Here is a 72,089-nt window from a genome sequence, read left to right as displayed (position 1 = left end):
CCAGGGTAGCTTCCATGTTAGGCATATTTCCGGCTGGATGTATCATGGCATTTTTACATGGATCAACAATATGAAGACTTCAATAACAAGTTCAATAGGATTGCTGGCATACAGACTCCTTTCCTAGGACCCTCTGGGCTGATCCATGTTGTGTCTCAAGCCTCTTGAGAACTGCAACTTGGCCAGATGTCAGGGAAAGAGTGGCAGGCTCATGTGACAGAGAGAAGATGAGTCTGGATGTGGCCACCCCTGTTTGAAATGTAGAAAATCTTACTGTGAGAAGATGAAGAAAAACTACTTAGAAATGTAATGCTTCATTTTCTTTCAGTAAGATTTTTATTTCCTCTATGGTTTCTTTTGCTCTTCTGAGAACTGAGACCTAATAAGGCAAGGACAAGAGGAATCCCCAACTCTACCTGCTCCTAAACATGGAGAGTCTAAAAGAGGTAACTTTAAGTTCTGTCCTCTCTGATAACCTCCCAGCAAAGACAAATGCCACCAGTGGCTATGGCCCCTCCTAGTCTAAGCAATGAGAATTTCTTGGCTATAAGATAGCTGGCTCCTCCCTTCCTGGACAGTATGGCTTGTAGAAGTGCATGCTGGGTTATGGAGGCCATAATGCTAGAAGCTGGAAGGTTGCCTTTTCGCAATGGCCGTTGCTCATAATCGTCATCATTTAAAGGCGGATACTAATTGCCTTGATTACTTTAAAATGTTTAGATTCCAGAACTACATGATTCATCTCTTAAGATAAAAATAAGAACAAAATTCTTGGGTTCACTTGATAAACTATAAAATTTTGTACCATGCAAATGATAAATTTACTAATTTTACAAAACAGCCATATTTAAATTCATATTTGCTTTAACTATATAAAGGAAGATTCCTACCCTTTTTGGATTCATTCAGATATCAGTAAATTCTCCAGTATTTCCTTTGAACATATATGAGTATTAAGTATATGAAATAATTATATGTATACATTCATATAATTAAGGTTCACTAAGAAAATTAACACATGAATTAAGTACTTTTTTCCCCTCCAACTTACTGGTTAATATCTATTCATATGAATCCCTAATCTGTTGCCATCTTCTGAAAACTCTTTTGGTAGAAAGAGACTGCTACTCGAGGTGCTAGGGCTGGGGAATTTCAGGTTTGAGGGCTGCCTCGTCTATATAAGAGACTGTCTACATAGAGACTCTCTCAAACAAAACACAGACGAAATGAGACAGAAATGATACAATGCTTGATATCAAAGGAGAAAATAGTGATTATGTGGTTAAATTGTTTCTCAAATGTTACCGGAGATGGGGGTGGTAGAGTTCTTGGCTAGCCTATCTATGCGAAACTTTGGATTCTATCCATAGTACCAGAAAAAAAAAACAAAAAACAAAAAAACAAACTGTAACCGTATTTTTGGTTTTGTGACATTGAATGTTCGTGACTGTTTCTTACTTTCACTAATTGGCCTGTCGAGCTAGGCCCTTTAATAGTTCCTCATTCAACCTGTAGTGTGCATTTTCTCTGTATGGTCCTGTTCCTGCTGCTATAATAAAACACCTTAATCAGGGTAAATTATTCAAAGAACAGAAACACATTATTTCCAATTATGGAGGCTGAGACATCAAAGATCAAGGTGCCTGCCACCTTGGAGTCTAGTGAGGTTTTCCGTTCCTTTTAGAGGCACCTTGTTACCATGTCCTCCCATGGCAGAAGGAAAGAAAGAAAAGGGACAGATAGCCCTTTTGTAAGACTACGAGCCCTGTTCACAAGGATGGAGTCTTCTCTGCCTTTGAATACTTTGGTGCTGGGGAATTTTATTTCAGCCTGACTTTGGGGGGAATCCCACAGTCCCTCCGCAGCCGACACTCACTGCTTCTGCGCTAAGGGTCTTCCTTCACTTTTTTTTATTTGGATCGGTACCTTGTCTGTCATGAGATGGGAGATATCGTCTTTTTGATGACAGCAGCAGCTCATGCTGGAGTGAGTGGACACCTGGCCCAAGCTGGATCAGCAGCAGGGTTCCTTGTAGCTCAGTGGGGCCTGGAAGTGCTAGTGCTCAGTACTCTGCCACAATCAAGTTTAGGTGCCAAGAACGGTGTTTAGGGAGGTGGCAAGCACAATGAAGCCACAGTTCTTGGTTCCAGCCTTTTCTGGTACTAGCTTAAATGAACCTTTTCTAAGTCTTCTGAAATAGCTTCCTTTTTTTCACATATAGCACAAGAAATTTATAAAAGAAGGTCCATTCATATGCAGGGTTTCATAAATTATGGTAGACTTTGGTAGATTTTTGTGTGTATGTATGCATGAGAGTATATATATGGATATGTATCTATATGTTTGTATACACGACTGTCTTTGTATGCATACATGCGTGTGTGATGTGTGCATGGTGTTGTCCCTCTACTATGGCTTCCCCTTCCTTCAGAGCCCGGTGTCTTACATCCTGTCTCCTTAGCTTGGGCAATCTGGGTTTCCCTCTTCTGTTCACATAAAATGTTTTTCATTTTAATAAACTGCTGAATGCTGAAGACTTTCCCTCCTCCTCGAAGAACCAAAGCCCAGCTAATCTCTTCCTTTAGCTAACGAGTTTACAATGGAATCTTAATGAAGGTGATGTTCTCTCTACTAAGAGACATTTGAGCAGGCTGGTGAGAGAGCATAACGTTCTCCACATTAGAATACCTGCCATGTTTTAGATCTTTCCCCTCATTAGCTAAGCCATCTCCTGACATTTTCAAGGCCCTGTCTCAGCACCTTTTATTCTAAATAGCTAATTTATATCTATTACTTTCTTTTTCTACCCAATTTCCTAGGCAAACCTAGGCACACTTTTTATCTATCAGTTGCTACCACTTACTTCCAAAGTTGACTAATATAATCTAAATCGTCTTTTATATTCATGGAAGAATTTTTGAAGTTCTACCACCTCCACTATTTTATGATTTAGTTGAATGAGTGTTTGAAATGGTTTTGCACAGAATAAGTGCACAGCTGGTGTTTCATAGATCTCCTCTTCCTTCCTCCCCAGATATCCTCAGGCAGGGCTTTACTGTCGAAATGGAGGCGTGGCTGAAATGGTGGAAGCCAGGAAGGGTGAGACTGAGGGGGGACTTTGGAGGTAGTTGGTTAGTATAGACAGTTACAGAATGAGATGTAGTTCTCCCTCTGAACATTCTATTTGGATACATAAAACACCACACACAAATAGGCATAGAGTTTAAGTCGGATTCTTTGCATTTTTGGCAAATGAAGCATTACCCCCCCCCCTATTTTTTCTTGACTGTGTTGGATTAAATATGGCCGTAGTAACAAAGTAAGATAGTGGGTGTGCTTATTTGTTCCCCGAACCATCCAACTATATGTGTGATCTTATTACATCATGTGGGGGATTTGAAATATGCACACAATAAGATTTATTTTCAAAAGCAAAGCAAAAAGTGACACAAATCTGTAGCCTCTCCAAACAAAATCTGGAGTCTCTTTTCCCTCTCTTTTAATCCGAGCTGGCTTTGTATCTTGGAAATGATGATGTGGCTTTCTCACAATGTCTTGACAGATCTTGTAGTTTCTGGCCATTCCTGGTTGCAATGGTCTTCCACCAAGCCCAGTACTGGGTCTTTCTAGCCAGAAAGCCTGTACAGAAGAGGGCTGAGAACCCTAGCCAACAACTTTGGTTATTGCAAGTGAAGGCATGTAAACTATCAGATGACAGTAGCCGTAAGAATTGTCTCATAAGAGAACATCTTGCAAAAACTGTCCGCGGAATGCAGCCTAGATCCAAGCATCATGAGCAAAATTTCCCTTCTACTTCCACTGATCGAAGATGAGTGCACTAGGGAAAAGAGAGGGTCATGCAAGAACCATGATATCATAATAAGAAAGAAGTGATGGAGACATCTAGTTAAAAAAAAAAGGAACATAGGCTTTCCTCTTTAATGGTAGAAAGGTGAATAAACAATGGGGCATGCAGCACACCATGGCCCCGGTCTGCGCTCTTATGCGCTAGGCCCCAGTTCTTGACCTTTGGGCAAGGGGCTGGAGGTTGAGAATACACAAGCAGAGACAGACCGACACGCAGACCTTCAAACACTGATACTAAAGCCCTCTTTAATAGCACCATGTAGGCTCAAATACACTGCAGTCAATGGCCAAGAGGTGCAAATCCCATCCTCTGATCCTCTAAGCTAGGCACAGCTTCTAGTAACTTTAATTAGAAGGTTCTAGGAGGGAAGAGCAGCTGAAGGCCAGGACTCATTAGTCCCAACAGGGGCATGGCTTTGTGTGCACTGGAGAATGATCTAAAATAGCCCTACAGTTTCAAGTGAATTCTTTCAGCATGTAGCAAACGAAGGTAAAAGAAGAAATGGTAAGTAGCAGGTAGTTGGGAAGCAGCAGGTGGATACCAGCACTGTCAAATCACGAACTGACCAAAACCAACAGATGTGTGAGGGGCCTGATTGAGAGAGCAAGCAGAGGTGATATTATCAAACAGAGCTTATAACACCTTGCAGAAATTATCTGGGGAACTGCATTGAGCCAGTCAGCTTGGGTTTCTGACAGAACTTTAGTCTTGCTGTTCCCAACACGGGCTTTTCTATATCGTGGGAGAATGATAGCTTTATCCATTGGGAATGGCTTATCTTCTAGCTGTTCTCAAGGACACAGTGATTATAATCCCCTTAGCTGCTTTTCTCTCTGTAACAGAGGCAGGGGCCAGCCTGAATCAGGACAGCAGATTTTCAAGAGCACTTGGCATAGGCATTCATGAGGCTGAGACCAAGGAGGGCCTCCTTGCACCCAGAATCCACTTTCAACAAGGTTAAGTAGACAACCTGCCGGCGTCATGTATAGTACAGATATTTTGGAAGGTGGGAAGGCAGATTTGATGGAAAACTCTGAAATTTTCTTCTGGTTGCTTCAGTTTCCTTAGTGTGAAGATACAGTGGTGTTAGAGACTTGCAGAGGTGGAGGCTAAAGGTGGAGATGGTTCAGTGTGGGAGAATGATTTAGTGGGGCCACAGGAGAGAACCAGAGGTCCCGGAGGTTGGTGTTTCCACACTTCACGGAGCCTGTCAATCATGTGCTTTTCTCCAGTCATGGTTAGGCCTTAGGATACAGATGAGTCAGAGATGGAAGGCTGGATTTAGTCATGATAGATACTGTCGTGTATGATAGAGTTAGTGAGGATCAAGATAATTGAGCGCTCATCGCTCAGGCAGGGGGGAATGGTTGCAATAGATGATCACAGAGTACAAGAAGAAGAGCCCCCAAAGTGGGAAACAGACAACATGAGGAGGGTAAGGGTTTGGGGAAAGTGCTAAGACAAACACAGCCCAGGTCGTCTTGTCAGGAAAGACATCAGCAGTGTCTTGCTTCATGTCTCAGATACTGGTACGCGATATGGGGGAAATTTCCTAAACCCGTGGATTATACAATTAGAGAGCTAGATTGGAATAAACCCCATGTTTCTACAAAGGTCTTACCCTAATATTCCATAGTCTATTCATGTATGATTCATCACAAAAGGAGCACATAACACAGACACTAATGAGGTATAGGGTCTATTAGCACAAAATAATCAGGCAAACTTCTGTTAAGGTTTCTCGAAACATCTTAGGTTAATTAGCCACTAATTATTTCCCTCACTTGTTTGTTACATTCTTTTTGGATGACTGCTGCACAAATCAGTACTTTTGGAGGAAGCCTTGAGAGAGAAAGTGGAGCAAATCTGGAATCCTGGAACTACGGGCTCGCAAGCAAGACCGCAGGTGGGAGGAGAGAATGCTGGGTCTCTGCTCCTTCTCAAGCCTTGTGCTGTTTCATAACATCATATTTATTGCTCTCACTGTGCCTTGTTAAAAGTTCTGAGACTCCTCACAATTTGTGCTTCACTCAAATAATTGGTTAAAGTAGGGCTGGACCAAGAAGTCCCAAAGTAGAAGAGAAATGACTGGATTCTTTTCATGTTTGTCAGAATCTGGGCATAATAACAGCAGCCACGTCGGTGCTTTAGAGAGATATAAAAGCAAATAAAACTGTTTAACCCTGCAGTAAAAGGGTTTTATTTTATCTTTTTTTAACTATGAAGAAAGTTCCAGCACCCACGTAGTCACTCTTCTGCTGATCACAACCGCCACTGTGGCGATTTCGGTCTCCTTTCTGTGCTTGTCCGTCACTACGGTCATTCACCACGGAGCCAAGACAACCTTTTAAAGAACGAATCTGTTAATTAAGATATATAATTCCTTGTTCCCATATCCACCCTTCCTATATCCCAACCATCCTATTCCCCCAAGCTCTTCCCATCCTCCACTTCACACTTCTCTCTCCCCATCCCCCATCCCCCAATTCCCCCCACCCCCAAGTTCCCATTTTTTGTCCGGCAATCTTGTCTACTTCCAATATCCAGGAGGATAACTATATGTTTTTCTTTGGATTCACCTTCTAATATATCTTCTCTAGGATTTTTTTTTTTCGAATTATAGGCTCAATGTCCTTTATTTATGGCTAGAACCCAATTATAAGTGAGTACATCCCATGTTCATCTTTTTGGGCCTGGGTTACCTCACTCAGGATGGTGTTTTCTATTTCCATCCATTTGCATGCAAAATTAGGGTTGGCAGAGACTTGACTCTAGAGGGGTTCCCAGGTGTCCAGGAAGACGCCCCCAGCTAGTTCCTTGGGCAGCTGAGGAGAGGGTGCCAGAAATGTCCAGATCCTATTGCCATACTCATGAATATCTTGCATATCACTGTAGAACCTTCACTTGGCATTGGATGGAGAAAATGACAGAGCCCCACATAGAAGCACCGGATTGAGCTCCCAAGGTCCCGATGAGGAGCAAAAGGAGGGAGATCATGAGCAAGGAAGTCAGGACCGTGAGGAGTGTGTTTACCCATTGAGACGGTGGGACAGATCTAACGGGAGACCACCAAGTCCAGTTGGAATGGGACTGATGGAACAGGGGACCAAACCGGACTCTCTGAATGTGGCTGACGGTGGAGGAGGACTGAGAAACCAAGGACAACAGCTATGAGCATGAACTCTACAGCATGGATGGGCTCACTGTGAGCCTTGTCAGTTTGGTTGCTCACCTTCCTGGACTTAGGGGGAGCTGGGAGGACCTTGGACTTAACATAGTGAAGGGAACCCTGATAGCTCTTTGGCTTGGAGAGGGGCGGAGTAGGGGTATGGGTGGAAGGGAGGGGAGGAAAGGGGGAGGAGGAGGGGAGGAGATGGAAATTTTTAATAAAAAGAATGAGAAAAAAAAATTAAAAAAAAATAAAGAACAAATTTGGTCAGCTTTTGGCTTGCAACTCTCTTATTAGACTGAGAATAAAATTCAGACTTCTCATTTTTTTCTTCAAGATCTTTCTTGATCAGACCCATACTTCCTTCTCAGACCTTGTTCTCCGAACACATTTCTACCTCATGCACTGCCTTCCAGACACACTGGCTTTCTGCTGATGTATAATTCTTCGCTGTCTCGGAACTTGGTTCCAGTAGGTCCTTTTCCCAGTCCTTGGAAGGCAGAGCAGCCACTGCAGGAATTTCCTCCTCCGTCCATACCTTTTCTTCATTGTTTCTACTTGAACTACACAAGGGGGATGTGCTTAAAAGGTTTTTATTTTTATTTATTTTAAAAAAAATCACTGGCTGGTATATCTTCTGTGCATAAGACAAAATTTAGTAGGCACCTAGTAAACCCTGCCCAATGGAGAACAGAGAGACCTCCAAAGTGGGTGGTGTTGAAGGGAGTTTGGAGTCAGCTGAGGAGGACCTGGGATGAGCTGCTGTACTCCAAACTGTTGATCCTTTTTCCAACACAATGACTATTAAAGCACAGGCTTCTTCAGGTCTTGTAAAATGTGTAACCCCCAACATCCCCAAAGTGCAAATAGTTCTTGAATTTATTCCTTAAAAAAGAAATAGAAAATGTAAAGCAATATGGTGTCACAGGTGAGTGATAGAACAGAGCCAAAGGGCCACCCAGCAGAGAAAATACCAGGAAGGGAGAAAGGTCAAGGCAGGAGAATGACAGCAGGTTGTTTACAGTGGGATCATTTCCGCATCACAGTGTGTAAGACAAGGCACTGTTGATCACCACGGATGCATGTGTCAAGGTATCAGAGAGTTTTTGCTTTTAAAAAAGCAGATTCTTGATGATTTTTCTTAATTACAGAAAATCTGGGGAGGGGGCGAGCGACGTGCGTGCTGGAAAATAAAGCAAACGTGCAGCAAGCATCGCAGTAGACAATGTAAGCTGTACAGCGTGAGCTTTGCAGGGAGAGATTTGGTATCTATAGTGTTGCGGTTACTATGGTGACAATGTATTTTTAATGACATCATTAAATGGTGGCACAGCTTCTTGTAACTAAGGGAGCTATATACTAGCAGCTGTGCTGTTTGGCCTTCACCTGTATTTTCTACAGGATTATTTTTAATGACTCCAAAATAAAAGTGTGTTGGATAGTGGAACACTGCTTTGCTATATAATCTAAGCATGTTTTAGATATAGACAGAACTTTGGAGAAAGCTATTTTTCCCCGTTACACACACACATACACAGAGGGAGGTATGTAGATAAAAACATACACACGAGTATACTTTATAGATGAAGAGCTGGAGGCAAATGAAATAGTTTTTACCATCTTATTTAGCTACTGACAGACTTAGGACAAATTCTTGGGGATCCTGACCCCAAACCAATTTTTTCTCAACATTGCATAGAGCCTTTCTTCAATGTAGTATGGCACAGAACAAATTGTATATCTCTTTCATACATCAACATAGGAAAGTAGCATGGCAGGACATACGTTTATTCCTGGTACTTGGGAGGCAGAGGCAGGCAGACATCTATGAGTTTGATGCCACCTTCATCTATATAGGGAGTTCCAGTTTACCCGAGGCTATACAGTGAGATCTTGTCTCAAAGGAAAAAAGATGGAAGTTGGTAAGTAGTTGTAATGAATGTATAGTCACCCTGAGGAGGCTTTGAAGTAGAGAGCCCAGAGGAAATAATAATTAATTAGTAATTAATATATGTTACAGTTGAAATTTTTGTTTTCTGGTTTTTGAGATAGGGTTTCTCTGTGTAGCCTTGGCTGTCCTGAAACTAACTCTGTAGACCAGGATGGCCTCAAACTCACAGAGATCACAGAGTGCTGGGATTAAAGGTGTGCCCTACCACTGTCTGGCTAGAGATGGAATATTAAATAACCTATGAGACCTGAAAAATATTGCAAATATGTGTGTTTTCATGTGCATATACTTTACTTTTCATTCTTATTCCCTTCCCCCGCTCCCTCTCCTCTCCCTCTCCTCTTCCTCTCCTCTTCCTCTTCCTGGGATCACAGGTGCATGCCACTACACCTGACTTTGTGTGCATTTTTTTAAGAGTCATCAATGGATTTCTGACTTTACCCAATAAATGCCAAATCATGGCTCTTTCCTCATTTGTGTCCAGCTATCATAACCCCAATGGAAAAAATGGTATATTGAGAAAAATACTTGTTAAGATCCTATAAAGATTAACATTCTTGATTTTAAAGAGCATATGTGCCTTAAGAAAAGCATCAGGATCCAGCTGAAATGGGAGTGAGGGGAACGAGTAGGAGCTACCCAGAGCAGGAAGTACACACGGCTAACACAATAGAACATTACTCGTTCTCACCTATCACCTTATCACCAGTGACATGAAATCAAGTCCCGCTCACAGTTCTCAGGCAGTGATGAGCACGTGGGCAGCCGCCTTGCACCCCTCTGGCAGATGTGGCGCAGGAGCAGGCTCCTGCCTTTAGCCAGGAGTTTATGTCTCAACAAAAAGTTTGGCAATCAAGTTAGTCATTTAGATTAGGAGGCCTAAAAAATTTTCAACACCAGTAATCCAGCGTCTAAAGAAACAGCACCTTTCCAAGGTAACAATCAGAAGTTCTCAGTAAGACTTAAGCAAAAAGGTTTTCTCCTCATGGTATTTAAAATAGTAAAAAAATAAAAAAAAAATGTAAGCGGGGGCGGGGGGAAGATAAAAGTTAAAAAAACACTATATTTTACAATTCAATAAATAGTCTTGACATTTTTCTTTTTATTTATTTATTTTAAGGTTTATTCATTTATGTATGTATGCCTGCATATATGCCTGAAGGCCCGAAGAGGGCATCAGATATCATCAGATATCATTATAGACAGTTGTGAGCCACCATGTAGTTGCTGAGAATTGAACTCAGGACCTCTGGAAGAGCAGCCAGTGCTCTTAACCTCTGAGCTATCTTTCCAGCCCTTGGAGATTTTCTTAATGATACAGAAACTACTTGTGATATATTGATATATTTATAAATATTCAGCCTTCTCTAGAGGCATCCAAGAAATCCCCAAACACATATGCCTACTCTCTCTCTCTCTCTCTCTCTCTCTCTCTCTCTCTCTCTCTCTCTCTCTCTCTCTCTCTCTTTCTCTCTCTCTCTATCCCAGCTCAACTTTACTCAATGAGCTGACTCATTTGAGGGGCTTTGAAATAGAGGATTTGAAAACAGAAGTAATGTCTGGAAGCTAGGGTAGTGAGACAGCATGGAATTTAGTGATACCCTGGGAACAAACAGGGGCATCCAGGGCCCAAAAGAATGGAAGCTGTTTTTTTTTTATGTTTATATTTTTTTGGAGGAAAGCAGTGGCAATGAGCTAGCAAAACAACGAGGATAATAGAGGGATGATGCCAGTTAGAAAAGATTAAAAACACCTGCTTCAGAGGACGCTGGGGATTGACAAACATGAGAAGAAATGCAGAGAAGGAACCGGCAGGGATATTTTTCTATTCTGAAGAAAATAGGCCAGGATGAATCACAGGCTACAGCCCAAAGTCGACTTATTTACTTGATTCTGAAAAAGACAGCTTGGGGCTATTTAGTGAAACCCACCGCTGGAAAGTGCACGCAGATAGCATTCAGCTTGATAAATGGTTTTGCTCTGAGACTCAGCATTATAGAACAGCCTTGATACAGAGATTTAAAAAATTAATCAGCGTTTTTTTTAAAAAAGAGTACTTCGTTTTCTAGAAAATCTCACTGAAACTATGTAGTTACCATAGACTTCCTCTTGCCTTAGTCTTCCTCTGGTCTCCTTCCATAGCACGTTGCCTTACTGTGGTACATTAGTACAGTCGGTGAGCCAGTATGGATGGAGTAGTCTTTTGTTTTAAAGTTATTTGTTATAATTCTGCATGTGTGTAGGGTAGAGGCCATCTTTTGGGGGGTCGGTCTTTTTCAGTTCTCCCCCCTCACCTTGGCATCTACTCAGGTCATCAGTCTTGTGGGGCTGGCACTGTTACCTGCTGGGCATTCTTATTGGCCTGATACTCATGGATTATTACTAATTAAGTCTCTATGGCTAAGTTTTTCACTTTGTTGTTCTATGAATTTTGGCAGATGCATGACATGTTTTCTGTTACAATCCGGAATGCTTCCACTGTGTTTATCCCTTCTTCTCCCCAACCTGTGACAGTCAAGGATCTTTTTGCTCTTAAGTTAGTTTTGCCTTCCCAGAATGGAATTCTGGGAGTATGATTGGAATCATACATTAGGAGAATTATTGTATGATTATTGGAATCATACAATATTGGATTCCCTTACTTGGTGCATGGAAGGCTCCTCCCTTTCTTTTTCTGGCTTGCCACTTTGTTTCTTCTCGCTGCTGATAACATTCCATTGTCGGGATACAGCAGGAATAGATCCATTTTCACTTCCAGAAGCAATGAGGGCAGTAGCCTTATGTCTTCTCTAGCACTTTGTGGTCTCGGTATTTGGAATTCTGCCACCTCTTAGCCTTATCGTGGCATCTTAAGGCTGATGCCATGAGTTTCCTTCATGACATCTACTGTGGGGCAACAGTTTACGTGTGTTCAGACCTCTTACCTATCTGAAACACAACGTTATTTTCTTCATGCTGTAGTTTAGAACTTCCCTAAGTATTTTAGACACAAAGTTTTTGTTTAAATCAGTTTTGCATTTCACATGGTTTTCTCCACTGTGTACAGGGGGCTCTCCATTCTTCTTTTAAATGCCCCCCAAAGTCCATGTGTTATAACAACCTAAAATACTCTAAAATTAGTGACAGACAGAAAAGTGTAAATTCACACAGAGCACAAAAAAATAGCAAGCAGGATAAATACTAAAAGATTTGTATGTAGGCATGTAGCAGTGAGAGAGCAGAAAATCAAAGATGAAGGGATTTTCTACAAAGTAGCTAGAGATATAAAGTACCTTATTCTTAGACAAGTAAGGACAAGAGCGGTATTGTACTCCCCTTTGCAAACTGAGGCTACATTACTTGAACACATTGTCCCTAGTTGGTGGTGTTACTTGGGGAGTTGAGGAGGTGTCATCTTAGTAGAGGAAGTATATCACTGGTGGTGGCTTTGAGAGCTAAAAAGCCTTTACCCTTCTTCTAATTTGTTTTCTGCTTTGGGTTGAGGGTGTGAGCTCTCTGATTCATGTTCCTTCCTCTTACCATGCCCCTTGCTGCTGTGATGGACTCTTGATCTTCTCAGACCATAAGTCAAAATAAAGTGTTCTATAAGCTGCCTTGGTGTGCTGGTCCGAAAGAAAATGGCCCTCATTGGCTCATGAGGCCTCATAAAGGCTGAAGCCATGCCCACTGTCTTAGTTCATTTCCTGTTGCCTTTGGATCAAGATATGGACATCTCAGCTCCTTCTCCAGTACCATGTCTGCCTGCATACTTCCATGTCCCACCATGAAGATAATGAACTAATTCTCTGAAACTGTAATCTGTCCTAATTATTTTCCTTTATAAGAGTTGCCATGGTCATGGTGTTTCTTCACAGCAACAGAAACCCTAACTAATGTTGGTACTGGGGACTGGTAATTGTTGTGATAGGCCTGACCATGTTTTTGTTTGGAGGAAATTGGACTTTGGAACTTTGGACTAAGAAAGCAGTGTGATGTTTTAAGCACAGCTTAATGGGCTATGCTAGCAGAAGCATGGACAAGTTGAACTGTGGGGTCTGACTCAAGAGGTTTCAGAGGAGAAGTATTTTAGTATATGGACTAGAAATCATTCTTGTGATATTTTGCTGAAGAATGTGGCTGCATTTTGCCATTTTCCAAAGAGTCTGCCTGGGGCTAAAGTTAAAAGTTTTGGATTAATTCCAGTGGCAGAGGAAATCTCAAAACAGCGTAGTGTAGACTCTGTTGCATTGTTATTCGTGTTAACTCTAATGAAGATTTACAATGAAAAGGAGCAAGCTGAGCAAGGAAGGAAAAACACAAAATGTGCAATTTGAGGAGAAAAGGGACACCTGGAATCAAAATGGGGTGTTTAAGGAGAAAAAAAAATCAGATTAAGAAATGGAATAAAGGGAGTGGTAGCCTCAGGTCAAGCTCCCACCCAGCTAAGTTATCAAATTGTGAAAAGGAATTAAGAAGAAGTTTTGAGCCAGGTATATTGGCACCTGCCTTTAAACCCAGCACTTGTGAGGCAAAGACTGGCAGATCTCTGAGTTTAGTCTATCTCAGGCAGTAAAGGAAATCATCAAAAGCAGGAAGCAGTAAAGATGTAATTGATCAAGGGGCCGTGTTCCAGCCCAGCAAGCAGCAGAACTTGTCAACTTGGCCATGTGGTTCTGACTTTAGAGTCAAGGAGTGATAAAGGAAAGCCACTGAGGTCAGACATGTTGTTCCTGCTTAACAACACAATCCCACCAAAAACCGAAAGCTGGAAAAGCAGTTGTAATCCTCATGGAGTGACAATTGCATCAATCTATCATTTTCTGTTATGACCATTTTTAATAGGTTGTGAACTACCCTGGGCTTACTGTGAGGTGTAGCCAGAGTCAAGAAGGAATGTTTAGGGAGAGGATTCCTGCTTTGGAGGAGAGCAATCCCTCCAGAACTGGTATAAGAACAACATCCTGTTGATTCTTAGTGGGGACAAGATTAATGTTGTTAGTTTCAACTCACGTAAAATTTTCCCATCCACTTGTTAGTGTTATTCTTCTAAAGCCAGTGGGTGCCATTCTTCTTCTAGTTAATCTAAATACTCCACAGAAAGAAGATGTTCACCAGCAGGCATGGCCTGAGGGTTCCTTTTCTTCTCCCTCTTCTTTGTTGTCATCTTCTGCATCAGTCCTTTTGCCTTTTTTTTTTTTTTTTTTTTGCCTGGCTTCCAGAAACTTCACTCAGTTGGTCTTCATCATTATCTGAAGCACACGTGCCCATCATTTGTGGCTGCCTGTGATACCTGTCTTGTCTGTATCTCCTGGGATGTCATTGGTACTCATAGCATAATCAGCCTCATCACCACCTGCTTCCTGAATGTACTGAGTACTATCTGCTTCTTCCTCCTCATGGATCAGTTCAGGATGAAATTCAAACACTCCTGCTACCGATTACTAAATACATTCCCTACGTTACGGGCAACTTCTCTCCTTTCCATATATTGTTCATCTCTATCAGTTTTTTCCTTCTCTCTTCTTTTTTTCCCCCACAAAACTGTCTAGGATGATTTTTAGTAATGTTTATATCTAGGACAGGACAAATGCTTTCTTTTGATTCCTTGAAAATGTCCCTGTTTGTTTGCAAGCGTCACCTCAGCCCCTAACATCCTTATCCAAAGAGTCTGGGATGTTTAGTTGGAGGCTTCACCCCCACCCCTGGCATTCATGTGTCCTGGGAGTCTGGAATATTTGTGTGGAACTTTCCATTACTGGCCCCCCTCCTCTGGGAGTTGCCTCAGTCCAGACTCCACCTCCGAGGAAGCCCACCAAATGGTTACCCCTCCCCACAGAAGGTCAAGGCCACTCTCACAGGCTATTTAAACTGCCCTCCTCCCCCTGTAGACAGTGAACATGTGGTCTTCTGGTCTTCCTTTCTTCTCTAACCAAACAGTCACACATGTATATAATGTATCTTTAAAAAATTTTTAAATTCATTTTACATACCAACCACAGTTGCTATCTTTTTTTTTTTTTTTTTTTTTTTTTTTTTTGGTTTTTCGAGACAGGGTTTCCCTGTAGTTTCTAGAGCCTGTCCTGGAACTAGCTCTTGTAGACCAGGCTGGCCTCGAACTCACAGAGATCCGCCTGCCTCTGCCTCCCGAGTGCTGGGAATAAAGGCGTGCGCCACCACAGCCCGGCTCACAGTTGTTATCTTAATAGAGGGATTCATTATGGGTTTAGGGAGAAGCCTGGCACTAGGGAAATTCCCAGGAATCCCCAAGGATGACCCCAGCTAAGACTCCTAGCAATGGTGGGGAGGGTGCCTGATCAGGTATTCTCCTGTAATGCTATTCGTGACTACCTTAACTGTCATATAAAACTTCATCCAGTAACTGATGGAAGCAGATGCAGAGATCCACAGCCAAGTACCAGGCTGAGCTCTGAGAGTTCAGTTGAAGAGACAGAGAAGGGATTATGAGCAAGGGGATCAAGATCATGATGGGGAAACCCAAAGAGACAGCTGACCTGAGCTCATGAACTCTAGACCGACAGCTGGGAAGCCTGCATATGAGGGACTTTGTGATCAGGGCGTAATAGTATCTTGATCATATCTACCTCTTACTTGTTCCCAAATCCTCCTAGGAATTCCCTCTCCGGGAGACTCACATCTCCCTCTAAACTTCATGTCCTCTTAACATTAATTAACTAGAGGTGAACCTGTAAGCCCATCTGTAGCTCCAATTCCAAGGGATCCAATGTGCTTTTCTGACCTCAATGGGCACGGCATGTGTATACATGTGTATAGTGCACTTACATTCATGCAGACAAAAACCATTCATATAAATAAAATGAAAAACTTTCAAAGTCTTAAAAATTAATGAGTTAATTAACCTATTGAGTCTAATAGTGCTGTCTGTATGCTCATGGATGTAGAATCATGCTTGAGGAAATGGGGACCATAAAAGTGGGCACACCCCCAAAGTAAAATGACTATCTCTTCCCCTGCAACCATCAACTGCTAGGGGTCAGGTCTCAGGAACTTCTGGTCAGCATGCACCGTGCTAGAACTTTTAACTGGCTGGATTGTGGAGGCCCAAAAGTGTGAGCCTATTTCCACTTTGTCTGAAGGTCAGAGAATTTTAGCTTGCTTAATGTTGTTGACAACAAGTGTGGCTATATACCCTGGCCTAGGGTGTGGTTACTTTTGTCATAAAGATGACCAGTACATCTGCCCAACTACCGTACAGGTAGATTCACTCCACCCTGACTAGCGGTCAGGAAATACAAACATACTTCTGCTCCTTCTTTTGAAATAGGAGGTTTGACCTTGGGAGTGGCTGCCTTCAGGATACTTGGTTTAGGGTGGGTTCACTGCTTAAACAACAGAATGCTAATGACTTGATGTCTCAAATTATTGAAGCAAATAACTGTTCTAGCTGTCCTTTGTATCATGTTAAAGCAGTCTTTTGTCTTCTTCCCTCTGTTGTATTGGGGTTTAAGAGTGTATGGAAAATTAAATGTGGGCAGATTCAGTATTCTCTGGAACTCCCTCCTGGTGCTATCCTATGTTTTCTGTTTTATTATTTTCACTCACGGCTTTGCATTCCTAGCTGGTTTTCTTACCCCCATACCCCTACTCTGGTAAAGGGTATCTTTTGGTCTCTGACACTGGATCTTGGGAAATAATCATGGTGCTGTGAGTTTACATGAGCCATGCCCAGAGGACAGTATTTCACAGGTCTCCTCTGTTGATACAAATGTCTCATCTATGGCTGAGCACTCATTGCCCCTTTTTTCTCAGCACTTTAAACAGTAAAGAGTCTCTGCATTAACCACTACCCACTTCTGTAAGAAGCTTCTCAGGTCACGGTTAGGAGAAGCACAAATCTGGGGACATAAATATTGAGGAGGCACATTGATTACATGATGACTTCGAAAACAGCATCCGTAACTTCTCCGCTAGAGACTGGCTATGAGTTTTGACTATACTTATAGTACCATATATGAATTCTTACCCATAGAGCATGCCTCAAATCCAATCAAAAGAACAGGTGGTCACATAGTCTTCATACTATCATACCAGTGGATCTCCCTTGCCTTGTGGCTTGTATATTACAGTATGCAGGGTCTAGTGCTGGATAAAACTGTTGATATCTTTTCTCCCCCAGGAACCTGCATGGCACCTTCCAGCACTGTGAAGGCTAGCCAGCATGGTCAGTTCAAGATTTATTGTCCTGTATTCTATAACCAAAGTGCACGGTGTCTTCAGCAATAGACTCTGACCATCTAGTTAGTGTGTGAAACCAAGAGCAGCGGTGAAAGCTTGTAATGTTTTAGGTGCTTCTGGGGCGCCCTTGAACAATAATTCATATGGAGGTAACATGTGCCTGGCAGTTAGAGCTTCATTTAATAACTCATTCCTTCTGGGAGCCCCATCTCCAGGATTGTTCTTGAGCCAGCCCCTGTGGAATGTGCCTGTAGTCCCAGCTGTGCAGGAGATTGAGGCAGGAGGATCACTTGAGCTAAGACGTTTAAGACAAATTTGGGCAACATAAAACAAAGTGAAACCCAAACCAAACAAAATCAACAAAGAATCAAAGGGAAGCACAAAAACAAAACAAATCTATCCTTGCTGTTAGGAAAAAATATCATTAATATCTATTAATGATACATGTGATGTGGGATTCCCCTCTATATGCTGTGAACATGTTTTATTACCATTGGTTAATAAATAAGCTCTTTGGGCCCGCACAAGACAGAATAGAGTTAGGAGGGGAAAACTAAACTGAATACTGGGAGAAAGAAGGCAGAGTAAAAGAGAAGCCATGTAGCCTCCACCAGGGACAGATGCGCTGGAACTTTGCGGGTAAGCCACAGTCATGTGGCAATACACAGATTAATGGGCTAACCAAAGATATAGGAGCTATCTAGAAATACACTTAAGTGATTGGCCAAGCAGTGATTTAGGTAATATAGTTTCTGTGTGATTATTTTATGGTCTGGGCAGCTGGGAACGAACAAGCAGCCTCCTCCAACATCCACGGACTTATGTCTCTTAGAGTATTGACTTTTTCCTTTTGTGAGTTAGGATCTTAGTCCTGGCTAGTTTCCAACTTACAGAGAGATCCACCTGCTTTGGTCTCTGGAAGTACCGGGTAAAGGCCTGCCCTCCCCTCCCTTTTCCCCACCATGGCTGGCTTGTATTTACTTTTAAGTTTTTTTTTTTTGTTTGCTTTTTTCTGGTAGAAGAATAAAAGGTTTGTTCTAATTAGAAACAAATTTTAAGAACACCCTCAAATGGAGAACTTGCCGTGTATTCACTCACTAGGTAGATCAAGGAGTCCTTCCTTATAACTTTTCCCTGCAGACTTTAATGTGGCCCGTCCTGCCGCTGTAGTTGGATAATGTGCCCGAGTGTATTCAGGGCCTGGTAAAAGCCCCAGAAGAGATGTGATGCAGTGATGCTTGGGAACAGTGCACACATCCGTTGTTTCTGCGGCTCCTCTCATTCAATGTCCCTTTTCTGAACCAGATGGAGCCCTGTTAGCAACACTGCCCTATGCTGGCCTCTTCCCTGGAGCCCTGGGCTTGACTTCCTGAGCTGGTTTCATTCAAAGTTTCCAATAAATCACCCCTCTGCAGCATGCTGTTTAACCTTTTCAGAAAAGACAAATGTGGCCCTTCCTCTTTCCGGAGCCCAAATCTTCAGAGACTGATGTCTAGGCAGAATCACTATTTGTCTCAGTGAAAGAGGCACTGTCTTCCTGAGGAGACAGGGGAGGACAAAAGGCTCTGTCTTACTGCAGCAATCTTGAATTTGACCCCAAGCCCTTACGGTATGGTATGGATGAACAGAAGACCAAAGCAGAAACTGGGTGGAGTAGAGAAGGAAACAGCCTCTCATAGCTCCACAAATGCTATAGGACCTATGCTTTTCTCCCTCTGTGTTTGTAATTCAGTTTCAGTAACATCTGTATTGTTAGTACCAATGGCATTTATGTAAAATAGTTATTAGGGGTGAGGAAATAAAAAAAATTCCATTTTTCCTTATCCCTTGCCAACCCATTGGGAAGAGTTTGTTAAGTATCTATTGCATAAAAGGACTAACTATAGTATACACAAGTTATTTTAGAGAGAGAGAGAGAGAGAGAGAGAGAGAGAGAGAGAGAGAGAGAGAGAGAGAGGAAACTGGAGAGATGGTCTAGCTGTTGAGTACTTCTTTCTCTCAAGGGGCATCTGAGTTCAATTATAAATACCCACATAAAGACTAAAAAACAAAAACAAAAACAAAAGCCCCCCCCCCCCTGTAATTCCAGGGTGTCTGTTGCCCTCTTCTGGCCTCCATAGTCAGTGAACACAGACGGATGTAAGGCAAAAAATTCTTATATAGAAAATTAAAAAGAAAAAACATTTTTAGATAAGAGCTGATATACTAACTTGAAAGTAATAAGGCCGAAAGGATAAATTCTACCGCACCCTGCCTTTGTTTGTGAACTCCCTCAGAGGACTGGATAACGCTCACTAGAACTGGAGAGACCAATCTCTTTCCCTCAGTTTATTGGCTCAAATGTTCATTTCACCCTGCAGCACCTGCACAGACACACCCATGATAATATACTATTTAACCAAATGTGTGGCCTCCTCATGGGCAGAGAAGCTTGCACAGATGCCTGTAGTGACTGCAGAGCTTTCTGCCTCACTCCAAACTAGCATCTCTGTGGGCTATGCAGGTGAAGAGCATGGTGCTTCCAGAACCCATGGGGCCATCACCAAAAGGCTTCCCTTCTGGTGTTTGGAAGGGTCAGATGCGGCCACTTATCTTTTACCTTGGAAGGACCTCTCAACATGTCCCCTTGGACTCTTGGAGATTTCATTGGTTTTTCTGAGGACTGCTTTACAGTCCAAGTTGCTCTCAGACATCACAGGTAGCTCATGCATACTTCAGATTTGCTGCATAGCACTGGTTGGTCTTAAACATGCAATATTCCTATGTTAACTTCCGGAGTGCTTGGAGCCAGGTGCTGGGATTATTCGTAGGTATGCACCAACATGCCTGGATAGAAATTTTTAGCAAATTTATTTTCCACTCTGAAATAGACCTTCCAATGCCTTGTCTATACAGGTAGAGCACTTGCTGCTACCTGCTTGTTAGGTTTGATCCACCTAGGGTTGTTAGTGTAATGAACTAATGTGATGTCATGCGGAAGGAAAAGGGAGCTGTCCTAGGTACTTCTCTCTTCACCGTGACAAAGGAAACTAAGAAAAGAAAGGTTTGTGATGACTCATAGTTTGGGTTACAGGATGCGAAGCAGCAGGAGAGTGGAGGCTGGCGCTGTGTCTGCCATCGGGAAGCACAGAGATCAATGCTGGTGCTCCATCTGCTTTCTGCTTTTTGTTCCGTCTAAGTCCTCAGTCCAAATGCAGAGTGGGTCTTTCTTTCTCCGTTAATTCTTTCTGGGAATCGTCTCCAGATGCAGCTAGAGGTTTGTCTCCTAGATTGATCCCAAATCTTGCAAAGATGACAATATTAACCAACATGGTGGTCAAGAGTCCCATGACCTAGAGGTACAGAGCTAAGACAAGGTGTACTGCTGGTCTTGTCAGCCGACAGAGAATTGTTTCCAATAGGCCTTACAGAGAGGAGATGGGGAAAGTCATATTTTTTCAGGTCAATAGTTGTATGTCAGGGCTCATCCAGCCAAACTGTGAATACATGCATTTGTATTTTGAATCAGCAACTGTACTTCTGGGTGTGTATTGAGATAAACTAGGAAGAGCCAGTAGGGTGCCACACCTCTAATTCCAATGCTCATGAGATTGAGGTGGGAAGATCTTGAATTCAAAGTCAGCTTAGGCTAAACAGCAAGTTGTTGAGCATCCTCTGTTATGTAACTAGACCTGATCTCATTAGCAAGCATACACATAAGTAGAAAACTTCACAACCAAAGCAGGGGTGGGGAAACCCTACTGATAAAACAGAATGACTGACCCACAGTGCAGTGTGCTGCCTTATAATTTGTGTCAGAAAACACTGGAAACAACCCACGTCTTCATCAACAGAGAATAAGTACACATAGGTGTCACTATGTAATGATCTGCTAAGTACATATAGGCAGGAAAGAGGAAGGCCCTCCAGGTTTTATGCTGGAGAGCACTCTAGAATGTATAAGGAATCTAAGACTATTCAGTTTATGTATTTATATGTGATATTCACATATATGCAGTATACAGCATACAACAAACCAATCAAATGTGCATATGAAGGAGTGAGCCCACTATATAGATATAGAGCCTTTGAATTAAAAATCTTTAGGATGGCTGACGAGATGGGAATTCAGGAAGAGCCGATGTTGTAACTCAAGGTCGAAGGACCTCTGCTAACAGAATTTCTTCTTGCTCAGGGATGGTCAGCCTAGCGTTTCCTTCAGACCTCCAGCTGACTGGATAAAGCCCACACACCTTATGGAAACCAATCTGCTTTACTTAATGCCTACTGGCTTAAATGTAAATCTCACCAAAAATATGTACATGGAAACCTCTTAATAACGGACCAAATATCAAGTCTTGTTGTCCAGCCAAGTGAGTACATAAATTACCGGATGTGGAGGCACACACCTGTCATAGCTAAGGCGGGAAAAGAATAAGTTTGGGGGCATCTGGGCTACAAAGCAAGTTCCAGGTCAGCCTGGGTTACAGGGTCCCCTAGTGAGACCTACAAACAAATGAACAAATTACAAGAACAACCACACAAAACCTTAGCACCTAAAAGTATCTACAAATACACAAGAAGCAACAGGAGGGTCTGCATGTGTATCCATATATATGTGTCTGGAGTCATGGTACTGATAGCACTAAGGTGCTCATTTTGAAAATATAATACATAGAGACTTGGCTAAAATACACGACTTTGTTAATGTCACGAAGTGCCTTGTTTTCCAGCGTCAATCAAATATAATCAAATAAGGACGCACATCCTCTAAATTTTGAGCATGGGCTCAGGAATAGTCCTAGATATACCTAAAGAAAGGCTGCAACCACAGGGATAGCTTGGTTGCTAAGAGAGCTCTTCCTGCTGCTCAAGGGACTTCAGGGTCCTTGAAAAAACAGCTAAGTTCAGATTCTAGGCAGCAAACGTGAAAGGTGACTTTGAAATAGCTTGCAACTAAAAGTGAAGAGGCCTCCAAAGACAATTGGGGTCCTGATGGAAGGACTTGGGATCTTATAACCAAATATAGGACAACCTAGCCTGGCAAGGTGTGTTTGCAAACCCAGCACTTGAAGGCAGAGGCAGGAGGCTTGCAAGTTTGCAGACAACCTGTGCTGTTTGGTGAAGGTGTTGTCATTTTTTTTTCTGAATAAAGATTTTATTTTCTTTCCATCATGTATCTGTGTATGTGTGTGTGTGTGTGGGATATGCACATGTGTACAGGTGCCCACAGGGGCCAGAAGAGGGGGCTGAATGCCCTGGAGCCATAGTTACAGGAAGTTGTGAGCTGCCCTGTGTGGGTGCTGGGAACTGAACTCTTCTTCTGGAAGAGCATTGAGTGCTTTTAGTAAGTGCTGCATCTCTCCAGCCCCATTAGACCTCATCTTAGAACAAAGAAACAAGCAAACAAATGAAGCCAAAAGATGAAAGAATATGAATATGAATATCAAAAATCAGTGCAGCTCGTGGGAAATGGGTGGGTATGGATGAAATGATTATGACACAGAACCGAGAGATGGGTGTGAGCACTGAAAGTTTTTTCAGGGCACAGGAGCGATTGATGTGAATAGGACCTCACAAAGGCTCATGTACTGCAACCTTCTGCCATGCCATTTGACGTTTTGTCCCTTGGGGTCTGTTATTTGTGGAACATGCACACCTGCAGGTTGACGCGTGTTTCCTGTGGGTACTACTGGGATGTCGTACAGCAGAGTATGTGATGGAGCTGCTCTGTGGTGGTTATTGGGCTCTGAAGATGACACTTTGGTTAAATATTTGCATGTTTAATGTGTGAAAATGTGCATACACACTCATTTTTCCAGTCAGCCTCATTTTGAGAGCTCTGACCCTGTACTTAAAAATGATTTTTGTAGATTTACTGAATTATGATTTATAAAAATTGTACATATTAAAGTTAAGGTATACAAAGCAATGACCTTTTGGTTTCATTTGCCAAACGATGCTTTGATAAGTGTATACATTTTGCAACAATGATCACACTCAAGCTAGTTAGCATAATTAATACTTTTATATATATATACATATTAGCAAAATGTATAGTTATACAGTTTAGTTTTAAAAAGTCAGATACGTGCAAAGAACAGGTCACATCTATGCTCTTAAGAAATGCAGATTTCACTCTAGCTTGTGACAGTCACTTGGTTTTCAGAACTGAAGTGTTTTGGCTGAAAGCTTCTACCCTTTGGTTCCCATTTCTCCATTTTCTGTCACCCTCTAAGGCCCTGGTAACTGTCATTCTGTTTTCTGTTTTTGTGAGTTTGGTCTTTTTATGATTCTATATACAAGTGAGATTGTATGTATTCATCTGTCTGTTGCTGGTTTAGCTGTCATGTGCCCCAGGCTCATTGTTGTGGTTGTAGATGAAAATTTTTCTTTCCTTTTTAAGCATCAAATCATTTTCATACACAATATATGTATCTGTTACATTTCTCTAGCCACTTACCAGTGATAGACTTCCTCTGTTTCTTGGGGCTTTAGTTAGGGTTTCTATTGCTGTGAAGATGCACCATGACCACAGCAACTCTGATAGATAAAACATTTAATTGGGGTGGTTTACAGTTCAGAGGTTTAGTCCGTTGTCATCATGATGGCAGAAATGCTATATCTTGACCAGAAGGCAGAAGGAAGTGGAATGACTGTCACACTGAGTGACACTTGAGAAGAAGACCACAAAGCCCGCCCCCACAGTGACACACTTCCTCTAATAAGGTCGTACCTAATAGTGCCACTCCCTTTGGGGCCATTTTCTTCTAAACCTGCACTCTTGGGTATTATTGTGAATGTGCTGGTTGGTTTTCATCATCTTCACTTAAACTAAAGTCATTTGGGAAGAGGAATGTTAACTGAGGATTTTTTCCTCCCTGTGAGCATGTCTGTGGGAGTTTTTCTTGGTTAATGATTGAAGTGGGAGGGCCCAGTTCGCTGTGGGCAGTGCCACTCCTGGGTAGGGAAGTGGACCGGGGTTATATGAGGAAGCAGTCTGAGCAAGACAGGGAAACTGTTCCTTCTGCTTCAGCTCCTGCTCCAGGACTTGTAGGGTGACTGCGATGGGCACCTCATCCCCCACATAAGTTCTTTCCTCACCCTTTGCATTTGACTCTGGTGTTTATTGCAACAGCCAGCAAACTAGTACAGCGGACAGTGCCAAAAGAGCCACCGAGTACAGAACATCTCTTCACGAGAGTGCTGTAGGAGAAACCTCCTTTGGGTATGTACAAAGAAGTACCATGAACTGGATGACTTAACATCTAGCTCCGTTGTTCCGTAGTTCTGGAGGATGCAAGTTCAAACTCAAGACATTGTCAAGCTGATTCCACCTGAGAGCTGTGGCGGAATCTGTTTCAGACTTCCCTCTTCTTGGTGGCTATCTTTTTCCCTCATTGAACCGTCTTTCTGTTTGAATCTCTGAGTCCAAAGTTTTCCTCTTTCTAAGGGCACCACTCATTGATTAGGTTCTGTGTCCATGGTTTCATTTTAATTTGATTACTTCTGTAAAGTACCTATTTCCAAGTATGGTCACATTCTGAATTATAGAAAATTAGACTGTCAATGGGAATCTTGGTGGGACGTGAAAAGAAAATCACCTTTTCTGTGTTCCATGACTTTGCTGAAGATCGCTCTTAAGTGGGAAATGTAGTAAAGATATTTTTGGGGGAATGGAAAGTGTGGAAAAGTTGGGGCTTCTACTGTAGGAATTCTTAGGAACCAAAAAGGAGCTGTTGGCACACTGGGAAGCACTTCATGTCAACACTGTTCTTAGATTCAACTAATGATTTGTTAGTTCACAAATAATTGGAGCTGCCGAGTAATTTTTCATTAACTGTATTTTTTTTTTTTTGCTTTGAGATTTTGGTAATAGACAAAAAAGGGTGGAAACAGGCGAGGGCTCTATTGGTATTGGAATTCTTGGCTTAGAGCAAGGTGATAAATGGAAAAGAGGCAAATTCTGTTGACATTTTAATTCTGTCCACACTCATGAAATCTTCCTTATTTAAAGAAATCATGGGTAAATAAGTAGTACATGCCTATAATCACAGGACTGGGTCATAGATGCAGGAAGATTCCAAGTTTGAGGCAAACCTAAGCCAAATAGCAAGACTGGGGCTGGGGGTGGGAGAGGGCACAATTTTTTCTTTATTTTTTATTTCTTTTCTCATATATGACACTCCAATTGCAATTTTCCTTCTCTCCCTTCCCCCAAGCTTCTCCCCCACAACACCCCCTCTCTGCTTCCTCTCCGAAAAGAACAGGCATCCTAGGGACATCAATCAAACATAACAAACCAAGTTACAAGGCCAGGCATATACCATCACATCAGGGCTGAACGAGGCAATTCAGTAGGAGAGAAAAGGTCTCACAAGCAGGCAAAAGAGTCAGAGACCACACCTGCTCCCACAAAAACCCCAAACTACTTAACTATAACATATATGCAGAGATCTTAGGTCAGACCACTACAGTCTCCTTGGTCTCTGTCAGCAAGTTTCCATGAGTCCCAATGGGCCGTGTTCTCATGGAGTTTCTGACCCTCTGGTTCCTCCAATCCTTCCTCTTCTTCTTTTGCAGGATTCTTGGGGCTCCACCTAATGTTTGGCTGTGAGACTCTGCATCTTCTCCCATCTTTTGCTGGATGAAGTCTCTCTGGTCTCTTTGATGACGATTCTGCTAGGCTCTGGTCACAAAACATTCTGCAAGCAGGACAAATATGTTTGTCTTTTTGGGTCTGAGTTACTCTGGATAATTTTTTTTCAGTTCCATTGGGGACAATTCTTCTAGCATTAACAGAGCAATATATTTAACAGATGATAACAGTATACCAAGGAGCCAGCAGAAGGCATATGTAGAGATGTTTCCATTGACACATTTTAGCGATACCCTCTGAACACAAAGAGTAAGAAGATAGGGAAGTGCTTCTTTGGTAGTTCTGGGAAAGGATATCTAATGAAACATTTAAAAAAAGATTTGTTTACCAAGCCCAGCTGGACTGGGACTGAAAAAGCATGGGATAAAACCGGACTCCCAGAACATGGCAGACAATGAGGGCTGCTGAGAAGCCAAGGACAATGACACTGGATTTGGATCCTACTACGCATACTGGCTTTGGGGGGGCCTGGCCTGTTTGGATGCTCACCTTCCTGGACCTGGATGGAGTGGGGAGGAACTTGGACTTCCCACAGGGCAGGGAACCCTCACTGCTCTCTGGACAGGAGAGGGAGGGGGAATGGAGGGGGGAGGGGGTAAAAGGGAGGCGGGGAGGAGGCGGAAATTTTTAATAAAAATTAAAAAAAGAAGCAAAAAAAAGAAAATAGAAAAAAGATTTATTTAGTGGGTATGCAGTGTTCTACCTGCATGTATGCTTGCATGCCAGAAGAGGGCACCAGATCTCATTACAGAGGGTTGTGAGCCACCATGTGGTTGCTGGGAATTGAACTCAGGACCTCTGGAAGAGCAGCCAGTGCTCTTAACCTCTGAGCCATCCTTTTAGGCCCCTAATGAAGCATTTTTGAAAGTGAATGTATTGTACATTGTAGAGTAGTCAGCAGCAGAAGCCCACCTGGATCCTAATATTCCAGGTTCCTACAGGCTGTGGTTTAGCTCTGATCTTACGTGCTCCCTCCACAAGGTTTTCTGGGCGTGTGTCTGTATTTACCACAGTGCTCTCTAACTACTGATTCCAATGTAGCTTCTTGCTGTGTGTTTCTCCTTTTACATACTCTTAAGCCTACACTGCTTTGCACCCTTCTCACGTCCAGAGACTGACCCTTCAGTCACCTCAGGAGGAGAGAAAAATCCTTTTGCCAGCTCAGCAATGAGCAGAGATCTTCCTATTGTTTCTTTGTTTTCTAGCTGGGGAATCTGGTCTTCAACCCTGCTGCTCCACCCTGGCTACTGGAGTAAAATCAGAACTAGGTGTGTGGAAGCTTGCCAACAGAAAAACATGGATGTTCTGTGGCTCACAGGCAGTGCTGTTTAAGCACGCATGCTCAGTGGGAAAAGCATCATATCTGCTTTAGAGGGTGATCCTCAATAGCGGCTTTTGTATTGAATGCTGCAGTCTGTCACCCCCTCCCCCCGGCCGCTGGAGTTTGCAGTAGGTACCAGCACAGGAACAAACAAATGGACTCAGCAGGGTATTATGTGGCTCCTTTTACTAGAATGTGCTGCTTTGGGGGTTGTCAGCGGTTAGAAAGAGGGCCATAAGGCTGCCTGTGAGGAGAGCTGCAGTCAGTCCTCAGGGAGAGAGGATGAGCAGGAAGGGGCTGGAGCTTCTAGAGAGACCTCAGGGTAGTTCCGGTAGAAAGCACAGTGGCTAGGGCTTCTGAAGCAAGTCCCAGACTGTGGTTGCCTGCAGCCATCCTTTCCTGGCTTCCAAACTCACGTCTTTCTCTCTCCTTGCCTGAAACCTTCTACATTTCTCTACGTCTCCCATTCTGTACCCCTTCTGGCTCCCTTGTCCTCCCTGTCATGGTCTCCACTATGAGTGGAGTTGCCAGAGGCCTTGCTTTTCTGCCTAGAGAGGGTCTCAGCACAAAGGAGGTTAGTATTCTCAGGGGTAGAGGACGAACAGCAGGGCAACAGGCTTTGAAATTCTAGTGAACCACTGAAGATCTTAGACATGATTTTAATGGGTAGTAACCATCTCTTGATACTCTATGTTTGAATAATCAGGGTCGGGCTAGAACTTGGACTGTAATTATTCATAACATCGTATCTCCGAACAAGGGCACAGCCATTTGTTTTCATGGTGGGTATTAACAGTCACCTGGAAAACACTTTCCCCTGCACTTGGGTACATCTGTATACTGTCATGTATATTTAGATATTCATATGTATGCATGCCTAATATTTGTGTGTATATATACATACATATATGTGTGTGTGTTTATATGTATGCCATATGCAACCAGCTACTTTCTGACTTGTGATAGTCGGATCTATGACTTTTAAGTTTTGTTGCCAAAGCAATAAGATTCTAAGTTTTGAATTTGCCTGCTTCCTATCTAGTGACACACGGCGCCATATTCCTTGAGCCTCTGAGTAGCAACAGCAGGAAACCGCAGCCAGTGAGAGAATCATGGAGTGAATAGCTGCTATTCTACGTGCAGTTGCCATGCTAAGCTATAGCGCTGGGAAGGCTCTGTCTGTGAGGTACATTTTCCTCTTATGTTATCACCTGTGTGTGTGCCTTGTACCACAGCATATGTAGAAATCAGAGGACAGCACAGGGGAGTTAATTCTCTCCTCCCACCATGTGGGTTATGGGGATTGAACTCAGGATATCAGGCTTGGTCCCAGACGCCTTTGCTTATACAGCCATCTTTCTGGACCCTAGTTATGCTACTTTTAACATATGATTGGTTTATTGCGTTCCAGTGATACTTGTCCAGGAGATCAAGCTGCACTCAGAATCTGCTTAGCCAATAAGAGACCTGACCCCCCCCCCCAAAAAAAAATTAGCAAGCACAGAAAAGGTCTAAAGAGTAAGATTAGCCCTGGGATACATGGCGTGTATATGTGTTCACATGTGTGTGGGCCTATGTGTATGGTACTACTTTCTGTGATGTCAGCACCAGACTGAGAAAACTGTGTTAAGTGACAGAACTTGGTCCTTCTGTGTTGAGGGGAACAGAAAACATCTGTCATGTTTTTATACAAACTAGAAGGGCATCTGGAGGCTTTTCTTGTGTCTGTTTCTTCTCTAATGTCATTGGCTTAAAGTAATGCTTATACCAAAGTGGCAGGTTTGGGTATGGCAGATTTTGCAGCTTTTCACAGAGAAGAGCCCCAGGAAAGATACAAAGACTGTCAGGTAACTAAAATATTCTGAAAGATAAACATTGTTCCGTGTGTTTGTGGGCTTCACTCAAGTCATGGAAAGGAAAGCTGTAGGAAAGACTCAGTAAATGTCCTCTAAAAGAATGCACAAAATGTTTCGTTTTAGCATACAAATCTGTATTTTGTCACAGAGAGAAGCATGCCACTCGATTGCAGCATGAACTAAGATGTCATGCAGAGAAGAGTGAGCGATGACTCCGGGGGTGGGAGAAAGTGGGACAGAGGTTGAGAAGTGAAGTATCCGACATTTGTATTTCCCAGAGGTAAATATTGAAAGTAAAAGACAGACGATTGGATTTTCTTGTAGACTAAAGCAAATTTGAGCTTCATCTCCAAATCCTCCAAATCCGTATATGATCATGAGGTGTCCCTGGGAGTTGGCTGCATGCCAGGATAGACTAACATGACCCTTGTCACCTGCGATAAAGTGTCACATCATCTATCTCCAAGCTGAATATTTGACCACCATCTCTTCTAACACACAGGGACTTATTTAGTCCTGGACCATGTTTGTGAAGATCTTAGAGTATAGTTGTAACTGTAGGTTGTTTTTCCAAAAATGTGTACCGTGAGTGAAGACCATCAGTTGCCTATGTGGCTGACTTTGCTGTGGGTATCAGGAGGCATTGGTGGTATTCTAGTATTCCCCATAGACTATGAAATGGCTCAATGTTGTGCAAACATCTCTCCATCTGTCACTATAATGTAATATAGAGAGAAATACCTTATGGGGATGAGACTAGAAGAGGATTTTATGTGATTACATCACAGGGTGATAGATGCTAACAATTTTGCTTATTATGAGCACAGTTCTCCAAAGAGAATTCCTGATAGATATATATTTTTGCAATTGCTCTTCTCTCTATGTATACAAATATAGCTAATATCATATCATAAATATAACTAAGAAAGTTAGGAATAGTCAAGAGGGATTTAACATTTGTATGAATAGAACAAATTGGAATTTGTGCATATTTGCTCAGACCTCGTTTTGATTAAAGGATGACTGGGAAGATTGAGAAAAAGAGAACTGTTCTAGGAAAATATTTACTAGATTCATAGTGTTTGCCTTTGTGACCTTTGGAATAAATTATTGAAGGGCACAGAAGCAGAGATCAGAGAGAATATTCTTTAAAATTAGAATAGCGGGCCTGGAGAGATGGCTCAGCAGCTAAAAGCACTTGCTGCTTCAGAAGACCTTTGGGTCCCATGGTGGCTCACAAACTTTAGTGGCAGGGAATATGACACTCTCTTCTGGCCTCCATGTGCTCCAGGAAGCCATGTGATACTTAGACATACATTCAGGCAAAACACTCATACACATAAAAACTAAAATTGGAATTGCATATCAATAACCAGAGATAAAGCAGATTACCAGGTTCTGAAGCTTGCTGTATCTGTATTCTTTTTAAATACTCATTTTGAGTGTACATGTGCTTATGTATGTAGATATATGGACATGTGCATGCAATAGCACACTTGTGGAGACCAGAGGGCAGCTTGTGGGAGCAGGTTTCCTCCTTCTAACACGTGGGTTCCAGGGGTTGAATTCAGGTTGTCAGGCTTTGCAGCACATGCTTTTACCCACTGAGTCATCTTGTTGGCCCATAGAATTCTTTTTCTTAATGCTCCGCCCATGGGGTAAGGACAGGATTGATACTATCCTAGGAACTGAATGTGAAGATGCTCAGTCCACAGTGAGTATGCTCTAGAAATGTTAAGTTATCATCTATATGATCCCACTAATTTTGAAGACTAATTTTATGAAGAAGATCTCAAAGGCTCTTCAAGAACTTGCTTGTTACTCTACAGCAGGAGGAAGGCAAATTATAATGTATTTGAGTTCCTATGTTGTCCTATTTATGAATATACATGTGAATTTATGAGGCTAAGTCAATGTCACTGAGCAAATATTTATTATTTGTATATACTAAACATTATGAGTGATGCCGGGGAAAATAATCAACAAAGCATAGTTCTGATACATGGCTCTTGCTCACTAAGGGTTATACATATCTTTGTGGTTCTTGCTACAAGTCATTCCGCCAGAAAAGGATTGCAACCAAGGTTCTTTTTTGGTTTTGTTTTCGGAGAGAGGATGGTCTCAAGTGTATGAGCTTCTTGTTTCAGCCTCCCAAGTGCTGATGTTGTAGGCATGTACCACTACAATCCAGCTATGTCTTCCTCCCTCTGTGCGTCCCTCCCTCCGTCCCTGCTGGCTGCCCTGGACCTCACTATGAGGACTGAACTCACAGAGATCCACCTGTGACTACCTCCCCAGTGCTGGGATCAAAGGCGTGTGTCACCACAGCCAACAAGAATGAGGATTTCTAACCAGGTCTACCTGATTCTAAATCTAATATACACAGTGACCCATTGGCATTTTTATTGTGGTAGCTTGTTTAATGTCTACAATGACTGGGCAGTTTGTTGACAAATCTGACATTTCAACAGTAGCCATCACATTAACATTATAATAATGGAAAAAAAACTTCGGAAAATAAAAAAAAAAACAAAGCCAATCCTACTCTGCATTCAGCTGTGGATACACTATTATTTTCATTTTCTATACGGAGTCAAAAGTCCATAGAGGTAAAAAGAAAACCCTTTGAAGTGTGTATTGAGCCAGCAGTGTGTGAAGAGCCCAGCTCAAGGCTGTCTTTTGTTTCTGATGAAGCTTTTCTCTGCAATGGGGATTTGAGCTTGGCCTTGGATTTTACGAGCAGGGAGGAGGTGCATAAGCAGGCCCGATAATCTCCCAGTTCTTAAATTAGACAGATGACCATCCATATACTAAACAAGGGTCACCTCTGCTCTTAGGACCGTGCCCATTGTAGGTATTCAGTTTGCATTAGCAGAAGGCGTGAATGGTACCTGACAGCTTCAACCTTATTCATAAGTGAGCCTTTAATAGACTTTTGCATGAATTAATTTGTCTTCAAATTACATTTTATTTCTTGATTTATTTGTGCGCGCGTGCGCGTGCGTGTGTATGTGTGTGTGTGTGTGTGTAGGTATGTGCACACCATAGCACAGTTATGGAGGTCAAAAGACAGCTTGTGGAGTTTGATTTTCTTCTACCACGTGAGCCCCAGAGATTGAACTTCAGGTTTGGCAGCAGCTACCTTTGCCCACAGAATCATTTTACCAGATATTTGTGTTCAAAGAGAATACCTTAATGTTTTATTCTTCGTGTGCATGCGTGCCTGCGTGTGTGTGTGTGTGTGTATTATATGGAATATGCATGTATTGCGCAATACATTAGTGTGTGACCATGATAATGCATGCAGACACATGAGAATGAATTCTGGGAACTTCCTTCCCTGCTCCCCTGCTCCCCTGCTCCCCTGCTCCCCTGCTCCCCTGCTCCCCTGCTCCCCTGCTCCCCTGCTCCCCTGCTCCCCTGCTCCCCTGCTCCCCTGCCCTATCGCTGAACTTGAAGCTCACTGTTTCAGCTGACTTTGCTGGCCACCAGGCTCACGGGATCTTCCCGTCTCTGTCCCTACCTCCCAGTGCTGGCATCAGTTAAACTAGCTTAACTAGTTTAACTAGTTTAACTAGTTAAAACTAGGATGCCAGGAATCCAAACTCAAGTCCTCAAGCTGGGGCAGCAAACTCTCTTGCCTACTAAGTTATCTCCCTAGCTAGTCCCAACATTCTTTCCATAAGTGCTTGATTATCCTTGGTTTAAACACTGCTTGAAGTTGCCAGGCAGTAGTGGCGCATGCCTTTAATCCAACACTCGGGAGGCAGAGGCACATGGATCTCTGTGAGTTTGAGGGCAGTCTGGTCTACAGAGCTAGTTCCAGGACAGGCTCCAAAGCCACAGAGAAACCCTGTCTTGAAAAACCAAAGAACAAAACAAAACAAAACAACCCCCCCCCCCAACTGCTTGAGGTAAGGAAGAAACATCTCTGTTTGCACCCATGACAAGATGCTCTGTGTAGTGGGGATAGACAGTTTTCTGCCATATGCTTCTGGAGGATGTGGCAGCCATGGCAACAGTAACATCTTCCAGTTGCTGTTCCTTGTCCTTTGCAGAGCTCACTGAGTCTCACAGATGGGCCTTTATGAGCTTCTCTCTTTAGATGGTTTGTTCATGTCCTTATTAATTGCTGCTCAACTCTAGAGGTGCCAAGAGAATGAACTGCCTGCTGTAATCATTAGTTTGAAAAGCTTAAATATCACCCATTGTATGCATTTTGTATCTCAAGATTAAAAAAAATGTTCATCTAAAAGGTGGGAAAAAAAGTAGCAACAGCAGTCTTTTCCAAGAAACATCGGGTTCCCACTGTTAATTAGCTAATATAGTGGTTGTAAAGCACTAAGAAAACGAAATGTAATAAAGTGTCACCTCCCTGATCAGCACCGATAGACTTTAATTACATCGGAAGGTCACAGACTGGCTGTTTTGCTCCTCTGAAAAAGATTCCTCTTCTCCTCCTTACTCTAGGTTTTTCTTCAGAAGAAAATATGGAAGGCAAGAATTTTCTTGCGGGTATTTCCTGCCTGTAACAAATAGGATTTTTGGATCTTCTGTGGGCTCTGTAAGTTCATTGCTGGGGTCTTCTGGGTCTGGGATAGCCGACTTGTACACTTATTAAACCTAATAGGATTTGGTTTGTGTCCTCTTTCCAGAGACTCCAGTGTTGAACTAGATTCTCTGGCCCCTCATCGTTTTTCTGCTTCTTTTGTTTAGTAAATAATGGGTCTAATATTTGTAAGAGGCCGTGAACAACCAAAGGGGTTTGCTTCTCTGCGCAAGGACTTGCGTTGAAGCTGTGAACTGCTGCCTCATGTCCTGTGGATGGCATTGTTGTCGCTGTGTTTTGAGTGATGTGAATACTTAAAGATTCTATCCTAACCGGAAGTCCCGATGAAGAAAGTCATTTATGGAGTGGGGAATACGTACAATGATTTTTTTCATTTGCAAATTATTTATTTCACAATCAATACAGGCTGACGTAGTCTATAAAATTCTACAACAAAAACTCATGTTTTTTTTTTTTTAAAAGATATTCTAAAATCCACATTATTGATTCCATAGTGATCAGCAATTTAGGGGAGGGTTAATGAATTCACACACATAGAATTAACGGCTCCAGGCTTGTTATGTGTAGTATATGATGATAGTTTAATTTATTTATATTTTTAGATTGTTTGTTTTGAGATAGGGTTTCGCTGTGTGGGCTAAGCTGATCACAAAGTCATGACTCTCCTACCTCAGTATTTCCTTACCTAACTGCCTCTCTGACATGGTTGGTTCAGGTTTTCTTTTCTTCTCTTTTCCTTTTTTATTTTGGTATTTTAAGATAGGATCTCAGTTTATACTCTGTAGCCCAGGCTGACCTCAAATATATGGCGATTTTCTTGCCTCAGCATAGTGAGTGTTGTGATTACAGGCATGTAATCCTCCCTCTCTCCTCCCCTCCCACCTCTCTGTCTCTTTCTCTGTGTCTGTCTTTGTCTCTCTATGATCTGTTGCATTTTTCACTTGACTGAATTAATCTTCTCTCTTGGATGCAGCTTCTAGTCTACCATCTAACTTGGAAATTTCTGCTTGAGACAGGGTTTCCTGAAATCCAGGCTAGCCTTGAACTTGCTATTACCTGAGAATGATCTGGAACTTCTTTTAAGTGCTATTTTTTTCTGCATATATGATGTTTGTGTGTGTGTGTGTGTGTGTGTGTGTGTGTGTGTTTTAAAGTCAGGTTGATGTTGGCGTCTTCCTTCATTGTTTTCCCCCTATTATTTGAGACAGGGTCTCACATTAAACTGGGGCTCACTGATGGGTCAGGCTGGCAACTAATGAGTTCCAGGAATCTGCCCATCACTGCCCTTCCCCTTCAGTGCAAATACACTGTTGCTGAGTCTGACTTATGTGAGTGTTGAAGATCAGAACTCAGGTCCTAATGCATGCATGGCAAGTGCTTTATTAACTGAGCCATCTTCCTGGGACCAACCAGGAACCTTGAACCTTCTAAGTGCTCTGATTTTTTTTTATTTTAAATAACTTTTTTCCATTTACTTTACATACCAACCAGTTTCCCCTCTCTCTTCTCCTCACATCCTTTCTCCTTTCCCTTTTATCTCCCTCCTCATTTACTCCTCTTCCATCTCTATTCAGAAAGGGACCGGCCTCCCATGGGTTTGTGCAAAGCATGGCACATCATGTTGATGCAGTACAAAGCTCCTCCCCTTATGTCAAGGTGGGGCCAGGTAATCCAGTATAGGGAACAGGTTACCCAAACCAGCTAAGCGCCAAGTACTCTGATTATAGGTGTGTGCCAACATACCAATTTGTACAGTGTTGGGGATCCAAATCAGGCCTTCATGCATGCTAGACAAGTCAGCAGAGCTATTAATATATCCCCAACAGCTCCACTGTGCGATTACTTTTTTAATTTAATTTTTTACAGTATTTTACCATTATTATTAATTTACTATTTTGGTTTTTGTGGAAACAGGGTTTCTCTGTGTATCTCTGGCCATCCTAGAACTCACTTCATAGACCAGGTTGGCCTCTAATTCAGAGATCTGCCTGCCTCCTCTGTATCCCAAATGCTGGGATACACCATGCCTGCTCCTCCTCCTCCTCCTCCTCCTCCTCCTCCTCCTCATCATCATCATCATAATCGTGTGTGCCTGTGTGTGTGTCTGTGTGTGTATGCCCGTGCACGTGTGTGCACGCAGGCACATATGTACTATGGACTGTGGGTGGTGGATAGAGAACAATTGTGGGAGCCATTTCTCTCCTTCTACCATGTGGGGCCCAGGGATTGAGTCATCAGGCTGGGTGGCTGGAGCCTTCACCTCTTAAGCCACATTGCTAGTCTATTGTGCAATGTTAAATCAAGTTAAGCACCTGGACCTCAAATGTGTTATTTCTTATAGTGAAAATATTAAAAAAATCTACTGTGAGATATATGTGACATTCATAGCTGCAAGCATCAACAAATTTCTAAAAAGATATATATATTCTCCAAATTTAGACAGATCCTTCTGACTTCCAAGAGGGATGAGGGGGTCGACTCTTGTTCTCCCACAGTTCTCCGTCATCGCCTCCCAAGTCATTAGTCATGCTATCCTTGTTAAATTTGTAACCAGTACATTCTGTTCCTTGAACAATCCCACTATTCTAACCTTGGGTCTGTATCTATTAAGTTCAAGGATTCCCACTAACTCCCATGATACCAAAGCATCTCCATTTTCCTACGTGTAAACAATTCACCTCGTCTTTGTAAGAACTGTTATACAGTAGTTTCCTAGGAAGAACTGCACTCATGGGCTTTCGGGAATGTCTTTAGGCTCTTCCGCTTTGTCTCCTGGGCTTGTTAAATACTCTTATTTGCTAATGCCACACTGCACAGACCTATCCGTCAACATATCATATCAACAACATTTCAACAACACATTTTTATAAATTTACCCTCTTTCTGCAATTCCACATTCCCGTAGCAGTGGAATATTCTGGAGCCTGATGACTGCCATTATGCGTGCTTTACTTAGCACCCGCCACTCTTGGATAAAGCTATATAAAACTGGACTGTAAAAATATTGCCACTTTTATAAGGTCCACAGTTTAAACATCTTTATTGTGCTTTATAATAAGCAGAGATCTCAGACCCTTAAATCTTGGCAGCCTTTTCAGATTCTTTGGTTATCTTTGAATTACAATTTTTTTCCTTTTCAGACAATACCATGAGGAGATGACCTAACTCCTGCTTGAACATTTCGCAGTCAAGGACTTTAGTATTTTGGCTAGAGATCATTTCATTGTGGAAAAGTTCTACACTGACTGGCTATTCCATTGCCACTCTTGTTCATTAGTGGACACAATTGGAGTGTGTATATTTCACCCTTCTTGAGAATCTTTCAACAATTTTAAGGGTTATATATATCCCAATTCTTCTCCATTCTTGTTCCTCTTTGGTGAACTGCATTTTGAAGGATGGCTTTGAGAGAAATCTCTGAGTGTGAAGCTTCAATGTAAAATCTCATCCTTTTTATTTTAAATAATTCAATGTATTTTACAATTACAATGCTACTGCTTTGAGAATGCTAAGGAAATAATTTATGAATATGGATCATGTGTGAGTCACACTATTGCATGAAAATAATTTGTTCTAATAATACATGTATATTTATAATATAATTTCACACTTAATGAGAAGATGACATCAATGGTGGCCAAATAAAATATTGAGGACTGAAATTATGCACCATAGAGAGACAGATTCTCTACTTTTAGGTTCTTTGTCTGTGAGACAAACTGACATCAGCTTAACAGGAGAACAGGCAGACCAGTGTATGTGTTCCTGAAAGTTTTGTGTGGCACAGGAGTATGGGGACACCTTGCCAAAAGAACAAAGGACTCTCCAAGGAAATGATAGAATCAGAGGCTTTTATACTGTTTGTACATGAGTGATAATTTTAAAGGAATGAGAGGACAAAGGGAATGGGTTTCTGAGCTTTAAGAGGAAGTGTGTTATAGGAGGGCTAACATACAGAAAAATAATGGCAGGCGAGATCCAGTTACCTGGATGGATCTTTTGTGTTGGCCCTCTATGCCCTCTTGTCTTTCCCTGAGGAGAAGAAAGTTTTGGAAACACCCTCTCAAGGGTGATCTGTGATCTGTTCTCAGGCAGATCTAGCAGGACAGCCTGTTTTTAATGAATCACCATCAACTGAAAATAATTCTTGTGCTAGAATGTGATATTTTGTGGATAGTGGGTCAGGATACACAATGCCCTAAACAAAACAGAGCTTGTGATGCCACGTGAAAACCACCCACGAGGCAGTAAGTCCAGAGCACCAAGGCAGATGGGGAAAACAGGTTCCTCTCGCTGCCTCACAGGGTAAGGGAGGAGAGGACAGGGTGTCACTTCATCTAGCATGGGAGACAGAATTCTCTGAAAAGCATTCCAGCACGGAGAAGCTCCGAGGGAGATTGTTACTTCTGGTCTCTCTGAACATCTAGGTCTATAGGCTTTAGTACTAATGGGTAATTTAGGAATAAGAGGAAAAGTCATTGACATTCCTCAGTTCCTTTTCTTTTTCAGAATAATAGAGGTGGAGGAAAAATAAATTGGTTTTGCTAGTAGCTTCTGAGGAAAACTATGGGAGGAAAACTATCAGAGAGAAAATGAGACAAATCATAGCCTAGATTTTAGAAATATAAATAACATGCTTTTCATAGTCACTGTTCTTAATTATCCAGTGACAATTATTAAAAACTGCCATACTTTGAACATCCAATATTCTCAAAAACTTAATTGGGACCATATAATAAAGGTGAACATTGTTGAATTTCAGGCACCCTCCTAACTGCTTTGCATTTACTAATTCGTTTACTTAGAGAAGCAGGGCCATAGAGAGTTAAAGTGATTTGTCTATGAACTAAGACCCGCAGAGTCCTAGATTTGAACCCCGGAAGCTGAGCTGTAAAGCTGATATCATTGAGTCCCCAGCGCTGGGAGCCCACTTAGGATTCTAGTAGAGAGATGGAACAAGAGGGAGACTGCTCACTGGAAGTCAGGAAAGGAAAGGAATAGTTAGGGTTAGGGATAGTACCTGGGGGGCAGCTCTAGACTAAGAGGCACACAGTGCTGGAGTTGTCAGATTTAAGTACTGTCTTCAACTAGTTTGGTCTAGCCTTCCAGCATGGACCTCTATAAAACTCTTGGAGCTTCCTGAGTGGTAAAGGAGTCTTGGTTGTTTATGATAATAGAGTGACCTCTGGTGGCTTCTAGATGGCTTTAAAATGGACTGGTCACCAGCAATACCAAACATGTGAGTTAGAAGGTTGAAGCTTTGAGTTAGCCTGGCCTCGGAGACAGGCTAGAAGGCTAGAGATGGAGTTTGGTCTTGTGGTCAGTTATTCAATCAATCATCTTCACATAACAGAACTACAAAACAAACAAACAAACAAACAAACAAAAAGAAACCACCACTACCACCACCACCACCACCACCAAAATACAAAAGAAACCTGAAAGCAAAGCTCAGTGGTGCTTTGTGGTGGATGAGTACAGTGTTGAGACAGAAGGGGCCCAATTACACAGAACAAGGCAATGAGCCCTGTGCTGGAGCATCTTCCATTGCTCACTCTGTGTATGTCTTTGTTTATTCTTGAGTCTTATCTGTTATAATAAAGTGCAATGACATATATAAGGTAACCTTGAATTTTATAAGATTGTAGTCAGTTATTAACTTAGTGGGATTGTGGCACCCTCCCAGGTGTGTAACCAATTGGTATTGACTGAGGACTATCTTGTGAACTATACCCTTTAACCTGTGGCTTTTGCAATACTTCAGGCGGTTAGTGCCTGAACTGAATTTCAGTTGGTCATCTGTGTATGAAGCAGGGTAAAAGTAAGTAAAGGCAAGCGATTGTCATTCCTTCATTATTTTGCAATCCCCCCGATTTTGAAATATTTATCATAAAAGGTTAATATTTTAAATTTAGCTAATCAATTTATTTTAAATCCTGACCTCAGTTTCCATAGGAAATACATGTAATTCTCACTTTTTATTTTACAGATAGAGAAATAGAGCCATAGAAATGCAATATATGGCAAACCTATAGCCAATATTATACAATGGGGGAAAAACTGAAGGTATCTCCACTAAAATAAGGAACAAGAAAGGGTGGTCATTGTCTGCACACTTAGTATAGGACTTGAAGTCTTAGCTGAAGCATTAAGACAAGAAGAGGAAAAAATGGATACAAACACATAAGAAAAAATACAACTGTCCATATGCATAGTTGATATGATTCTATACATAAGAGACTGAATGCCCCATCAGAGAACTCTTAGATGGCATCAAAACTTTTAACAAAAAGGCAGGACACAAAATTAACATAAAAAAATCAGTAGCCTCCTATGTACTAGTTACAAATATGCTAAAGAAGAAGGAACCCTGAGCTTGGCTACCAGCACAGTCAAATTAAAGTGAAACTACAGAGTCATAGTACTCAAAACATATAATACTAGCACAAATCATCCGTGTAGATCAAAGGGATAGAATAGATGACCCAGATACAAACCTGTGTAGCTATAGTCAACTGAGTTTTGACAACGGTGTCACAAACACACACTGGTGATCAGACTACCTCTTCAACAAATAGTGTTGGCAAAACTGGATAGAAGAATGAAACAGAGCTCTGTTTCTCATTCTGTATGAAAAACCATCTCCATTGTATTTTTTCTTTTTTCTTTTTTTTTTTTTTTTGGTTTTTCGAGACAGGGTTTCTCTGCAGCTTTTTTTTTTTTTTTATTTTTTTTTATTTTTTATTTAGAGCCTGTCCTGGAACTAGCTCTTGTAGACCAGGCTGGCCTCGAACTCACAGAGATCCGCCTGCCTCTGCCTCCCGAGAATTAAAAGTCTTACAGAAGACCTGGAACTCTGTAAATGATAGAAGAAAGAGTAGGTGAAAGACTTGCCGTTATCTTAATTTCCAGAGGGGAATACCATCTTCTCAGAATATAGTATCAGCAGGTGAAAGAGTGGGGCCCTAGGATGATAAAAAGATTCTGAGCTGCCAGGGAAGCAGTCAACTGAGTAAAGAAACAGCCTATGAAATGGGTGAAAATTGTTGCTAGTGGGACAGCCAAGAGAAGATTGATATCTACATGACAATTAAAAATACAAGTGACTAAAAAAATCTAAACAAGAAGTCAGGTGATCCAATCAATAAATGGGCAAATAAAACAGATTTTTCTCAAAAGATGAACTACAAGTTGCAAACAAAAACGTAAGGAAAAGATGTTCAGCTTCACTAGCCATTAGAGAAATGCAGATCAGAACTATATCGAGAGCCTCTCTTACCCCAAAACAGAAAACCAGTTATTAAGAAAGAAAACTGCAACTGTTGGTGTGCATATGGACAAAGGAGAACCTTGTACCATTGTTAGTAAGATGTAAATTTGTCCAGACACCTTAAATATCAGTATGCAGGTTTCTCAAAAATCTCAAAGTAGGCATACCATATGGCCAGGCTAAACTACTCCGTAATGTTTACCTGGAGGACTTGAAATCATCTCCGAGACAGTGGCACATAAATGGTTTTTCAGCGCTAGCCACAACAGCTCAGTTATGGAACCAGCCAAGGTACTCAACAACAGAGAAATGAAGAAAAAAATTATGATGTAAGCAATGGAGTTTTTCAGCCACGTGGGAAAATGATGTTGTGTCATTTGCCAAAAATAATTCTATTAAGCAAATAAGTCAATCTCAGAAAGACAAATGCCACATAGCTTTCTAATTTGTGAGTCCCAGATTTTATGTAGCTACATAAAACCATGCATGTACAAAAAACATGACAGTGGATGTAAAGCTATCCTGTAGAACAAAAGGGACTGATGGGAGAAAGAGGGGTGACAAATGGGAGGGCTGTGCGGACTGGGGGTGTACGGAAAAGGCTCCAAGGATAATACATACTTGAATGAAGATGGTTGTTATAGAATATTATTTTAAGATATGTTACATTTGTTTATGCTGTGGAACATTTATTTAATGATGCAAAGATGTGTTGTATTCTTTTTTTAAACAAACTATCTCTTTTCATTTTACATACCAATCCCAGTTCCCACCCCTCCTCTCCTCCCTTTCCCTTCACTTTCTCCCCCCCATCCTCATAACCTCAGAGAGGCACATTGCTTTAGGGAAGGTACAAGGCCCTCCCTACTATATCTAGGCTGAGCAAGTTATCCATCCAAAGAGGATTGTTTCCCAAAAAGTCAGTACAAGGAGTAGAGAATAAATCCTGGTGCCACTGTCAGTGGCTCCTCAGTCTGCCCTATTACAAGGAGAGGGTCCCTTTGTTTGTCCTAGCTGCCCGGTTAGCTTAAACCCAAAATAACGACACAAAAACTGTATTAATTAAAACACTGCTTGACCATTAGTTCCAACTTCTTATTGGCTAACTCAAACATATTAGTTTAACCCATCTCCATTAATCTGTGTATCACCGCATGCCGGTGGCTTACCGGAGATTCTAACTGGCGCTCATCTCAGGCAGAAGTTCCATGGCTTCTCTCACTCTGCCCTTATTCCCAGCATTCAGTTCTGTCTTCTCTGCTTACCTAAGTTCTTCCCAATCAGGCCCAAAGCAGTTCTTTATTCATTAACCAATGAAAACAACACAAGAACAGAATAACCCCCTACACCACTGCCCTAGCCAGACAACTGTCACCCACATTCAGAGGGTCTAGTTTGGTCCTCTGCTGGTTCCTTTCCTGTCCAGAAGGAGTTGGAAAAGTTTGTTTTGAATCTTCCTTTTTAAAGTAAAATATGCACAGGAGACTTGATGAATCACTGGATTAATTCTCTTTATTTTTCTAAGGAAGGCACTGAAGTCTGTAGACCTTGATCTGATAACTCATAATGACTCCTGGCTAGCCATGGAGGTTCTGGGTCTGGATTCAAAACAACTCTATAGTTGTAATGTGGCCCTGATGACGTCTAGTCTACAGTACTATCTGCTTATGGAAAGGCTGTGCACACTCATCACACATTTAGATACTTAGAGATTTTTTAGTAAACTGGTAGGAAATACTAAAAGAGTTCTATTGAAAAGTCAAACAATAAAGAATTACCTAGAATAAGCGCTGAAGTTCCGTTTCATTGTAGCGATCCTGATTATTTCCTTTGAGAAGACTTTCTTAGAGTTGGGTGTGTGTTCTTCCAGATAGTTCACTATGCACATTGGTAAGTTTGTTCAAAGTCATTTCCTATAATAATGTTCACAAATATTTGCATTTATTTGACTTTTTCCACATTTAATAATAGATATGGGGTATATTTCTATTTCAACATTACAGATCAATATTTTTCTTACTATTTTATACTTTATTGGATACAAAGAAAATCACAGTACAATTGCATCATATGACTAAGAAGAAACCGAAGGATTTTTCTTTTAATTTTGTAGACTTTTAGTGCTTTCCTTTTATTATTGTTTGATCCCTTTGTTCTATTTGTTCTCTGAAATTAAAGTTTATTTTTTCAGAATGTCTTTGATCTTTCTCTTTCCCACAGGAAACATATTTATAACAGTTACTTTCATTGCTTTTTCCAACTTTTGTTTTCTTAGATACGTAGCACGATTAACTGAAGTCAAGTTTAAAACTAGCTATTGTGCTGGTACAGTGCTTGGTATGTAACCATGAGAACAAGAGTCTGGAGTCCCAGCACTTACATAAGAAGCTAGGCAGAATAGTGAGTGCCTAAAATCTCAGAGCTGAGGTTGTTGAAACAGGGGGTTCACTGAGTCCTGCTCTCGACAAATAAATGAGCTTCAGGTTCAGTGAAAGACCCTATTTCATAAAGTAGGAGAAGATGAACTGAGGAAGATGCCCAGTGGCAACTGAGGTCTGGATGTGTGCAAGTGTGCACACACGTGAGCACACACACAGACATGAAATAAAAAAGAAAACACTGTTGCTCCTGTGATAAGAAAGGGTTTGGTCACCAAAGCCAGAGATGAATTATTCATGAGTTGTAAGCAGACCAAACAGAAGTCATTGGTGAAGGCTTAGCTTCTGCTCATTAACTGAAAATGTTTCTCTGTGTCCCTGAGCTGACACAAAACATCAAGCCTTCAATGTAATATTTATTAAACATTTCGTAGTACAAATTTAAAATATTAAGTAGTTGTTTTCCCTACAAAGATTAGCATGTTTACATTTTTTCTCAGTTTAATCCTATCTAAAATTGCTTTTTCCTGAATGAATTTTGCATTCTCCCTCCCAATATTCATTCAGTTCTAAAGAATAAATGCCTAGAATTCAATTAGGTTAAATAGAAGCTTTTTTTAAAATTTGATTTCAGTAAGGTTATTTTAGAAATGAGGTTCTCAAAAGTTCATGTAGTAGAGTAGGAAAATAAATTTCAGATGGTTTTCAAGAAGGTAAAAAATGGAATCAAGGGGGCTGGAGAGATGGCTTAGCACTGACTGCTCTCCCAGCGGACCCAGGTTCGATTCCCAGCATCCACATGGTAGTTCACAACTGTAACTGCAGTTCTTGGGGATCTGACACCTTCATAACAAATATACATAAAGTAATGGTGTGGGAGGTCCTTCTGTCTATGTGTTGCTTTTATTGGTTAATGAATAAAGAAACTGGCTTGGCCTATAGCATGGGAGAAAGAAGGCAGAGTCAGAGAAAAGCCATGGAGCAGACAGAGACAGACGCTGGGAACTTTACCTGGTAAGCTACAGCCGCCTAATGATACACAGATTACTAGAAATGGGTTAAATTAATATAAGAGTTAGCCAATAAGAAGCTAGAACTAATGGGCAAGCAGTGATTTAATTAATACAGTTTCTGTGTGATCATTTTGTGTATAAGGTAGCCGGGAGGCCAAGAATCAAGAAGCGGACTTCTCCAACAAAATAAAGTTAAATAAATACTTAAAAAAATGGAATCAATAGCTGGGCAGTGGTGGGGCACACCTTTCCTCTCAGCACTTGGGAGGCAGTGGTGGGGCACGCCTTTCCTCTCAGCACTTGGGAGGCCGAGACAGATGGATCTCTATGAGTGTGAGACCAACCTGGTCTACAGAGAGTGAGTTTCAAGACAGCAAGGGCTATACAGAAAAGCCCTGTTTTGGGGGGGAAACCCCCAAAACCAAAAGAGGGAGCACTTCAATGTGTAAACTTTATATATGAATAATTGGAGCACAATACGAAACACAGATATGTATAGATATCTGTCACTATGATGATCTCATTGCAAATGTTTCTATTATGCAGGTCTTTATATTAGCCATTTCACCAATGGCTAAAACAAAGGATATTGATGTTACTGATTGGTATTTAATGTCTATTAATCCTATTTGAATATAGAAACCCAATGCCAAGGTCACTCAAGGCCAAGTGTGAAAAAGACAAGCACAAAATCAACTTAGTTCAACAGTAATGTAAAGCACTTCTGTTCCTCTAAAAATCTCACATCAGCACCAATAATTGATGGCAGCAAAAAACGAAAAAGGATTTAGTAGATTTGGGACACATATAATAAATACAGAACAATAACAAAGACTTTAGAGGGTTGTATTATTTATTTTATTTTTTGAGTGCTAGTACAGAAACGTCTTGCTGTGTTTTGCCCTTGATTAGCTCATAGAAGTTTGCTTTGATGTCTGGTACAGCATGATAAACAGCATGGTAAATTCTTACCTTGGACGTGTCACATTGACGGATATGCTAAGCAGGTGTTTTAAAAGTGAGGCACCTCATCACAGTAGCTAAGACCTAAGACTTGATACCTGTCTGGAGCTGGATACCCAGATAACCTCGATACCTTGATAACCTGTCTGGAGACCCAGCTCTGTCCACACTTTCTCTGTGACTTTCCATATTTATGGACATTTCTGTTACTCCCATGTTGTTGATGATTCCCTTAGCGTCTATCTTCTGGATAGATGCTTTTCGGCTTTTCAATTTCTATTTTGTTTCAGTATCTTAATTATAATATCTATATTTATATTTAGATTATATCTATATTTATTACGGACTGGTATTTATTAAGCGTTATGAATGTTTAAACTGATTTTCAAGGCATAAAAATTGTCTGTAGTATTCTCACATGTCTTCTTTATTATCTGTCTCCTTCCATTTCCCATGTTCTCTTCTTATAGAGCTATAGCATTTGATATCACTTGTTGCTGATTGTCTGTTCATCATGTTCACCATGTTTGGTAATCCTGTTGACTTATCTAAAAGTTCACTGATCTTTATCATACCATGTCCAACCTATCTTTAAGCCCATCCAGTGAATTGTTTCCTTCAAAATTTCAATTCTTACTTGCCAAAATTTTCAATTTTTTTCTTAAAGCTTTCTTGGAGCTTCTGTTTCTCCACTGATTACTTATTTCGTTCAAACTTTTCTCTATTTTCTAAAATACAGCTATACTGTAGGTCAAGGGTGCTGACTCTAACATCTCAGCCAGCCATGATCAATATCGATTGCTCTTTTCCCAGTATAATTACATTTAGTCAAACCTTATAATTTTTGATGTAGGCTACACATATATGTAAAAAAGAGTAAAGTGAAAATTAGGTATATATTTTTTTGTCTACAGAAGACCATGCCTTTTTCTTTGTCAGGAAGCTAGAGAGAAATGTTTTCTTTCCTTGTTTCATTGAGAAAGGGTCTCATTCTGTAGCCTAAGCTTCCTCAAACTTAAGATCTTCTGTTTCTCCTAAAGTATTTTAAAAATGTTAATAGCATCGAGTGGAGTGACTCAAGCTGAAGTTTCTACTAACTCCAGATCACCCCAGCTTTTAAATACCTTATGGGGACCATTTGAGTCTATCCTTGAACAGGGATTTGTGTCTCAAGAAGTATAAACCTATGATACTTCTGTCTCTGCTTTTCAGCTCCATCCTTATCTCAACCTAGTTCCTCAACAGGGATGTGAAGAGTGTTAGATAAAGAAGAAGTGTGATTTGAGGTCCTTCTAGGTTTTATATTGCTCTCAGGTTGATATAAGCATGCCCCCTTGTTTTTGATTCTTGTCCCATCTAAGAACTACTGATGGCAGATCAGCACCTCTGTTTGGTTATATCCCAGACAACGATGCAGGTCTGAACACAGTCCCACCTTTCACACACACAGAAAAGCATCATTCCTGTTAAGATTGCTCACTGCTATGGGTCCACTGTGCTTTGATGAATTTGAGGAAAAGCACACTTTTAAGATAATCTTTATTTTCCATAATACTTATACTCAGAGTAACATTTAAAACACTTAATAATAATTTAACAGAAGATCCACCATACCAGGTATTGGCCAATATTATTAGTAGTGAGAGGATTTGCATATTTAGAAACAGTACTGTTGTGGAAATATAGAAAAGGAAAAAGAAAACATATTCAACAAATAGTGCTGGTCTAACTGGATGTCAGAATGTAGAATAATGCAAACTGATCCATATTTATCACCTTGTACAAAACTCAAGTCCACGTGGAACAAGGGACTCAACATAAAACCAGATACAGTGAACCTAATAGAAGAGAAAGTGGGGAATGACCATGAACTCACTGGCACAGGAGATAATTTCCTGAATAGAACACTGATAGCAGAGGCACTAAGAACAACAATCAATAAAAGGGACCTCGTGGAACTGAGTGGTTTTTGTCAGGCAAAGGACAGCATTGGTGGCCTACATAATGGGAAAAGATTTTCACCAACTCAGTTTGACAGAGAGCTAATTCATATATATATGAAACTAGATGTTTGTTTTATCTTAATTTTATAGCTTGTCCCTAATGTGTTCACCTCACCCACTTAGGTATTTTATGTTTGCCTTGAATATGTGATTATACCCCTAACGGTATGGAAGTGATGAGTGTGTTCACTTACATGGTGCTAGGATACAAATTTATTTATCTTGTACTTGTTTCACGTGATTCTTAAAAAAGGAATCGACAAATGTCTATAACAACTGGGAGTTCGTTGCTTTCAACGATGCACAGTTTTCTGTGATGCGTGCCCGCCACCTTTTGCTCTCCAGCCCCCACGAGCTTTGGAGTTGCTTTCAGCTCCGTGTTCTCACCAATAGTTCCGCTGTGCACGCGCTGCCTTACCCACCCTTGCTGTGCAAGCAACAGGAGATGGAACTCTGGGTCCTTACGTTACGCCGTTAGAGACTGCTAGCCCAACTCCTCCCGAATCCAGTCAGTCAATGTGGCCCCTAAACTGCTCATCTCCCCCAGTCATTCCACCCTCCTCTCCCCGACTAACACAGGGCATCCTTTGCTTACTGACCTGAAACTGTGAAGTGGGGGGGGGGACGACTTACTTTGGTATATATCTCATTACATATGAGAATGAGCATCTTTTCAAATACTCTGAGCATCTTCCCTAGGGCTTCCCTCTCTGTGAGTCGCCGTTTTGTGGCACAAGCCCATCAGACACTCGTGTTTCCTCTCTTCTCCTAGTGTGCTCACCGGAGCTCTGTTCTATTTTGTTTGAGCTGAGTTGGGGTTCAGGCATTATCTCTGGGCCTGCAGTATGGGGCTTGATCCATTTTCAGCAGCAAAAACCTGTGTAGCAACCACCCGGGCAGAGATCTACTGCAGGTTATTGCGCCCACAGGCTCAGCGGCCCTCCCCTCAAGACCCTGTAGGTCAGTGCTATTCTGGCCTCTGATACTGTGGATCAGGTATTTTTTCAAGTACCACAGAATGTATATATACAATATATTTTCTTTTGTGGGAAAAAAAGAAACTAGACATCAACAAACCAAATAATCCAATTAAAAACTGGGGTAGAGATCTAAATAGAGAATTCTCAACAGAGTGATCTCAAATTGCTGAGAAACACATAAAGAAATGTTTAACAGCCTTAGTCATAAGGGAAATGCAAATCAAGACTAATTTAAAATTCCATCTTACACCTGGCAGAATGTAAGATCAACAATACGAGTGACAGCTGATGCTGGCCAAGTTGTGGAGCAAGGGGAACAGTGCTTTGCTGATGGGAGAAAACTACTTCAGCCACTATGGAGATCAATATGGCAGCTTCTCAGAAAATTAGGAATCAACCTACCTCAAGACCCAGCAATACCACTCTTGGGCTTATATCCTAAGAATGCTTCATCCTACCACAAGGACCCTTGCTCAGTCATGTTCACTGCAGCTTTATTCATAATAGTCAGAAACTGGAAACAACCTAGATGTCCACCAACTGAAGAATGGATAAAGAAAATGTGGTACATTTACACAGTGGAGTATTACTCAGCTATTAAAACAATGACATGAAATCTGCAGGCAAATGGATGGAACTAGGAAATACCATCCTGAGTGAGGTAACCCAGACATAGAAAGGCAAATATGGTGATGCTCACTTCTAAGTGGACATTAGCTGTTAAGTAATGGCTAATCATGCTACAATCCACAGACCCAGAGAGGTTAAATAATAAAAAAGGGCTCAAGCGAAATGCATGGATCTTTCTGGGAAGGGGAAATAGGATTAGATTTTGTGGATGGAACTGGGGATGGAACAAGAGGGATGGGGCAGGGGGTGGGAGAGATGGAGGGAGAGAGTCCTGGTTCTGGGGGCAACTGCAGGGGGGCAATGTGGAAACCTAGTGTAGTGGAAACTTCCTGGAATTGAGATTGACCCTAGATTAGTATTCTAGTAATGGGGAATACTGTGAACTGGCCATCTTCTATAATCAAATAAGGCTCCCAGCATCAGGATTGGGATATCAACCAAGCCACAAAAATCTTTAACCTACAATCTGTCTTGCCTGCAAGAGGTGGCACAGAACTCATGGGATTGACTAACCCATGACTTGAAGCCATGCCTAGAGAGGGACTCCCATGACCGACACTGCCTGGATGTACAGGGACCAGAATCAAGACATCCCAGAGATAAATATGGATAGAACCAAACACGACTGGCAAAAAGTCAATGAAATGATTTCTAATGTTATTCTGCTATACTTATAGATCCATTCCTAGTCCAATTATCATCAGAGAGGCTACATCCAGCAACTGTTTGGAGCAAATGCAGAGAACCACAACCAAACACTAGGTGGAGCCAGGGGAGCCCCACAGAAGAGGGGGAGGAAGGATTGAAGCAGCCAGAGGGGTGGAGGACACAGTGAGAACATGGCCAACAGAATCAACTAAGCAAGACTCATAGGGACTCACAGACTGAAGTGATTGACAAACATGGACCCTGAATGGACCTGAGTTAGGTCCTCTGTGTATACCTTATGGTTGTATAGCTTGGTGTTTTTGTGAACTCCTAACAACATGAGTTAGGGGTGTTTCTCACTCTTTTGCCTATACTTGGAACCTTTCTTCTCCTACTGTGTTGTCATGACATGAGGGTTTATGCTCAGTCTTTTGTATCTTGTTATCTTGTTAGTTCATGTACAGTAGATATTTTTGGGAGGTATCCTCTCTCTCTCTCTCTCTCTCTCTCTCTCTCTCTCTCTCTCTCTCTCTCTCTTTCTCTTTCTCTCTCTCTCTCTCTGGGAAACAGAGGAGGAACTGATCTGGGGAAGAGGGGAGGTGAGGTAAGAGACTGGGAGGAGTGGAGGGAGGGGCAACTGTGGTTGGGATGTAATGTGTGAAGGAAATGAGAGAAGAATAAAAAAAAACCCACTACTGATGTGATAAATATGAGAGTCAGGACAGGTTGATTTTAAAGATCTGATGAACTGGTAAATGGATGTTATCAACATAAACTTTGCAATAAAAATGAAAATTTGATCAATACAATTTTCATTACGAAAGCATTAGTGATGCTAGTTTTAAAGAAATAGATTTTTTCCCCTGTATCTAATATTTGCCTAGCTGGTGAGAGTTGTTTGCCTATGAAATCCTTATACTTGCTGATTTTGACTTAAGACACCAAGCCAGCTTGAGGGACCTTCTTGTTTCGCCTGCTGAGGTTCTTCTCTTGAAATTTCTCCTGGTTGGAACTGTGTAAAGTGAGAAGCCTGGAGGTGAGAAGGAAGGAGCCAAGCCCTGGTATAGATCTCCTGCACAGAGGGAGGCGGAGGCTGAGGGCTCTCTCCTGCGGACAGTTGAGAGCTGTAGACTAGGCTCCTTCACAGCAGTCAGCTTCATGTGCACGGAGGAGATCTTGGGTTTAAATAATGTGCGGCTGGAATGTAGGTTCCCTGCTCTGACAGAGCGTGATCTAAGCTATCACTCTTTAATCTAAGGGAAGGGAAAAGCAGGACGAGAGTGAGTGATGCATTCATTTCTTTTAGGAAGAAGGTGGAACAAATAAAATGACTATGTGTGGGTTGATTCGACTCTTTGCCAATCTAGCTTGCCTAGAATCTTTGTGGCCCATTGATTTTAGCATCTTTACTTCATTTCAAAAATGTCATCAGGAGATTTTAATTTCTTTAAAAATGTTTTATACTTATAACAGTCTGTATTGAAAGGCATAGCTCTGACCAGTGCATCGTGATTAAGAGTTCATTTCCGGGGCTGGCAGGATGGGTTCTTCAACGGGAAAAGTCCTTGTCACCAAGCCTGATCTGAGTTTGATCCTCAGGCTCACATGGTAGAAAGGAAGGAGAGAACTGCCTCGTACAAATTATGCCTGATCTCTACATGTGATTTGTTGGGTATGTGTGCACTCATGTGTGTGCATGTGCAAACACATACAATAAATAAGCAAATATATAAACAGAATGCATTTATGAATCCATGCTTTGAAAGAACATCCTATGTCTTAGAAAACAATAGTGATAAAATGCCTGTTATCATTATTGTGCTCAGATTTACAGAGGAAATTAAGACAAAAGAGCAGAAGTAAGATTGTGAAAACATATGGTTTGGAAGTGAGAGTATAGTTAAATCTACAGACAACAGTGCAGACATAGTAGCTGAAATCATTAAAGAGATAAGCATGAACATCATTTAAAAGATTTAGTTTTGAATATGTGTATTTTGCCAACATATCAGTCTGTGTACTCATTTCATCCACATGCATAGACATTTATAAAAAGCCAGCTATAAAAAAAGACATTTGTGAAAAGTCAAACACTTTTCTTTCTGGCTGCTTCAAAAGGAGATATACCTTGAGGGCGAGACAGCACATATTGGAGAACCCAGGATTCAAAAGGAACATGCAAACCCTATTGAAAAGGTTTCATTTGAGAAGAGAGGCCTAGTTTTTGTCCGAGGCTGGCCCCAGAATTTAGCAACACCATGCCATACTATTTTTTCAGGCACACAGAGTACACGACTCCTGAGGTCATTTGAGTTTGAACCAAGGTTTAAGAGAAACCTGTGACACCAGGCAATGCATAGTCAGGGTCAGATTCTCTCCCGAGAGTCCAGCTAGGCTATGTGTGAAGCTTTGAAAGTGAGTTCTAAGCTGTGAGTGATACTAGAGATGCCATGCCATCCAGGTGAGACATCTGCCAAGGAAGCTTCTAGTACCTCATGGACCAGCCTAAGAGAGAAGACATGAATGTGGCTGCATGTGTCAGGGCCAGAAGGCAAAACCACCTTAAACCCTGTGAAGCTCAGAAGAGTGGGTCCCTAGGGGTAGACTTCGAAGGTTACACATCCTTCTCCAGATTCTGGTATAGCTTTCTTCAGGAACCCTACCAAGGAAGGAGCTGCTTTACTGTTCCTCCCACGCTATGATAGCATGAAATCCTCTGAAAGCATGGGTCAGAATAAATATTTTCCCCTTAAATTATTTCTGTTGGATATTTTGGTCACAGTATTATAAAGTACTAACTGGCTTAAATCTATTTGGCTGTCTGTCTATCTCATCCATCCGTCCATCTCTTATCTATCTATCTGTCTGTCTGTCTGTCTGTCTGTCTGTCCGTCCGTCTGTCTATCTATCTTCTATCTATAATCTATCTATCTATCTATCTATCTATCTATCTATCTATCTATCTTCTATCTATCTATCTATCTATCTATCTATCTATCTATCTATCTATCTATCATCTATCTATCTATCTATCTATCATCTATCTATCTATCTATCATCTATCTATCTATCTATCTATCTATCTATCTATCTATCTATCTATCAATCATCTATCTATCTATCTATCTATCTATCATCTATCTATCTATCATCTATCTATCTATCTATCTATCTATCTATCTATCTATCTATCATCATCATCTATCTATCATCTATCTATCATCTACCTATCATCTATCTATCTATCTATCTATCTATCTATCTATCTATCTATCTATCTATCTATACCTACCTATCTATCATCACCATCATCATCTATCACACAAATAATGAAATAGTTTCTAAAGAATTTCAGAGAAATTTGGAATGTTATTAAAGTGCTGATTTCCTCTTCGACTTTGCTTTGATCATTTGTGCCTTACTTGTCATTGCTTCTGTACTAATCCTTCAGACCGTTCCTGATAAGCTCAAAAACCACAAGATTCATTATAATTGTATTTAGATTTTTAAATATGAACCCAGGAACATGTTCTCTTCTGCCACAGGGAGCTGATGGAAATCATTTTGGACAGAGACAAATAGACAAAAGTTATCTTTGCTAGGCAAAAATGCTCAGTTGTGTCATACTGGGTGGATATCTTCAATTTATGCCCTAGCCACATGGGAGGCTGAGGTGCCACATTATCAGTGGCTTCCTGTGCCCTGAATCTTAACGTGTGTTTGGCCAATGTGCAACCATTGGGAGATGACTACTGATAATTTGCCCATTTTCCCCCCCTTATTTTTTCTCCCTGATAAGAGTTACTTAATGTTTCTTAGAAATCTCTGTTTTTTTTTTCTGGTTAATTCTCTGTTTAATTCCTTGGATTATGGTACAGACTATCCTTTGTCCATTCACTGTGACAGGGATGGTGACAATCAGGTTATTACTAGCCTTGGATGACTCTTCTATGGATTCTGGTTCATCCCAACATTGCTTTTGGTGTTAATATCCATATACAAGAGTGTACCATCTGTTTTTGTTGCAACCTTAACTGGTAAAACCATGATGATGATGATGTTACTAAGGATCAGTATATTAAACACATAGCTATGCTTAATGTCACAGATAAAAACTTATTTCCTTTTACCTAAGAGAACGTCACTTTGAAACAGTATTTCAGAGGCCATGTGACTGCCAGGCTCTCACGGACATGTTCTGAAGGAAAAGAAAACTTTGTATGTGCACCTGACAGTTTGGTAGGTGGATGGCAGGCACCTTTCATCCCTCCTTCAGGGAGGCCCGCCAATTTTCAAAATTTTCTTGACTCCTGTAAAAAGATGGCTTAAGGAAACTAACATATAATTAAGATTTAAAAGGAAATACAATGACTTCACATCATGCTTTAGGAGGACATTTTGACAGTGAGATCTACTAAACCTCAGAAATGTTAGACAAACTGAACTCTTTTTCACTGAAGAGGGTGATAGTGGCAACAGAAGACATTTTGTTGCTCTTGAAGTTGACTTGGGTGGGAAGGGATCAGAGTGAGAAGAAGCAGGAAGTGTTTTTCTCTCCCCTGCTGTCTTCTTCACAGATTATACAAGAATCACTTCAAGCCAGTCTGCCACTTTCACCACAGAGTATTTTTGAGTGTCTAGCACATGTCAGAGACTGTACCGGGTAGAGGCCATGATAACATTTCATAGTGTGGTCTAGAACATCTTTCAGAATATGAATTAGTAAAGACAATCAGTTTGACGACTGGAAACATTAATTACCCTGGTTTGATCATGGTTTAGGCAATGTTCTCTAAAGGATCATTACCAATAAGATGTGTATGTACTGTAAAAGGAAATTTGTTAGGTTGGCTCTCATGATTGGGGCTGTCTGGATACCAAGAGAACTCAGTAGTTGCTCAGGCCAAGAAGCTGTAATTAGCAGCTCCACTCTGGAGGAAATGATTATGTATATGTAGTTGTTTGAAACTCCCCAATAAGTAACATTCATTCATTCATTGTTGATTAAAAATGCATACCTTGGGCTCCAAAGGGGTACAGAAGAAATCCCTTGATATGAAAATCTTGTAATTTCATGTCAAAATGCCATTTAACTTAGGCGTACGTGCGTGTGTGTGTGTGTGTGTGTGTGTGTGTGTGTGTGTGTGTGTGTGCGTGTGTGTGAGTGTGCATGCACATGAGCCTGGCCCTGAAGTTGTAGTTGTGAGCCCCCATGTGGGTCTTGAGAATCAAACCTTAGTCATCTGGAAGAGCAAACAGTGCTCTTCATCTCTAAGCCCTCTCTCCAGCTCCCACATTGCTTTTGGAGACTGTCTCTCACTGAACCTGGAGTCACTGATTGGCTGACCAGCAAGCATCTGGCTTCTCCAGCGCTGTGTATAGCATAAGCTGTTTATGTGGGACATTGGGTATCTGGACAGAAGTCCTCATGCTTGTGTGGCAAGCATTTTAACGAACTGAGCCATCACTCAGCAACACGTGACCTCGGGTTTTCAACAGCAGACGCCCAGGCTTTCTGCAGAAGCTGGAAAGTGAAGAGGTATCCCAGTGCAGTAGACATAGACAGAAGCCTGAGCAAAAGGCTAAGCTAAAATCTTTTAGTGCTAGTGAACAAGGCTATGTCTGCTGTGCTGTCTGGCACTTGAAAATGTGGTACATTAAAAATTTTTACTGTTGATATACCATGGCTGGCTGATGTATATGGGAGGCCTATCCTTGTCTGAAGAGAAATTGGGGGATTGGGGGGTGGGGAAAGAGGGAAGGTTAGGTAGAGGGCCTGGAAGGAGAGACAGGAGGAAGGGGAAACTCTGATTGGATTGGTGAAAAATTAATTGATTAATAAAACTAAATAAAAAATTGTCTTTGGCACCTGATAATGACTTTTCCTTCTGCTCTGTCTGTGCAATTGCCATGTGCTCTTAAGAGAATGTATTTTATAAAAATCCAAATGCAAATATGTTTTTTTCCTACAAGAAGCCTGCCTTTGAAATCTTTCATGTAATTAACATTCTGCTGTTTGACCAAAATATTTATTTAAGTAGCTATGTGTTTTATAGTTTCCAATTTTTCTGAAATACTCTTTTAACAGCAGGGTCTATAAGGCAAGCTTTTGATTTTAGAGAAAATAATCTATAAAGTAACACGTACCTTTTTTGGTCAAAATTTCTGCTTGAAAGAGACGGTGACTTAATTCCTCATGATTTCGGTGAAAATTAAAGTCCCTAAGGTGGCCCAAAGATTGCCATCAATGAAGTAAAATTAGGATTTCAGAAGAAACACACCACGGGGAACCTGAGTTTTTAAGCTGTCTCATTAGACTTGTTTCACAAGCCACACCAAAGTGTTCCTAGTCTTCAGGGAAGTAATGGATGGAATCTGGCTGCTTTGTACTTGCTTTTAACTCTCAGCTCTAGACTTGTATCTAATTTGTGTTTTTTCCCCCAGTAGGATTGTAAATGTTCCAAGTACCTGGTTAGCATAGCTTTTACTCACGGCTGTGAATCTGTTAGCACTGAAGGCCCCTGAAGGGAAAGCCATTTCTCCTGAAAGGATAGGGTCTACCTCTTGGTGGAGACACAGTGTTGCCTCATCCTGAAAGAGCTAATACAATTATACAGGTCAGTCACCTGGCCAAGGGGCCACCCCTGAGAAAGGGTGAGCTCACTTTAAGCTCTGCTAAAGATATTGGCAGAATAATTAATTGTCCTTTAATGAGATAAAAGTACTTTTCCTTCCCAGAATTCCTCCTCCTAGCACAGTCCCTAGAAGCGGCCTTGAAGTCCTGCTGAGTCTGTCCGCTTTGACATAACTTTCCATTCTTCTTGTCTGTCTCTTTGGATGCTGGTGAGGACCTCAGTAGGTTTTTCTGGTACTTCCTTGCTCTTTCTCTAAATCTTTTCTTTCCTTACTCATTCTGAAGTAAATCTGAATTAAGAATCCAAGAGCTAATCTGGGTTAAGTGGCAACTCTGAATTTGCCTTGGGCATTAGGTTTGTACCCACTATCAGTTTCCATCAGCAATCTATGGTAAATATAATATTCACAAATCCATTCGGAGGCATTTTTGCCTCTGTTTTTGTTTTACTCCAAATTTTAGATGATTGAATTCTATATTATCAGAATTCTTCTGAGGTCCTCTCAGACTGGAAGAGAGAAATGCATCCCAGGACATTTTCCTGGAATTTGGTGATTTGCAAGAATTCACAGAGGACCCACAGAACCCCCATGGTACCCAATCTTGTATGCACACACACTGAATCCTGAGCTGAAATATACTTGGATTTAAATTTAATTTTATAGCCCTCTTTAGGAAGGCCATGGTGCGCATTGCACATGCGTTGGAAGATGTATCACAAGGCTCTTCGTATCTGACACTGTTGAGAGCGAGAGCTCCGGCAGCGCAGGGACAAACTGATAGCGCCTTGGTTTCCATGTACAGACTGTTACACTTAATGTCCTTCAGGGTTTCCCTGTTGTCTGACTGTAGAAGTCTCAGCCCCAAGCCATTGCTGTTGTAAGGAGGTGGAAATTTTGGGAGGTAAGGCTTGCTGGGAGGTTTTAGGTTATTGAGGATCCACCCTCAAAGGGGGTTGTGGAACTCCCCCTTCTCTTCCTATTTCTTTTGCTTCACTCTGCCCTCTTCTCCCCACTCCTGGTAATCACCTGTGATGAATAATCTTGATTGTCAACATGACAGGATCTAGGATCACATAAAAATGAACTTCTAAGACTTTATGTGAGGGTGTGAGGGATATTCTAATTAGGTTGAGAGCAAAAGACCCACCCTAAATGTGAGCGGTATCGTTCTGTGGGTTGAGGATCCAGAGGACCAAAAGGAGAAAGAGAAATGAGCAAAGAGCAGCAGTGTTCAACTCTCTCTGCTTCCCAACTGCAGTGTGACCAACTGCCTCAAGTTGCTGTTTCTGTGACTTCCCAATCCTGATGGAGTGCACCCTCAAACTGTGAACCAAGATAAACCACTTCTGTCATAAGTCCCTTTTAATAGGAATTTCATCACAGCAACAAGACAAGCAACAGATACTCCACTGTTCTGCTGTAGACTTCTCCAAGTCTCCCAAACAATTTATAATCCAGATGGATTACTGAGCGGTCAGGCAATGATCCATTGGCTTCAGAATTCTGTCATCAATATCGGATAGCTAGAAAGCAAGGACAAATACCACACTGAGAGAACATGGAGTTTGGTTTGGAATCTCTGTTCTTGGATCTCTTGCAGCTATATGAGTTTGGGAGTATCATTTGGTTTTCTGAGTTTCCCTATGTATGGGCGGGGATAATGCAATTGCTGCTTGGTACCAGAATTATTTTTTTTCAATTATGTGTGTGGAAACTTGGCAATATGTGTTTGATTTCCAAAACATGTTTTAAATTGCTTCTTAAATTCTAGATGAGTACAAGGCCTGGTATTCTAATCAATGAGTTGAGTTAATAAATCCTTGTGGGTGACTCTTCAGCTTTATAACCAAAATAATCTTTTATGTATAACAAATAAAGAAAAGAAAAATGACAAGACTCCTCTCCCAGGAAGAAGAGAGGCCCACTAAGACTGATAACGGGGCTGCTTCTCCACTCGGGTACAAACAACCCCTGCTAGATCAGAGTCACAGCTGGCCGAATTCAATGCTCAGCCAGCCAGTTGTGTTTTTCTCTGCTGGAACTTGCAGAGTGAAGAATAGTCTTTGAAAAATAGGCTTTAGTCCTTTCTCAGATGATACTCACAAGAGGCTAGGCTCTCAAATAAACTCCTCATCCCTTAACATTTCGGCAAGCTTCATAGCAGTCAGGCTTTTGTTAAAGCTCCTTCCAAAGCAGACAGCAAGCATTACTTACCCATCAGACAGGCAGTACCAGAGTGCTCTTTCTGTTTGTAAGACTCAGAAGGTAGTGAATAAACAGGCTTGTTAATGATATAGGCAATACAAGAAAGTAATAGAAAGTGCTGGAATTTAGTGATCTATAACAGGAAAAGTATCATAAAAAGGTTAAAATTTTCTTAATGTGATTTTTAAAAATGTTTTTCTTTATTTTTTTAAAATTTTATACACGTTCACAATAATCAATAATATGGTTATAACTAACTCTTTTTTGAGGCATCTATCTATCTATCTATCTATCTATCATCTATCTATCTATCTATCTATCTATCATCTCTCTCTATCTCTCTCTCTCTATCTATCATCTATCTATCTATCTATCTATCTATCTATCTATCTATCTATCGATCATCTCTCTCTCTATCTATCTGTCATCTATCTATCTATCTATCTATCTCTATCATCTATCTATCATCTATCTATCTATCTATCTATCTATCTATCTATCTATCTATCTATCCTCTCTCTCTCTCTCTCTCTCTCTCTCCCTCTCTCTCTCTCTCTTTCTCTTCATGTATATGTCTAGCATGGAGAGCATTTGTACTATACTCCCTTTCAAACAAATGTCTGCCTGGTTCTTCTTTCTCTATGTTGATGACAACTCAGTCCTTCTAGTTGTTGAAAGCAAATACTGCGGCCCTGCTTGACATTGCTTTTTCTAATGTCTTGAATCTTCTTCACCAGCAAATTCTGTTTACTTGACTGTCTTGGTTCTGGCACTCTGGCCCACACCACCATCAATTCTCTGCCAAGCAGTGTTATTTCCACTCTCACTTCGCCACAGAGATCCTATCGACATGGTGCTCTATGAGGTGTCTCAGTGCACTTAGTTGCAGCCCTTCTATAAACACTGGCTATGAGCATACTTATTTCCTGTAACATATCTCTGACTTCATCATTAATTAATTAACCAGTTAACTAATAAATTAATTAATTCTCGACACATTGGCCTGTTTGCTATTCCCTGAATAAAGCAGGAGATAACTACCTCAGGGTCTTTGCATTTGCTTCTCCCTCTGTTTGGAATTCCCACCCTTTATGTTTGCAACACTAGCCCTTTCACTTCCTTTAGATCTTTCTTTAAAAGCCATTTCCCCTTGATATTTGGAAATTTTGTTTCCTTTTCTCCTGCTTTATTTATTTCTCCCTAGTAATTACTTTTGTATTTATATCTTATTTATTGTTGGATCTCTGGCGTTTTGAATATGTCTGGCTCAAAGTAAATAGTATTTCTTGAGTGAACAAATAGATAAAATACCCGTTCCAATTACTAATTTCAAAAACGGTGGAGGACTTATGGAAGACACGGGTGGTGAATGGGTTGTAATGGAGAAAGCATCAGGAAGTGATCGGGATTCACCTTGCAGGTGTACTGTTAAAGAGGCATGCAGTTTAGGGGCCGTAGCTTCCTTCAATTCCACAAGGCTTGATATCCTCTTCTGCAGAATGAGGCAGTTAGAGGCAGGCATACAGATAGATGGTAGCTATTAGTTCTTTCATCTATCTCTGTGGTTATGTAACTAATAATCTCTGTGCTTCCCTGAGCCTTGTTTTCCTTGAACTTTATCAATGAATTTCCCATGTTGCTTCTTTCACATCTGGCTCCAGACTCCTCAGACTCTGCCCTCCTTCTTCCCAGCATTCTCTCTGCCCCCCCAAATCCTGCTGAGCTATCAGCCAATCAGCTTTGTATTAACAATAAGAGCAACAGAGTCCTGAAGGATTATTTCACAACAGAGAATGTTTTGTGAATCCCATGAAGAGTACATGTGTGTGTCTATTTTATTTAAGGTTAGCTCTAATATCTCTGTCTTCGAAGGGGAACCAAAGCTAGATAGTGGCCAGGAGAAGAGGTAATGCACTTAGTGTGTCAATCCAAAGACTTCAATTTTCATTTTCCATTGTGGCTTAACATATTCCCTCACCCCATGGGCAAATCATTTTGTATTTCTGAAATCACGCTGGGAATGTATTATTATGCTCCATAGTTTCTGAAGTAATTCTACATATATCATGGGTCAGGTTTTATATGTGCTCAATCACAGCAGCCAGAAGCAGGGAGACAGTAGGTGGTTAATTGGTAAGGTCACAGAGAAAGCCAGGAGTAGGTCAAGGCAAAACAGAACAAGGGGTGTTCTTTTACAGCAACACAGCTTCTGCGTTGCCATGCTAAAGTCAGAATGGATGGCCTGCTTGCTAAGTCTCCAAGTCAGGAGTGCTGTTGTAAGAGACACTTCTTTTTCTGTAGTTCATGGGCCAGGGATGTCACAGGGCTGCTGGAGGCTGGCAGTGACACAGAATGGATCCAATAGAACTTCTTGTCTTTGGGCCTTCTGCGTAAAGCCACTCTTTGCTGCTAAGATCATGTGATAATATTTCCACATGGACATTTATTCAGAAAGGCAATAACTCTGTTCTCTGAATTTATGGTTAAAAAGGGAATAAAATGTTACTAATTATCAAACAGCTCAATATGTTTCTCAATTGACAGCAGAAGTGAGTGATGGCATATTAAAATTGGTAATTATTAACAAATATAGAATGTAAAGCCCAGAGTTCTAAGCCAAACTTTGATTAGCCGTCAATTTATCATAGCGCAGAAAACATACATTAAAAACAAGGACCTCTATCTCCAAACTAAGTGGTAACATGGCCTGTTAATGACTGGGACAACTCTGAACTAAGCCCATCTTGGTGTATTTGTCTCTGATAAGGTGGTCTTAGAGACCAGGGAGTGTCAAATAGGATTCTAAGCTTAGGTAGAAAAATTAGGTGGAAAAGCTGGATAATTGTATCTAAAAGCTGGGTTCCATTGAAATAACATCACTTTTTAAAATTGTTTTTATTGAGCTATATATTTTTCTTCACTCCCCCCTTTCTATCTTCTCTCCTTCTACCATCTCCCATGGTCCCCATACTCCAAACTGAGGAGATCTTGTCTTTTTCTATCTCCCATGTAGATTAGAACCATGAATGTCTCTTTTAGGACTTAAGATCCTCTTTGTTTTCTAGGTTCTCTGGGATTGTGAATTGTAGGCTGTTTTTTTTTTCTTTATATTTAAAAGCCACTTATGACTGAGTACGTATTATATTTACCTTTCTGGGTCTGAGTTACATCATTCAATATGATATTTTCTAGATCCATTGATTTACCTACAAATTTCAAGATGTCATTAATTTTTTTCCACTGTGTAATACTCCATTGTGTAAATGTAACACATTTTCCTTATCCATTCTTTGGTCGAGGGGTATTTAGGTTGTTTCCAGGTTTGGGCTATGACAAACAGTGCTCCTATGAACATAGTTGAGCACATGACCTTGTAGCACAATTGAGCATCCTTTGGGTATATACCCCAAAGTGGTATTGCTGGTTCTAATTTTTTGAGAAACCACCATACTGATGTCCAAAGTGGCTGTACCAGTTTGCACTCCCATCAGCAATGCAGGAGAGTGTTCCCTTTTCCCCACAACCTTTCCAGCATGAGTTGTCATTAGTGTTTTTGATTGTGACCATTCTTACGGGTGTATGATGGAATCTCAGAGTTGTTTTGATTTGCATTTCTCTGATGACAAAGGATTTTGAGCATTCCCTTAAGTGTCTTTCAGGCATTTTTTAATTCATCTGTTGAGAGTTCTCTGTTTAGGTCTTTACTCCATTTTTAAATTGGATTATTTGTTCTTTTGATAACCAATCTCTCAAGTTCTTTGTATATTTTGGAGACCAGCCCCCTGTCTGATTTGGGGTTGGTGAAGATCTTTTCCCATTCTGTAGGCTGCCATTTTGTCTTATTAACTGTGTCCTTTGCTTTACAGAAGCTTTTCAGTTTCAGGAGGTCGCATTTATTAATTGTTTCTCTCAGTGTCTGTGCTATTAAGGAAGTGGTCTCCTGTGCCAATGCATTCAAGTGTACTTCCTACTTTCTCTTCTATGAAGTTCAGTGTGGCTGGATTTATATTTAGGTCTTTGATCAATTTGGACTTGAGTTTTGTGTATGGGGATAGATATGGATTTATTTTAATTCTTCTTGATATCCAGTTATGCCAGCACTATTTGTTGAATATGCTTTCTTTTTCCCATTTTATAATTTTTGCTTCTTTGTCAAAAATCAGGTATTCATAGGTATGTAGATTGATATTCGTGTCTTCATTTTGGTTCCATTGGCCCTCTTGTCTGTTTTTATGCTAATACCAGGCTGTTTTCAGTACAGTAGCTCTGTAATTGAATTTGAAGTCAGGGATTGTGATGCCTCCAGAAGTTCCTGTATTGTACAGGATTTTTTGACTATCCAGGATTTTTTGCTTTTCCATATGAAGTTGAGTATTGTTCTTTCAAGGTCTGTGAAGAAGTTTGCTGGGATTTTGATGGGCATTACATTGAATCTGTAAATTGCTTTTGGTAAGATTGCCATTTTTACTATGTTAATTCTACCTAGCCAAAAACATGGGAGATCTTTCCATTTTCTGGTGTCTTCTTCAATCCCCTTCTTCAAAGATTTAAAGTTCTTGTCATACAGGTCTTCTACTTGTTTGATTAGAATTACTCCAAGCTATTTTATGTTGTTTGTGGCTATTATAAAGGGTGATGTTTCTCTGATTTCTTTCTCAACCCATTTATCATCTGTGTATAGGAGGGCTACTGATTTTTTCGAGTTAATCTTATATCCTGCTACATTACTGAACATAACACCATCACTTTGATAACAAAGCAAACAAGTCACATTAATGAGGTAGTTAATCAAGTGTACCAAATATAATGTTTGTGGGACTATATTCTGAGCTGACTACATTCTGAGTTTTCAGCCCTGAAGAGGAAGTGCTTAAGGCAGAAAGTGTCTGTGGCCTTGTTGTCTATTCATGGCTGGAGTTCTAATACCATGGAAACTCTTCACGGCAAGGGAACAAAATGAACCTTCCTTGTGCCCCTTTCTCCCTAGAGAGAATATAACGGAGAATCTGCTCAAACAGTTCATGTTAGAATTGTTTAGACAAGCAGAAAGATAAAAGCTATTCCAAGAGTTAGGAAACGAAGCAGCCTGCAAGCATTTCTCTTTTCAAAGCACTTTATAATGAAGCAAAGCCTTACCATCCCTCCACAGGTGAAGGAACTTGGATTGGTTCTATTACCAAGACAATCGTGATGGGAAGCAGGACAGCACATCTGTTGCCTCCCTGGAAGATGGGCCCCAGCTGACGCTGTGCTGTTAGTCATATCGGCTGCATATGTTTGCAGTGTATTCGGAGCACTCGAACGTCAATTCCAGAGCCTTATTGCTTATTATTTACTTTCACATGCAGCTTTTGGTCTGTGCGTGTGGTTGAGTCATTCCTAATGAGCACTTTGACCTACTCATGGTTTTTGGCTGAAACAATTCCCCTGAAGGTTTCTCTATTTAGATATGTAGGCTAGGTGGACCTTGAGTGTTCTTGGTATTTGTGAAGATTCTGACATTTAATGGATGCTGTCTTAGAAGGGTATACGTCTATTTCCAAAGCAATTTATAGCTCACTAATCCCTGAGATGTAATGGTTAGAGTCCTTGCTATGCATCACTTCGAGATCACATTTTCTTAGAGTAATCATAGGTTTCACTCCAATTATTTTTCTACATAACTGCTAAATTATATATGGATTTTCTTATAAATCTTAAAGATGGTCCTACGAAAACTGTAAGAAGCATGATCAAATCTCTTTAGTGTGTACATGGAGAAGGAAGGAAAATACACCATGACAGCACTTAGACTTATATGCCAGACTCTGGACACAAAAGCCTTTCCTATTTACCAAGACCCAACTAAAACTGCCACTGAGTTCCATCCGGGTCACTCGCTGTCAGTAGGTAACACAATCTAACCAAGGTGCTCATCTTTACAAACCTCACATGACTCCTTTCCACCGGTGGGATAACCTCAGCACACGGTGGGCCATACAAGACTTCATCTTCTGCCTGCTGTGTTCCACATTTCGTGTAGTATGGCACTATACTGCTGCGTCTGCATATGTGTGTACACGCATACACATGTTTAGGTCTACACCCCCACAAATATTATTGCCTCCTTAGTTTATGTTCTTCTTTCCTTTGAATATTTTGTTTCCATGTTCTCCCTAGTATTCCTAGTGGGTCAGGCTCCCCCCTCCTTCCTTGTCTTCTTCAGCCTTCTTTTTCTTAACTAGTGGGGTGAGGTACTCTTTTGAGTTTCCACTGCACTCAACACAAATCACCTTGAAACACATTTGATAGTCTGCTTCCTCAAACAGACTTCATATCCTTTGAAATCAGTGCATTTCTTTGATAATTTGTTTAAAATGGTTTATGGTTTCATACATTTATATAATCAATCATTTTCAACCCTATCCCTCCTCTTTTCATCTCCCTCCATCTACTGCTGGAGCTCTTCTTCTCAAAGAGTCCCTCTCCTGTTTTTATGTCTTGTGGAGGCCCAAAAATGTGAGCCTATTTCTACCTCGTCTGAAGGTCAGAGAGTTTTAGCTTGTTCCAAGTTGTTAGCGACAAGTGTGGCTACACACCCTGACCTAGGGTTGGTTGCTTGGTATTTTGGACATTAAGATGGCCCATACAGATAGATTCGCTCCACCCTGACCAAAGGTCAGGAAATTCAAGCATACTTCTGCTCCTTCTTTTGTATTTGAAGGTTTGGCCTAGGGAATGGCTGCCTTCAGGATACTTGGTCTAGGATGGGTTCACAGCCTAAACAACAGAATGCTAATAAGTTGATGTCTCAAAGTATTGAAGCAAGCAAGTGTTCTAATTGTCTTTTTTATCATGTTAAAGCAGTCTTTTGTCTTCTTACCCCTCTTGTATTGGGGTATAAAAGTGTAGGGAAAATTAAAGGCAGGCAGATTTCAGTATTCACTGGAACTCCCTCCTGATACTATCCTATGTTTCTGTTTTATTTTTACTCATGTCTTTGTTCTCTTTACTTGTTTTTCTGATCCCTATGACCCTACCCTGGTAAGTGGTTTCCTTGTCGAAGCTGGTTCCTGACAATGCCTTCTTTTGGGGTATGATCTATTAAACCTTCTTTCCTGAGCATGGGAGATTTATCTGTCCAATCAACAGCAACTTACTGCTGACTGCACCAGTAAAGAAGAAGACAGCCCCTCTTTCCTAACAGCTGTTGATTGCTAGTGGATCCTCAGGGAGGCATGGTACCTTTTGAAGCCCCCCCCCCCCATTAGTGATTAAATAAAAATAGGGCCAATCTTGTGCAGGTCTTGTCTGGAAAACCAGAGCTGTAGGGAGTTCATAAACACAAAGGCCATGGTATATTCAGAAGACATTTGTGCTGCTCATCTCTCCACCCTCTGGCTCTCATGTTCTTTCTACTTCCTCTCTGTGGTGCTCTTTAGTTTTGCAATGGTAGGGGCTCACCATCCCACTTCATTTATTCTTGGCACTTTAACCAGTTATGGATTTTGATGACTATGTATTTCGTACTAACTAACCATGTGGGTTAGTTTTTGTTAACTCAACATAAACTAGAATTACCTGGGTAGAGGAACCCCCAACTGAAAAATTGCCTTCATCAGACTATTCTGTGGGACATTTGATTGAGTGTTAATTGATACAGGAACCACACTGGGTGGTACCATCCTTAGGCAGGTGGTCTTGGGTTGTGTGATGGCTATTCTTGGTTGTCGTCTTCATTATGTCTGTAATGAACTACAATCCAGAAATAGAAGGCACACTTGTGATCCAGATCTTGAGGCAAGATAACAACATGCCTTTGGTTCGTATCATGAGGCTGGAAGATACGTACCTTAATCCAGACCTTGAGGTGGGAAAGCACACCTTAATTTGGTCCCATCTTCTGCTAGAAGCCTGTATAAGGAAAATGGAAGAAGGAAGGGTTTGTTCTTCACCTGCTTGCCCTCCCCTTGTCAGCACATCCTTTCTTTCACTGGCATTGGAGCCTACTTCTTTGGGATTCCAGTGCACACAGAAGAGCAGCTGCTAGATTCTTGGACTTTCAATTCACAACTGGCCATTGCTGGGTTGCAGTCTGAAAGCCATTCCAGTAAATTCCCAGATATATATGTTCTGTGACTCTAGAGAACCCTGACTAATACAGGCTATATAGAAAAGGTAGCAGAGTAAGCCAGAGAAAGCAAGTCAGTACACAGTGTTATTCCATGGTTTCTTCTTCAGTAAATGCCTCTAGGTTCCTTCCTTGAACTTCTGCCCTGGCTTCCCTCTAAGATGGTGTGTGATTGGAATGCATAAACAAAATAAACCTCTTTTCTTCCCAAACTGGTTTTGGTTCCAGCAACAGAAACCAAACTATCTATCATCTATCTATCTCATTGTACACTAGCTGAAATAAATACTGTTTATTTGGAATGCTATCTTCATCTTACTAATCAAATTTTAGAGTCAAGGGGGAATAGTTCATTCAGATCAGGCTTTATTTCCCATCACATGAGTTTGCTACCAAAACTCTCAAATGAGCTGTTCAAAGAGCGTAAGAAATAGGCAGGTAATTCGAAGCACGTGTATGTATACGTCTTCTCAGCTCTTCAAAGGACTGTGCCTCCAAGTTCAGAGGGACAGAAGACAAGGTGTGAATGGCTCCTCTGCTGAGAGCAGGAAGTCAGAGCAAAGAACACAGAAGTGTCTATCCACCAATGCAGATGGCAGTTCCTGCTCTGCTGTAGACTCACACTTCGAAACTCTACTTATTAGAGTGTCATCAAGAGGGTACCTGGCCTTGCTAAGCCCCATTCTCTAGTTATTGTGAGAGGTTGCTTTTGTTGCATTCTAGAGCAGATGTTATCCAAAATGCAGTTGCTAGGTCCAAATCTATTGTTTTTGTAGACTTCCCACAAATTGTGTGTCTATGTATATGTATATGTATATGTGTATGTGTGTGTGTGTGTGTGTGTATTATATACATATGGATAATTTTATATGTACATGTTGGGAATATTATTTTCAGGTGTGTAACTTTTGTTTACTCTGTGTTTGTTTAACTCTGTGAAGCTGTGTTACTGTGCCTGTCTAAAATCCCTGATGGTCCTAATAAAGAGATGAATGGCCAATTGCAAGGCAGGGGCAAGGATAGGCGGGGTTGGTAGGCAGAAAGTATAAATAGAGGGAAAAATTGGGAGAGGTGGAGAAGCAACAAGCGAACAAGGAGAGCAGGACATCAGGGGTCAGTCACATAGCTACACAGCAAACCATGGAGAAAGAAGTAAAGAAAGGTATTCAGAAAGAGAGAGATAAAAGCCCAGAGGCAAAAGGTTAAAAAAAAATAGAACATAAGCTAAGAAAAGCTGGCCAGAGACAAGCCAACTAAGGCCGGGTATTCATAATTAAGAATAAGCCTCTGTGTGTGATTTATTTGGGAGCTGGGTGGTGGGACCCCAACAAAACCAAAAGAGTAAAAGAGTAAAACATTCACACAACATGTGTGTGTGTATATATATATATATATTTCACTTTCCAAAGTTTTACCATGAGCTTTACTGTGTATGTGCTCTATATGTATATTTTATTACTTTTTATTAGGTTGCAAAATAATGTATCTCATTATAGTTTTTAATGTATTATTTTATATTAATTTTTGTTGATCTTCCACCCCACCCTCTTTTCTACCTCTATCAACACCCTGTGGTCTCCCTTTTCCCCTTCAGAAGCTCCCAATGGTTTTCATTATTATGCATATTCTATTACTCTCTTTTGTTTCCCCATGCCACCATCTCTTAAGATCTTTGACCTTTTTCTAGTTTTCTAGTTCCATGATCTATAGCCTTGCCTCCCCCACACATACAAAAGTTAAAATGTAAGATTTATATTTGAGAGCAATAAATTAATCTTTCTGAGTCTGGCTTATTTTACATAAGATAATAATTTCAGGAGTGCTGGTCTCCTAGGAACTAAGACCTCTGCATTTTTATATCCTGATTCCCACTTCTAGTTTTTATTATTGTTATTATTATTATTATTTTTCTCTGCTATTGTGATTTTTGTTAATTACATGTTTTGGTCAGAAAAAAATAATTTCTAATTCCATCCATTTTCCTGCAAAACTATGATTATATTTTTCTTCTTTTACTAAATGTTTGTTTATATTTATGTGTATGTATGTGGGGGTTTTTACGCCATGGCATGGCATGTGGAGATCAAAGGACACTTGCAGTGATCAGTGTTATTGTATTCTGCCACCATGTGCACTCATATCATGAATGTTAGCAGTAAACACCTTTACCTGCTTGGCCATCTTACCAGCCCATTCATTTTTTTCTTTATGGCAACATTAAATTCTAGTATACAAACATCCTATTTTTTATCCATTCATTTGTTCATAGTTAGTTAGGCTGGTTCTGTTTCCTAGCTATTGTGGATAGCATAACAATAATCATAGATGTAACAAGTATTTCCTTGGTAAAATGGAGTGTCTCTCAGTGTATGTCCAGCCGTGGAAAGCTGGGTTATATAATGCTCTAGTTTTAGTTAGCTTCTTTTGAACTTCCTTTGCTTATTTCCATAGTGGTTGTACCAGTTTACATTCCTGCCAGTGTTCTTCTGCCACACCATCACCAGAACTTTTTCTTTCAATGTTAACCTTTATGAATGTGGTTAAATAAAATCTCAAAGGAATACTAGTTTTTCTTTCTCCAGCGGCTAAGGAGGCTTATCATGTAGAAATGACACAGAGGCTTCCCCTATGATACCTCTGATGGAGGACTCCCATTGGCTAATAAAGAAACTGCCTGGCCCATTTGATTGGCCAGCCCTTAGGTGGGCGGAGTAGACAGAACAGGAAGAAGGAAGTGAGGTAGATGGCTCAGTCAGATGCTACGCCTCTCCTAAGTTAGACAGACCACCATGCCTCTCCTTAGGGAGAGAGATGCGATGAAGCTCCAGCCCAAGATGGACGTACGCTAGAAACTTCCCGGTAAGACACCGCTCATGGTGTTACATATATTATTAGATATGGGTTAGTCAAGATGTGAATAAGCGGCTGAAAATAATGGGCCAGGCAGTGTTTAAAAGAATACAGTTTCCATGTAATTATTTCGGGTTTTAAGCTAGCCGGTGGCCAAGAGCAGGGCGGCGGGAAGCTGCCCACAGCTCCACTCTACATACCTCAACATTAATTCTGAAAATTCGTGAGCAGGAGTGTTCTTTCCATTGTTTATTTGTTTGTTTTTTCGTTTGTCAAGCCAGGATCTCTCTAGAGTGCTGCCTGTCTTGGAACTTGCTAGAGAGGCAGGTTGGCCTTGAACTCACAGAGTGTTGGGACTAATGTGTCCTGGCCTTCAGCTGCTTTTCCCTCCTAGACCCTTCTAATTGAAGTTACTAGAAGCTGTGCCTAGTTTAGAGGATCAGAGGATGGGATTTTTACCTGTTGGCCATTGACTGCAGTGTATTTAAGTCTACACGGTGCTAATAAAGAGGGGATTTTGGTATCAGTGTTTGAAGGTCTGCGTGTTGGTCTGTCTCTGTGTGTGTATTCTCAACCTCCAGCCCCTTTCCTGAAGCTCGTGAACTGGGTTCTAGCGCACAGAGCACAGACACGGGGGCGCGGTGCACGGCAACAGAGATCCTCCTGACTCTGTCTCCAAGGACTGGGAGCGTGCACCACTATACCTGAACTCTTTTTATCTTTTAGAGTCTTTGTTTTCTTTTACCAGTGTCTTAAAGTTTCCATCGGAGGTCCTTCCCCTTTACAGTTAGATTAATTCCTAGGTGTTTCATTTTGTACATGTTTAAAGCTCTCATCAATAGGATAGTTTCCCTACTTTTAGCAACTTTGTTATTGGCATAAAGAAATTTGCTAGTAGTGTCAGATTTAAAGGTTTTCTGGTGGAGTGTATGCTAGCTTCTAAATTATAGCAACTAAAAGTACACTATATAAGAAAACAAAGAACTTGAGAAAAATAATAAAAAGTTCAGGTTGAGGTTGCAGGTAATTTATTTGGATATTTAGTTAATAAAAACTATACAAAATAAATTGGGTCAAAACATGAAATTTTCCACATGCCATGAAAAAAGAGGACAACTTTTATCTTTGTTATTCCCCACCCCTCTTAAAACATGTGTTTTGGGAAGAAAAGTATCTCTGGTCAAAAATCTATGCTTTGGGCCGGGCGGTGGTGGCGCACGCCTTTAATCCCAGCACTCAGGAGGCAGAGGCAGGCGGATCTCTGTGAGTTCGAGGCCAGCCTGGTCTACAAGAGCTAGTTCCAGGACAGGCTCTAAAAAAAAAAAAAGCTGCAGAGAAACCCTGTCTCGAAAAACCAAAAAAAAAAAAAAAAAAAAAAAAAAAAATCTATGCTTTGTGAACATACAGATTGTCCTTCTGGGGTTCTTAGCACCTGTGAGGGCCTGTTTCAGCTGCTGCGGTGGGATTCATTAAGCTTTTTGGAATCATTTGGGCCTATCTGTTCTCACATCCCTAGTCCAGATCTCGTTATTTGCCCCACAGAGTAGTAATTAAAGTCTGAGTTTCTGGAACGTTAGCAGGGTTGAATAAAGTTAGCGGAGAATTACACACAGGAATTGATCCATGTGATGGTGGGTTGGATTTGCAGTTGAGTTCTACAAAGTATATGATTGGTTTCTCCAGAATTATTTATGATGGTTAAAACAAAGTGAGGCAGATCAGAGCCTAGAAAGTGTGTAAGCAAGCAGCTGAGGAGCCGAAACCAAGACTTAGAAACTTCTTGAAAAGTGAACCATTGTCCCTGGAGAAGGTGGGTGTTCAGAGTAAAACCATTTTCTCAGAGTTCAGGAAACTGGCATTGCTGCTTAACTCCTTGCTGACACAGCCAGCCTTTAGTCCACAGGGAGTGTCTTAGGGTTTCTATTGCTGTGAAGAGGCACCATGACCAGAGCGACTCTTCTAAACCAATTAAATTGGGGCTGGCTTACAGTTTCAGAGGTTCAGTCCATTATCATCACAGAGGGACATGGCCGTGAGCAGGCACACATGTTACTGGAGAAGGAGTTGAGTGTTCTACGTCTTGATCTACAGGCAGCGAAGGAAACTGTATCACACTGGGTGTAGTTTGAGCATACAAGACCTCAAAGCTCACCTCCACAGTGACACATTTCCTCCAACAAGGCCATACCCACTCCAAGGTCACGCCTTCCTAATAGTGCCACTCCCTATGGACCAAGCCTTCAAACACAGGAGCCTATGGGGGCCATTCCTATTCAAACTGTAACAGGGAGTGAGAAAAATGATATAAGGATCCACATACAAAGTCATTGCCAACAGTCCACTTGTGATACCTAAATTTTGAAACTATTGATTACAATAACTCATAGGTTCTTTGCTTCTTTCTATTATCTATCAATCTCTCATCTTTGACATGCAATCACGTAAGTGCAAATCCTAACGTCCTGAGGCTCAAAATCACCCCATATTTGACGTTGCCTAACTGCTCTTCTGAGGGAATATATCCAGGAAAGAAGAAACAGGTCTTGGAAAGACACAGTAAAGAAAGAGGGCTACCTATCCTTTTCCTTTCTGATTTGGAAACTGGTTCTGACATTTCTGCTATGTTTGAAGTTTTCAACCAATGGGCTATGGTTCCTTTTGTGCCATTCTCTTTGTAAAGGTTCCTGGTCCTACATGAGCATTCCGGTTAGAAACAGCCAACTCATTCACTAACTACTTCAGGCTTAGGGCATAGATTGGAGAATGGACATTCTGAGATCTAGCAGGCCTCACTTTGGCTTTTATTATGCATATATATACATATATATATATATATA

The 72,089-nt window shown here is 41.1% G+C and overlaps 2 long non-coding RNA genes across 5 annotated transcripts; one reads left to right on the top strand and one right to left on the bottom strand.

Annotated features, from left to right (window-relative positions):
* The first annotated feature begins 23,969 nt into the window (after nt 1–23,969).
* Nucleotides 23,970–48,659, top strand: LOC119803791. 4 transcript variants are annotated; one of them, XR_005283731.1, is made up of 5 exons: nt 26,569–27,087; nt 28,183–28,326; nt 29,145–29,276; nt 33,467–33,560; nt 48,431–48,659. It is a non-coding gene; the product is annotated as an uncharacterized LOC119803791 (long non-coding RNA). The 4 variants fall into 4 exon arrangements; XR_005283729.1 differs by lacking the exons at nt 26,569–27,087; nt 29,145–29,276 and adding an exon at nt 23,970–24,388; XR_005283728.1 differs by lacking the exon at nt 29,145–29,276.
* Nucleotides 25,749–42,112, bottom strand: LOC119803790. Its single transcript, XR_005283727.1, has 2 exons — nt 42,006–42,112; nt 25,749–25,865 (listed from the first exon to the last, which is right to left on the bottom strand). It is a non-coding gene; the product is annotated as an uncharacterized LOC119803790 (long non-coding RNA).
* Nucleotides 48,660–72,089: the final 23,430 nt, after the last annotated feature.

Source organism: Arvicola amphibius, chromosome 18 (assembly GCF_903992535.2).
Source record: "Arvicola amphibius chromosome 18, mArvAmp1.2, whole genome shotgun sequence".
In the NCBI taxonomy this organism is placed as follows: domain Eukaryota; kingdom Metazoa; phylum Chordata; class Mammalia; order Rodentia; family Cricetidae; genus Arvicola; species Arvicola amphibius.
The sequence above is the reverse complement of the archived record's forward strand: the minus strand, read 5'-3'. Positions and strand labels throughout refer to the sequence as shown.